Below are 70,631 nucleotides of genomic sequence, written 5' to 3' on the forward strand. Positions count from 1 at the left end.
TGGAGGATCTAATGGAGGTATGGAGGACGGTGTTGGTGAAGGACGTGATGGAGGACGGCGTATGGTGGAGGATCTAATGGAGGTATGGAGGACGGTGTCGGTGAAGGATGTGATGGAGGACGGTGGACGGTGGGGGATGTGATGGAGGACAGCGTACGGTGGAGGATCTAATTGAGGTATGGAGGATGGTGTTGGTGAAGGATGTGATGGAGGACGGTGGACGGCGGGGGATGGTATTGAGGTACGGAGGATGGTGTACGGTGGGGGATGTGATGGAGGACGGTGGACGGTGGGGGATGGTATTGAGGTACGGAGGACGGCGGGGGATGTGATGGAGGTACGGAGGACGGTGTACGGTGGTGAGATCGGTAGGAGGAGTCATGTATGGGTGAGAGGGGTCATGTACAGGTAGGAGGAGCCAAGTACAGGTAGGAAGGGTCATGGATGGGTGGGAGTGGTCATGTAAAGGTGGAAGGAGTAATGTACAGGTGGGAGGGGCCATGTGTAACGGAACCGACCCAGACTGCACTTGGGTACTTCCGTTAGACTCCCGCTTCCCCATCCGAACCCCGACCACCGACACCACAACCGACCATACAGGACGAGACGACACCAGACTTGGAAGGAAACCAGGAAGTAGACTAGTTTATATGAACACAGATACAAGATATATACACTCGGGGGACGATCCCCCCTCCCTGCATAATGACACAGGGCGGGGCAATCCCTCCCCCCTTACATAATGACACAGGGCGGGGCAATCCCCCCTCCCCGCATAATGACACATGGCGGGGCAATCCCCCCTCCCCGCATAATGACACAGGGCGGGGCAATCCCCCCTCCCTGCATAATGACACATGGCGGGACAATCCCCCCTCCCCGCATAATGACACATGGCGGGGCAATCCCCCCTCCCCGCATAATGACACAGGGCGGGGCAATCCCCCCTCCCCGCATAATGACACAGGGCGGGGCAATCCCCCCTCCCCGCATAATGACACAGGGCGGGGCAATCCCCCCTCCCCGCATAATGACACAGGGCGGGGCAATCCCCCCTCCCTGCATAATGACACATGCCGGGACAATCCCCCCTCCCTGCATAATGACACAGGCCGGGACAATCCCCCCTCCCTGCATAATGACACAGGGCGGGGCAACCCCCCCTCCCTGCATAATGACACAGGGCGGGGCAATCCCCCCTCCCTGCATAATGACACAGGGCGGGGCAACCCCCCCTCCCTGCATAATGACACAGGGCGGGACAACCCCCCCTCCCTGCATAATGACACAGGGCGGGGCAACCCCCCCTCCCTGCATAATGACACAGGGCGGGACAGCCCCCCCTCCCTGCATAATGACACAGGGCGGGACAACCCCCCCTCCCTGCATAATGACACGGGGCAGGACAATCCCTCCCCCTTACATAATGACACAGGGCGGGGCAATCCCTCCCCCTTACATAATGACACAGGGTGGGGCAATCCCTCCCCCTTACATAATGACTCAGGGCGGGGCAATCCCTCCCCCCTTACATAATGACACAGGGCGGGGCAATCCCTCCCCCTTACATAATGACTCAGGCGGGGCAATCCCTCCCCCCTTACATAATGACACAGGGCGGGGCAATCCCTCCCCCCTTACATAATGACACAGGGCGGGACAATCCCCCTTACATAATGACACAGGGCGGGGCAATCCCTCCCCCTTACATAATGACACAGGGCGGGGCAATCCCTCCCCCTTACATAATGACACAGGGCGGGGCAATCCCTCCCCCCTTACATAATGACACAGGGCGGGGCAATCCCTCCCCCCTTACATAATGACACAGGGCGGGGCAATCCCTCCCCCTTACATAATGACACAGGGCGGGGCAATCCCTCCCCCTTACATAATGACACAGGGCGGGGCAATCCCTCCCCCCTTACATAATGACACAGGGCGGGGCAATCCCTCCCCCTTACATAATGACACAGGGCGGGGCAATCCCTCCCCCTTACATAATGACACAGGGGGGCGGGGCAATCTCTCCCCCTTACATAATGACACAGGGCGGGGCAATCCCTCCCCCCTTACATAATGACACAGGGCGGGGCAATCCCTCCCCCCTTACATAATGACACAGGGCGGGGCAATCCCTCCCCCCTTACATAATGACACAGGGCGGGACAATCCCCTTACATAATGACACAGGGCGGGGCAATCCCTCCCCCCTTACATAATGACACAGGGCGGGGCAATCCCCCCTCCCTGCATAATGACACAGGGCGGGGCAATCCCTCCTCCCTTACATAATGACACAGGGCGGGGCAATCCCCCCTCCCTGCATAATGACACAGGGCGGGACAACCCCCCTCCCTGCATAATGACACAGGGCGGGCAATCCCTCCCCTCTTACATAATGACACAGGGCGGGGCAATCCCTCCCCCTTACATAATGACACATGGCGGGGCAATCCCTCCCCCTTACATAATGACACAGGGCGGGGCAATCCCTCCCCCTTACATAATGACACAGGGCGGGGCAATCCCTCCCCTCTTACATAATGACACAGGGCGGGACAATCTACATTTAGTAACAAGAGACACACCAATAGACAGTCCCATCAGGAGGGAGGGCTGCTGGAGACACCCCCCCACCAAGCCAATACACAAACACATACATCCTGTAGCAATTGTACATACAAATATGGACGCAGACATCCATGCTGCAAAGATCCTCCATCTTGTGTCATTCTCACTCCAAATCAGCCCCCCCCCCTTTCTGTTGAATGGCAGGTGGTCTGGTGTGGCTGAGTTCAGGAGTGCATCAGGCACAGCTGGATACACCTCATGGTTGTAAACCCAATTATCTGATTCCACTGTGTCTGTCCCACTCTTGGTCTGAGCTGCTCGTAAAGCTATAATCCCGCCAGTCACTGGACTTGAATGCATTCTGGGATATCAGTAAAACATACATCTCATTTGGGAAACCACTTTTTCATTCACTTTCATAACTTCTCGTAGGAAATACATCTAATAACACAAAACATCTATTCAGATTGGTCAGTTTACTGCGAGTCACCAGATACCTTACACCCCTAGATTACGTCTGAGAGCAGAAAGCCATCTCTCCTACCCGTCCCAAGCAGATATGTCGTATGTGATGTCTGGACGTTCAGGAGATCATTCTGCAGATTATCCTGCCAGTGGATAGGATGCTACATGTACCTGGGGAAGGGTACTGACCCTGATATAAACTGGGAGGGATTTGGTCCTAGCCTGAGTTCCCCACCTAAACACCCTCCCCAAATGAGGCGATTGGTTCTCTTCTTTAAGGAGACACCCTGCTGAGTTCCTAGAAAAAGGCTGTTATGCCTGGGGAAGGAGGATGAAGAGATTTCTCCCGTTTAACATTGGAACCAACTTTGGGAGAATCGGCACCCTTGTGCTCTGACACTTGAATCTGCAAGTATTTACCTCCCTAAACTTCTCTCTGTTGTGTTGTTGCTCTCTGTATATATATATATTGGTTACATCTTTTTCTGTAAATACTTTTATTGCACCCTTTTGACCTTTTTAGTAATAAATCCTATTTTCTGAAAAGTGTTGAACTGTTTCTAAAGCTCTTTAATGCAAACCAAGAACCCCTTCCTCTGAAGAGCGCTACTGTGTGTGTTTTAAACTTCTGCATAGCCGGGCTGCAGTGACCGTGTTATACAGACGATTATCCAATCATCATAGTGTTATTGCTGATATCGCCGAGTTTCCTCTCTCTGTACAAAAAGGAGGTGGTGGCAGTGTGAAGGGTTAATTGTGGAATTATCCTGACCCAGTAACAATCGCTCCCAGGCTGCCGGTACATCGATCTGTGGTCAGTTAGCTGGAAAATCGTTGTGCAGGGTGCAGCTGGGCGTGGCATTGTTACGCACGTGACAGCGCGGTTTTAGATTGGCCGGTCCTTCGGTCACGAGTTTGGTGAGAAGGGCTGGGGGTCTGAGGCCGCGATCGTCACACATCCCATAATAGTTTGCTCCCAAGCAAGACACACAATAGAACAATGGGGTGCACCACATGGCACCAAACAATCCACAACACCCCCCCCCCCTCCAATATTAGGACAGATTTCCCCCCCACCCCAATATTAGGACAGATCACCCCCAATATTAGGAAAGATTCCCCCCCAATATTAGGACAGATTCCCCCCCCCCAATATTAGGACAGATTCCCCCCCCAATATTAGGACAGATTTCCCCCCACCCCAATATTAGGACAGATCACCCCCAATATTAGGAAAGATTCCCCCCCAATATTAGGATAGATCCCCCCCCCATATTAGGACAGATTCCCCCCCCCCAATATTAGGACAGATCACCCCCAATATTAGGACAGATTCCCCCCCCCAATATTAGGATAGATCCCCCCCCCAATATTAGGACAGATTCCCCCCCAATATTAGGACAGATTCCCCCCCAATATTAGGACAGATCACCCCCCCAATATTAGGACAGATCACCCCCAATATTAGGACAGATTCCCCCCCCCAATATTAGGACAGATCACCCCCAATATTAGGACAGATTCCCCCCCCCAATATTAGGATAGATCCCCCCCCCCCAATATTAGGACAGATCACCCCCAATATTAGGACAGATTCCCCCCTAATATTAGGACAGATCCCCCTGTACCCCTAACAGGCACAGGGTGACTTACACATAATAGGGATATGAGGAGCTGAGACAGGGGTCTCCCCACCTCTCCAAAGTGAGCCGTGTTCAATGGGCCCCCCACCCAAAGTGAGCCGTGTTCAATGGGCCCCCCACCCAAAGTGAGCCGTGTTCCATGGGCCCCCCACCCAAAGTGAGCCGTGTTCCATGGGCCCCCCACCCAAAGTGAGTTGTGTTCCATGAGCCCCCCACCCAAAGTGAGCCGTGTTCCATGGGCCCCCCACCCAAAGTGAGCCGTGTTCAATAGGCCCCCCACCCAAAGTGAGCCGTGTTCCATGAGCCCCCCACCCAAAGTGAGCCGTGTTCCATGGGCCCCCCACCCAAAGTGAGCCGTGTTCCATGGGCCCCCCACCCAAAGTGAGTTGTGTTCCATGAGCCCCCCACCCAAAGTGAGCCGTGTTCCATGAGCCCCCCACCCAAAGTGAGCCGTGTTCCATGGGCCCCCCACCCAAAGTGAGCCGTGTTCCATGAGCCCCCCACCCAAAGTGAGCCGTGTTCCATGGGCCCCCCACCCAAAGTGAGCCGTGTTCCATGGGCCCCCCACCCAAAGTGAGCCGTGTTCAATAGGCCCCCCACCCAAAGTGAGCCGTGTTCCATGAGCCCCCCACCCAAAGTGAGCCGTGTTCCATGAGCCCCCCACCCAAAGTGAGCCGTGTTCAATGGGCCCCCCACCCAAAGTGAGCTGGGAGGGGCCATGTACAGGTGGGAGGGGCCATGTACGACCAACAACACGTTCCTTCCTGTAGACGGGTGGGAGGGGCCATGGACAACCACCAATACGCGACGTTCCTTCCTGTAGATGGGTGGGAGGGGCCATATACGGGTGGGAGGGGCCATGGACGACCACCAACACGCGACGTTCCTTCCTGTAGACGGGTGGGAGGGGCCATGTACAGGTGGGAGGGGTCATGTACAACCATCAATACACAACCACGCCCATTATATGTATGCCCCGCCCCTCAGTCTACAATCTCCGCCTCCAATGGCGTGGCGGACACAGCAAAGGCATCTCCAGGATTGGGATGGATAGGAAGATCCATCATGGTGATCCTCTGGATTCCCGACATAAAGAAGGACTCCACTCCCCCAGCCAGGCTATCGGTAGTCCCCTCCCCCATCCTCATCCCCGGCTTCACCTGACAGCCAGGACCCCGGCATTCCCCACACTCACCTCACCATCTCACCCACTTACATGTTTCACTCCCCGGGCCTCTCCCGGGCTCTATATACAGCTGGTCCCGGGTGACAGGCGGGAGGCCGCCGCCATCTTCCTACACCCGGAACTACCCTGACCGAGCTCCTCCCCCAACTTCACCCACTCCGCACAAATCATTATTATATGAGGAGCAGAGGGAGGGGAGGAACGATCACCGGAGGGGAGACTACCGAGGACCGAGACACGGGTGTACCAACATGGCGGCCGGCCAACGAGGAGTACGGTGTACTTATTTGGCGGCCGGGCAGCCATTACTAAGGTGTACCATCATGGCGGCCCGTCACCGACGACTAAGGTGTACCATCGTGGCGGCATGTCACCGAGGACTAAGGTGTACCATCATGGCGGCCGGCCAGCGAGGAGTACGGTGTACTTATTTGGCGGCCGAGTGGCCATTACTAAGGTGTACCATCATGGCGGCCTGTCACCGACGACTAAGGTGTGCCATCATGGTGGCCCGTCACCGTGGACAAAGGTGTAACAATATGGCGTCCATCCCTAGAATTTTATAACATGGCGGCCAAAGCACCCCCTCCTCACCGCGTACTACTGTCTAGGAAGGTCAGCCGGTCTTGAGTTTACCAATAAGACGGGAATAAGAAATAGCAAATGGGTGTACCAACATGGCGGACTCCCTCGGGTCCTGTCAAGTTTCGGTCGCGTGGTTCCTCTTCACCAATCACAACCTGCCAGCGATAGAGGTAAGTCACGTGTACATCTTGGTCTTCAGAAAGATGGCTGCCGCCCTATAAGTCCTCAGGTCAGAGCCGGGGGCCTCGCATCGAGTCTTCTGTACTCCGAGTTGCACGAATGAGGCTGAAGTGCCCTGTTCATGTTACATGTAGTAATGGAGGGCTATCATCCGGCCACCTGTGTCCCTATCTGGGGGATTCCCCTTCACTTCCGGTCCCATAGACACAACAGGAAGTAGGAGGCGACCCCTTCAGAGTGAGGGAATCCTATGTTGTCACCAGAACTGGTGTCCCCATTAGAAGATGTCCTCTCTCTTCCTGTCCTGGTGACATTTGGGATCCTCTTCTTTCGATCCTAATGGTGAAATAGAGGGGGAATCTCCCTACCGGGGACACAGAGAGGGGAATCTCCCTACCAGGGACACAGAGAGGGGAATCTCCCTACCAGGGACACAGAGAGGGGAATCTCCCTACCGGGGACACAGAGAGGGAATCTCCCTACCGGGGACACAGAGAGGGAATCTCCCTACCGGGGACACAGGGGGGAATCTCCCTACCGGGGACACAGAGGGGGGAATCTCCCTACCGGGGACACAGAGGGGGAATCTCCCTACCGGGGACACAGAGGAGGAATCTCCCTACGGGGGACACAGAGAGGGAATCTCCCTACCGGGGACACAGAGGAGGAATCTCCCTACCGGGGACACAGAGGGGGGAATCTCCCTACCGGGGACACAGAGGGGGGAATCTCCCTACGGGGGACACAGGGGGGAATCTCCCTACCGGGGACACAGAGGGGGGAATCTCCCTACCGGGGACACAGAGGGGGGAATCTCCCTACCGGGGACACAGAGGAGGAATCTCCCTACGGGGGACACAGAGAGGGAATCTCCCTACCGGGGACACAGAGGAGGAATCTCCCTACCGGGGACACAGAGGGGGGAATCTCCCTACCGGGGACACAGAGGGGGAATCTCCCTACGGGGGACACAGAGGGGGAATCTCCCTACGGGGGACACAGAGAGGGAATCTCCCTACGGGGGACACAGAGGGGGGAATCTCCCTACGGGGGACACAGAGGAGGAATCTCCCTACGGGGGACACAGAGGGGGGAATCTCCCTACGGGGGACACAGAGGAGGAATCTCCCTACGGGGGACACAGAGAGGGAATCTCCCTACGGGGGACACAGAGGGGGGAATCTCCCTGCCGGGGACACAGAGGGGGGAATCTCCCTACCGGGGACACAAGGGGGAATCTGCCAACTGGGGACATCGACAGCAATAAACCCTGACGGGGTCTCACCCTCCCTTCTTTCTCTGACCAATCAAATCTAACATGAATAATTCTACACCCCAAACCTCCGCCCCCTGCTGGACACTGACAACTGCCCCCAGTGCAGGCGCATATGATGTCATATCTATGGGGGAGGGGCTTATGAGGTATAAAAGGGGAGGGGCTTATCAGGCACGCTTCCTGGAGGGGAGATTATGGTATAATAGGAGATTTGTCATGGTTGTGTCTATGATGTCATATCTAGGGGGGAGGGGCTTATCAGGCACGCTTCCTGGAGGGGAGATTATGGTAGAATAGGAGATTTGTCATGGTTGTGTCTATGATGTCATATCTAGGGGGAGGGGCTTATCAGGCACGCTTCCTGGAGGGGAGATTATGGTAGAATAGGAGATTTGTCATGGTTGTGTCTCCTCTATGATGTCATATCTAGGGGGGAGGGGCTTATCAGGCACGCTTCCTGGAGGGGAGATTATGGTAGAATAGGAGATTTGTCATGGTTGTGTCTATGATGTCATATCTAGGGGGAGGGGCTTATCAGGCACGCTTCCTGGAGGGGAGATTATGGTAGAATAGGAGATTTGTCATGGTTGTGTCTATGATGTCATATCTAGGGGGGAGGGGCTTATCAGGCACGCTTCCTGGAGGGGAGATTATGGTATAATAGGAGATTTGTCATGGTTGTGTCTATGATGTCATATCTAGGGGGAGGGGCTTATCAGGCACGCTTCCTGGAGGGGAGATTATGGTATAATAGGAGATTTGTCATGGTTGTGTCTCCTCTATGATGTCATATCTAGGGGGGAGGGGCTTATCAGGCACACTTCCTGTGTCTTGGAAATTGGCTTTGAAGGAATTTCTCCTTACCGTGAGTACTCGCAGTTGGATGCGCAGAAATCCCCCATAAAGCTGTGCGAATCTCGCTTACCACGACTGCAGCTAAACTCCACGAATCCTGCGCCTCCAACTGGGTTCTGCTGAGATGTGGGGTGGAGCTCCGTTACCCAGGAATGATCAGGCGACACTCTCGGGTTGCTTTTGGAATTCACATAGAGGAAGTTTTCATTCTCAGCCCCCAGTTTTATTACAAGCAGACGCACGCCCCCCCACATGAGTCAGGTCAGTCCCCTCCCACAGAACAATGTATGGGGAGTGTCTATACACAGGATGTACATTCCGATTGGAGCATAGCCTTTCCTATTATCTATCACTGGTCCTCCCCCATGAGCCTTCTGAGGTCAGCAGACTTCCTCCCCTTCCCCCCCATGAGCCTTCTGAGGTCAGCAGACTTCCTCCCCTTCCCCCCCATGAGCCTTCTGAGGTCAGCAGACTTCCTCCCCTTCCACCATGAGCTCTCTGAGGTCAGCAGACTTCCTCCTTTACAGCAGTCCTCCCCTCCCCCCCCATGCTCTGAGGTCAGCAGACTTCCTGTCCTAGCTCCTAGTAGTATGTCCATTCTCTGTACAAGCATCCCTAGATTAAACATCAGTCTGTACCTGGATGGGCCGATACGTCTTTATTAAACACCAGTCTGTACCTGGATGGGCCGATACGTCTTTATTAAAACACCAGTCTGTACCTGGATGGCCCGATACGTCTTTATTAAACATCAGTCTGTACCTGGATGGGCCGATACGTCTTTATTAAACACCAGTCTGTACCTGGATGGGCCGATACGTCTTTATTAAACACCAGTCTGTACCTGGATGGGCCGATACGTCTTTATTAAACATCAGTCTGTACCTGGATGGCCCGATACGTCTTTATTAAACACCAGTCTGTACCTGGATGGGTCCGATACGTCTTTATTAAACACCAGTCTGTACCTGGATGGGCCCGATACGTCTTTATTAAACATCAGTCTGTACCTGGATGGGCCGATACGTCTTTATTAAACATCAGTCTGTACCCGGATGGGCCGATACGTCTTTATTAAACACCAGTCTGTACCTGGATGGGCCGATACGTCTTTATTAAACACCAGTCTGTACCTGGATGGGCCGATACGTCTTTATTAAACACCAGTCTGTACCTGGATGGGCCGATACGTCTTTATTAAACACCAGTCTGTACCTGGATGGGCCGATACGTCTTTATTAAACACCAGTCTGTACCTGGATGGGCCCGATACGTCTTTATTAAACACCAGTCTGTACCTGGATGGGCCGATACGTCTTTATTAAACACCAGTCTGTACCTGGATGGGTCCGATACGTCTTTATTAAACACCAGTCTGTACCTGGATGGGCCCGATACGTCTTTATTAAACACCAGTCTGTACCTGGATGGGCCGATACGTCTTTATTAAACACCAGTCTGTACCTGGATGGGCCGATACGTCTTTATTAAACATCAGTCTGTACCCGGATGGGCCGATACGTCTTTATTAAACACCAGTCTGTACCTGGATGGGCCGATACGTCTTTATTAAACACCAGTCTGTACCTGGATGGGCCGATACGTCTTTATTAAACACCAGTCTGTACCTGGATGGGCCCCGATACGTCTTTATTAAACACCAGTCTGTACCTCGATGGGCCGATACGTCTTTATTAAACACCAGTCTGTACCCGGATGGGCCCGATACGTCTTTATTAAACACCAGTCTGTACCTGGATGGGCCCGATACGTCTTTATTAAACATCAGTCTGTACCTGGATGGGCCCGATACGTCTTTATTAAACACCAGTCTGTACCTGGATGGGCCGATACGTCTTTATTAAACACCAGTCTGTACCTGGATGGGCCGATACGTCTTTATTAAACACCAGTCTGTACCTGGATGGGCCGATACGTCTTTATTAAACATCAGTCTGTACCTGGATGGGCCGATACGTCTTTATTAAACACCAGTCTGTACCTGGATGGGCCGATACGTCTTTATTAAACACCAGTCTGTACCTGGATGGGCCGATACGTCTTTATTAAACACCAGTCTGTACCTGGATGGGCCCGATACGTCTTTATTAAACACCAGTCTGTACCTGGATGGGCCCGATACGTCTTTATTAAACATCAGTCTGTACCTGGATGGGCCCGATACGTCTTTATTAAACATCAGTCTGTACCTGGATGGGCCCGATACGTCTTTATTAAACACCGGTCTGTACCTGGATGGACCCGATACGTCTTTATTAAACACCGGTCTGTACCTGGATGGGCCGATACGTCTTTATTAAACACCAGTCTGTACCTGGATGGGCCGATACGTCTTTATTAAACATCAGTCTGTACCTGGATGGGCCGATACGTCTTTATTAAACACCAGTCTGTACCTGGATGGGCCGATACGTCTTTATTAAACACCAGTCTGTACCTGGATGGGCCCGATACGTCTTTATTAAACACCAGTCTGTACCTGGATGGGCCCGATACGTCTTTATTAAACATCAGTCTGTACCTGGATGGGCCCGATACGTCTTTATTAAACATCAGTCTGTACCTGGATGGGCCCGATACGTCTTTATTAAACACCAGTCTGTACCTGGATGGACCCGATACGTCTTTATTAAACATCAGTCTGTACCTGGATGGGCCGATACGTCTTTATTAAACATCAGTCTGTACCTGGATGGGCCGATACGTCTTTATTAAACACCAGTCTGTACCTGGATGGGCCGATACGTCTTTATTAAACACCAGTCTGTACCTGGATGGGCCGATACGTCTTTATTAAACACCAGTCTGTACCTGGATGGGCCCGATACGTCTTTATTAAACACCAGTCTGTACCTGGATGGGCCGATACGTCTTTATTAAACATCAGTCTGTACCTGGATGGGCCGATACGTCTTTATTAAACACCAGTCTGTACCTGGATGGGCCGATACGTCTTTATTAAACACCAGTCTGTACCCGGATGGGCCGATACGTCTTTATTAAACACATCCATCCAGATACAGTTCAGGTCGGTAATGGCTTGTAAGATATACATGAGCCTACACACGGAGTTCGCATTGCCTGGCGCCTAGACATACGAAGTCCATGTGGTACTATGCTGCTGATATGTGGATACAGGCCCGCGGCCTACCGCCGGCGGCATTGGCATGGAATGGTGGTATACACGCCGGTCTATAAGCGCAGATCCGCCATCTCATCCGTGACGGAGCTGAGTACTGTAATACATACATTGTACATGGCATGGCCCAATTGCAGCCTTCAGAGCTTTCATTATACACACCAGAGACATATGAATAACATGAATATAGGACACATTTATAGGACAACCAACAATACAACATTTCCATGACACCTGGAGGGGAGATTATGGTATAATAGGAGATTTGTCATGGTTGTGTCTCCTCTATGATGTCATATCTAGGGGGGAGGGGCTTATCAGGCACGGTTCCTGGAGGGGAGATTATGGTATAATAGGAGATTTGTCATCGTTGTGTCTTTTCTATGATGTCATATCTAGGGGGGAGGGGCTTATCAGGCACGCTTCCTGGAGGGGAGATTATGGTATAATAGGAGATTTGTCATGGTTGTGTCTCCTCTATGATGTCATATCTAGGGGGGAGGGGCTTATCAGGCACGCTTCCTGGAGGGGAGATTATGGTATAATAGGAGATTTGTCATCGTTGTGTCTTTTCTATGATGTCATATCTAGGGGGGAGGGGCTTATCAGGCACGCTTCCTGGAGGGGAGATTATGGTATAATAGGAGATTTGTCATGGTTGTGTCTCCTCTATGATGTCATATCTAGGGGGAGGGGCTTATCAGGCACGGTTCCTGGAGGGGAGATTATGGTATAATAGGAGATTTGTCATGGTTGTTTCTCCTCTATGATGTCCAGGTTCTGAGAAGATGGCGGCAGCTTCCTGGTCACATCGCGTTCTCCACCTTCTACTGAAACTCAACAACCTACAGAGAGGAGGTACGAGACTTCGTTCTAGGATGGGGGGTGATGGAGGACATTGTTGTATGATGGGGGGATGATGGAGGACATTGTTGTATGATGAGGGGTGATGGAGGACATTGTTGTATGATGGAGGACATTGTTGTATGATGGGGGGTGATGGAGGACATTGTTGTATGATGGGGGGTGATGGAGGACATTGTTGTATGATGGGGGGTGATGGAGGACATTGTTGTATGATGGGGGGTGATGGAGGACATTGTTGTATGATGGAGGACATTGTTGTATGATGGGGGGTGATGGAGGACATTGTTGTATGATGGGGGGTGATGGAGGACATTGTTGTATGATGGGGGGGTGATGGAGGACATTGTTGTATGTTGGGGGGGGGTGATGGAGGACATTGTTGTATGATGGGGGGGTGATGAAGGACATTGTTGTATGATGGGGGGGGGGTGATGGAGGACATTGTTGTATGATGGGGGGGGGGTGATGGAGGACATTGTTGTATGATGGGGGGGTGATGGAGGACATTGTTGTATGATGGGGGGGTGATGGAGGACATTGTTGTATGATGGGGGGGGTGATGGAGGACATTGTTGTATGATGGGGGGGTGATGGAGGACATTGTTGTATGATGGGGGGGTGATGGAGGACATTGTTGTATGATGGGGGGGGGGGGTTGGAGGAGAACATTGGAGGACACTGGTATTTGATGATGTATATTGTGTTCTTGGAAGATGGATCTGGTGATTATTTGTGGTGGGACTTGGGGTTGTGGTGGGACTTTGGGTTGTGGTGGGACTTTGGGTTGTGGTGGGACTTTGGGTTGTGGTGGGACCTGGGGTTGTGGTGGGACTTGGGGTTGTGGTGGGACTTGGGGTTGTGGTGGGACCTGGGGTTGTGGTGGGACTTTGGGTTGTGGTGGGACTTTGGGTTGTGGTGGGACCTTGGGTTGTGGTGGGACTTTGGGTTGTGGTGGGACCTGGGGTTGTGGTGGGACTTGGGGTTGTGGTGGGACTCGGGTTCCTCCAGTGTTCTCGGTTCTCCACTCTTAGTCTGGCCATTGTTATGATGTCATCAGTAGAGTTTATTGGCAGTAGTGATCACATGACTCGCTCCACCCTCTATAGAAGGACCCTTGGTGGTCGGTGTCCTGTTATCTTCTCAGTCATCACTGGAGGATTCATGGGTAGAGGATTACCCTTCACCATGTCACCCAGTCCATCAATCCGAAGACTAAACCCTGACCCTGCTCCGATCTTCTCCCTCTCTTGTATTTCTGTGTACACCATTGGAGGAGATTTGTCACGTTGGATCTCTTCCATACGTCCTGTGGATCCTGCCAGAAATTCGAAGTGGTCTTCTTCACTATTCCCGTGTTGTCCCAATGAGTTGAATTGGCCCTCCTGGTCCTTATGTTGGGCTACAGGAAAATTACCGACGAGTGGGAGGGTTTTAGTAATTTGACAAAAGACAACTGGGCGGGGCTGACACCCTCCTTCCACACGATCCGGGTATTTTTCTGTACTTGTGGTCTTCAAAGGGATAAAACGCAGGTAATGTATGGAGGAGATGTACGGGAGGAGATGAGATGTATAGCGGAGATGGAGGAGACGCATGGAGGAGATGTATAGGGGAGATGGAGGAGATGTATAGGGGAGATGGAGGAGACGCATGGAGGAGATGTATGGGGGAGATGTACAGGGGAGATGGAGGAGATGTACAGGGGAGATGGAGGAGATGTACGGGAGGAGATGAGATGTATAGGGGAGATGGAGAAGATGTATAGGGGAGATGGAGGAGATGTGTGGAGGAGTTGTATGGGGGAGATGTACAGGGGAGATGGAGGAGATGTACAGGGGAGATGGAGGAGATGTACGGGAGGAGATGTATAGGGGAGATGGAGGAGACGCATGGAGGAGATGGAGGAGATGCGTGGAGGAGTTGTATGGGGGAGATGGAGGAGATCTATGGGGGAGATGGAGGAGATGTACAGGGGAGATGGAGGAGATGTACAGGGGAGATGGAGGAGATGTACAGGGGAGATGGAGGAGATGTACAGGGGAGATGGAGGAGATGTACAGGGGAGATGGAGGAGATGTACAGGGGAGGTGAAGGAGATGTATAAGGGAGATGGATGGAGGAGATGTATGGGGGAGATGTAGAGGAGGAGATGTATAGGGGAGATGGAGGAGATGCGTGGAGGAGATGTACAGGGGAGATGGAGGAGATGTACAGGGGAGATGGAGGAGATGTACAGGGGAGGTGAAGGAGATGTATAGGGGAGATGGAGGAGATGCATGGAGGAGATGTATAGGGGAGATGGAGATGTATGGGAGGAGATGAGCTGTATGGGGGAGATGTATGGAGGAGATGTATAGGGGAGATGGAGGAGATGCGTGGAGGAGATGCATGGAGGAGATGTATAGGGGAGATGGAGGAGATGCGTGGAGGAGATGCATGGAGGAGATGTACAGGGGAGATGGAGGAGATGTATGGGAGGAGATGAGCTGTATGGGGGAGATGTATAGGGGAGATGGAGGAGATGTACAGGGGAGATGGAGGAGATGCGTGGAGGAGATGTACAGGGGAGATGGAGATGTATGGGAGGAGATGAGCTGTATGGGGGAGATGTATGGAGGAGATGTACAGGGGAGATGGAGGAGATGTACAGGGGAGATGGAGGAGATGTACAGGGGAGATGGAGGAGATGTACAGGGGAGGTGAAGGAGATGTATAAGGGAGATGGATGGAGGAGATGTATGGGGGAGATGTATAGGGGAGATGGAGGAGATGCGTGGAGGAGATGTACAGGGGAGATGGAGATGTATGGGAGGAGATGAGCTGTATGGGGGAGATGTATGGAGGAGATGTATAGGGGAGATGGAGGAGATGCGTGGAGGAGATGCATGGAGGAGATGTATAGGGGAGATGGAGGAGATGCGTGGAGGAGATGCATGGAGGAGATGTACAGGGGAGATGGAGGAGATGTATGGGAGGAGATGAGCTGTATGGGGGAGATGGAGGAGATGTACAGGGGAGATGGAGGAGATGCGTGGAGGAGATGTACAGGGGAGATGGAGGAGATGCGTGGAGGAGATGTACAGGGGAGATGGAGATGTATGGGAGGAGATGAGCTGTATGGGGGAGATGTATGGAGGAGATGTACAGGGGAGATGGAGGAGATGCGTGGAGGAGATGTACAGGGGAGATGGAGGAGATGTACAGGGGAGGTGAAGGAGATGTATAGGGGAGATGGATGGAGGAGATGCATGGAGGAGATGTATAGGGGAGATGGAGGAGATGTATGGAGGAGATGTATAGGGGAGATGGAGGAGATGCGTGGAGGAGATGCATGGAGGAGATGTACAGGGGAGATGGAGGAGATGTATGGGAGGAGATGAGCTGTATGGGGGAGATGGAGGAGATGTACAGGGGAGATGGAGGAGATGCGTGGAGGAGATGTACAGGGGAGATGGAGGAGATGTACAGGGGAGGTGAAGGAGATGTATAGGGGAGATGGATGGAGGAGATGCATGGAGGAGATGTATAGGGGAGATGGAGGAGATGCGTGGAGGAGATGTACAGGGGAGATGGAGATGTATGGGAGGAGATGAGCTGTATGGGGGAGATGTATGGAGGAGATGTTCTGCACACTCTGCCCCGATATCCACCTTTTGTTTTTCCTCCCAACACTCCAAATCTGACATGAAGATCTGACCGTGTGTGGGATGTGAAGTATGAAATGTTCCCGAGTCGTGCTCTGACCTCCGACGCTCACGGAGAGTCAGCATGCGGGGTGATGGCCTCCTCGTGTCTGCACACCATCCTCCATGTTCTGATCCCCAGCCTGTCTACATTGCAGGGTGTCTGCCGTTCTGTGTCCAGGGCCGGAGGGTCGGTTGGGTACGTCAGTCGGTGGCTCAGCTTCTGTCTCAGAGCTTCAATGTGTTCACGCTGCATGGAGACCCCGCTACCCATCTGGAGCTCGGTGACCACCTCCGCTCCCCCCAGGAGAGGACCCGGGCCGTACAGGAGGTGATGGAGTCACTGCAACGTCAGGACGCCTTCCCGTGCCTCCAGGAATGGAGGGGTGAGGTGAGCGCCATCGTTCTCCATCATAGACATCCCACCCATACCAGTCAGCTTCACCACCATTCTGTATAGAATGCCAAATCCCCCTTCCCCCTCCCCCATATATTAATAGAGAAGACACCTGTCCATGTGGTCCTCATTTCCCATTGTTATGTCTCCTCAGCTCTATGATGTGAATAGCCTCTTCTCTGATCCTCCCCTTCTCAGCATGGAGCGGGCCGCAACACGTAAGGGCTGTGTCCATATATGTATACCCCTGTATATACTGTATACCCCCATGTATCTCTCTGTATACCCCCCCCTTCCCGTCTAGCACTGTATTGTATGCCTGTTGCTGACCGGGCCCCCCTTGTTGTGTCCCCAGCTCTCCTCGGGGTCCCCCGGTATGGAGTCCATGTGAACGGCTATGTATATAAAGGCGGAGAGCTCTTCCTGTGGGTGGCTAGACGATCTCTGACCAAGGCCACCTACCCAGGGAAGCTGGACCATCTGGTGAGTGGAGGGCGGGGGTGGGGGCGGTATGGTGAGCGGAGGGCAGGGGTGGGGGGCGCTATTATGGGGGGGATGGTACACATCGTCCTTTCATTCTGACCGAAGAATTTCAGCCAAGATCCAGAAGGTGGAGAATAGAGCCGCGTCTCCAGCCAGCCCTCCTGGTGATTTGGGATGGTGGGGGGAACCTCGGCACAGTCTACCCTCCCACCATGTGAGGTCCTCTTTGGACTCTGGCTGCAGGCCATTCCTGAGGACCTGTCTGACCTTCGCTCTGATTGGGGGGTCTCCTTGGTGTCAGGCTGACGTCTACCTCCACTTGTCTGGGATTTACACATACAGTCCCCCTCCCCCTCCAAGTCCTGTCTCCTCCAAGATGGCGTATGGGCCCCTCCCCCCCGTAGAGGGGAATGCCCCCCCCCCAGGAATCGGCCACCGGTGAAGAATTAGAGGGAAGATCTTGATGGAAATGGTGCAGGTAAGTAGAAGACCTGGGGGGGGCCATTGCAGCTCACTACATGTGACCACACTTCCATCGACCGCAGGGTGACTCCCATTGGTTGTGTTTCCAGGCAGCGGGGGGGATCTCTGCCGGCTCTGGGGTGTGGGAGACCCTCCTGAAGGAGTGCAAAGAAGAGGCCTGTATCCCAGAATCCATTGCGGCCACAGCCACGCCCTGCGGGACAGTCAGGTGAGTGACACCAGCACTCCAGGGATACATGGGGGGGGGGAGGGGTATTCTGATCATTGTTCACCCAATGAAATCCCCGGTACAGTGCCAGGTGTACTTTTGGATCATTCTCCTCCGTGCCGGGATCTTCCTCCTCCGTGCCGGGATCATCCTCATCCTCTGCGATCATCCTTCTCCTCCGTGCCGGGATCATCCTCCTCCGTGCCAGGATCATCCTCATCCTCTGCGATCATCCTCCTCCGTGCCGGGATCATCCTTCTCCTCCGTGCCGGGATCATCCTCATCCTCTGCGATCATCCTTCTCCTCCGTGCCGGGATCATCCTTCTCCTCCGTGCCGGGATCATCCTTCTCCTCCGTGCCGGGATCATCCTCCGTGCCGGGATCATCCTCATCCTCTGCGATCATCCTCCTCCGTGCTGGGATCATCCTCATCCTCTGCGATCATCCTCCTCCGTGCCGGGATCATCCTCCTCCGTGCCGGGATCATCCTCATCCTCTGCGATTATCCTCCTCCGTGCCGGGATCATCCTCATCCTCTGCGATCATCCTCCTCCTCCGTGCCGGGATCATCCTCCTCCTCAGTGCCGGGATCATCCTCATCCTCTGCGATTATCCTCCTCCGTGCCGGGATCATCCTCATCCTCTGCGATCATCCTCCTCCTCCGTGCCGGGATCATCCTCCTCCTCAGTGCCGGGATCATCCTCTGCGATTATCCTCCTCCGTGCCGGGATCATCCTCTGCGATTATCCTCCTCCGTGCCGGGATCATCCTCCTCCTCCGTGCGGGATCATCCTCATCCTCCGTGCGGGATCATCCTCATCCTCTGCGATCATCCTCCTCCGTGCCGCTTAAGAGGAAACTGGAAGGAAAGTCCATAGAAGAGGATCTCGGCAGCCCAGCTCCCCCCTCCCAGCGGGGACTCACCGGCCCAGCTCCCCCCACCCAGCGGGGACTCACTGGCCCAGCTCCCCCCTCCCAGCAGGAAACCCTCAGCTCCCCCCTCCCAGCAGGAAACCAGCAGCTCAGCTCCCCCCTCCCAGCAGGAAACCCTCAGCTCCCCCCTCCCAGCAGGAAACCAGCAGCTCAGCTCCCCCCTCCCAGCAGGAAACCCTCAGCTCCCCCCTCCCAGCAGGAAACCAGCAGCTCAGCTCTCTCCTCCCAGCGGGGACTCACCGGCTCAGCTCCCCCCTCCCAGCAGGGACTCACCGGCTCAGCACCCCCCTCCCAGCAGGGACCCGGCGGCCCAGTTCCCCCTGCTGCACTTCAATGATTCAGCATCTCAGCCCCGCCTCCCAGGAGTAAATCAGCAGTTAAGCACCGCCTCCCAGGAGTAAATCAGCAGCTAAGCCCTGCCTCCCAGGAGTAAATCAGCAGCTAAGCCCTGCCTCCCAGGAGTAAATCAGCTAAGCCCCGCCTCCCAGGAGTAAATCAGCAGCTAAGCCCCGCCTCCCAGAAGAGGGTGCCTGGCCTGCCTTCCAATCTGTAAAGGGGTTAGAGTGGGAGGGCAGGGAGAAGGGAAGCAGAGTGCTGATACCCAGCTTGCAGGACGTCAGCGGTTCCCCTGTGAACTTTGAGGATGAATTTCTCCAGAATATGTGCAGCTACAGAGGTCAGTGAGGACTGATTTTGAAGTTGGAAGAAGATCTTGGAGAGCTGTGTTTGGACCCCAGTGTCTTACCCCGGTCACGGTTCTGACCATGGACAGTCCATACAACTGCAAGGACCTGATTGTATGCAAAGTGAATCGATTGTATAGGTTGGCCTGACCTCAGATTGTACGGACTGGGGTGTGTATAGTCCATGCTGGTGAGACTGGGATGTGTATGGTGGTCCATGCTGGTGCGACTTGGATGTGTATGGTGGTCCATGCTGGTGCGACTGGGATGTGTATGGTGCTCCATGCTGGTGAGATTGGGATGTGTATGGTGCTCCATGCTGGTGATTGTACAGACTGGGATGTGTATGGTGGACCATGCTGGTGAGATTGGGATGTGTATGGTGGACCATGCTGGTGCGACTGGGATGTGTATGGTGGACAATGCTGGTGAGACTGGGATGTGTATGGTGGACCATGCTGGTGATTGTACAGACTGAGATGTGTATGGTGCTCCATGCTGGTGAGATTGGGATGTGTATGGTGCTCCATGCTGGTGAGACTGGGATGTGTATGGTGGTCCATGCTGGTGAGACTGGGATGTGTATGGTGCTCCATGCTGGTGCGACTGGGATGTGTATGGTGGTCCATGCTGGTGCGACTGGGATGTGTATGGTGCTCCATGCTGGTGAGACAGGGATGTGTATGGTGCTCCATGCTGGTGATTGTACAGACTGGGATGTGTATGGTGGACCATGCTGGTGATTGTACAGACTGGGATGTGTATGGTGGACCATGCTGGTGATTGTACAGACTGAGATGTGTATGGTGCTCCATGCTGGTGAGACTGGGATGTGTATGGTGGACCATGCTGGTGAGACTGGGATGTGTATGGTGGACCATGCTGGTGAGACTGGGATGTGTATGGTGGTCCATGCTGGTGAGACTGAGACTGGGATGTGTATGGTGGCCCATGCTGGTGAGACTGGGATGTGTATGGTGGTCCATGCTGGTGAGACTGAGACTGGGATGTGTATGGTGCTCCATGCTGGTGAGACTGGGATGTGTATGGTGGACCATGCTGGTGAGACTGAGACTGGGATGTGTATGGTGGACCATGCTGGTGAGACTGGGATGTGTATGGTGGACCATGCTGGTGAGACTGGGATGTGTATGGTGGACCATGCTGGTGAGACTGGGATGTGTATGGTGGACCATGCTGGTGAGACTGGGATGTGTATGGTGGACCATGCTGGTGAGACTGGGATTTGTATGGTGGACCATGCTAATGATTGTACAGACTGGGATGTGTATGGTGGACCATGCTGGTGAGACTGGGATTTGTATGGTGGTCCATGCTGGTGAGACTGGGATGTGTATGGTGGACCATGCTGGTGAGACTGAGTCTGGGATGTGTATGGTGGACCATGCTGGTGAGACTGGGATGTGTATGGTGGACCATGCTGGTGAGACTGGGATGTGTATGGTGGACCATGCTGGTGAGACTGGGATGTGTATGGTGGACCATGCTGGTGAGACTGGGATGTGTATGGTGGTCCATGCTGGTGAGACTGGGATGTGTATGGTGGATCATGCTGGTGAGAGTGGGATGTGCATGGTGGTCCATGCTGGTGAGACTGAGACTGGGATGTGTATGGTGCTCCATGCTGGTGAGACTGGGATGTGTATGGTGGTCCATGCTGGTGAGACTGAGACTGGGATGTGTATGGTGGTCCATGCTGGTGAGACTGAGACTGGGATGTGTATGGTGGTCCATGCTGGTGAGACTGAGACTGGGATGTGTATGGTGGTCCATGCTGGTGAGACTGGGATTTGTATGGTGCTCCATGCTGGTGAGATTGGGATGTGTATGGTGCTCCATGCTGGTGCGACTGGGATGTGTATGGTGGACAATGCTGGTGAGACTGGGATGTGTATGGTGCTCCATGCTGGTGAGATTGGGATGTGTATGGTGGACCATGCTGGTGAGACTGGGATGTGTATGGCGGTCCATGCTAGTGAGACTGGGATGTGTATGGTGCTCCATGCTGGTGCGACTGGGATGTGTATGGTGGTCCATGCTGGTGAGACTGGGATGTGTATGGTGCTCCATGCTGGTGATTGTACAGACTGGGATGTGTATGGTGGACCATGCTGGTGAGATTGGGATGTGTATGGTGGTCCATGCTGGTGAGACTGGGATTTGTATGGTGCTCCATGCTGGTGATTGTACAGACTGGGATGTGTATGGTGCTCCATGCTGGTGATTGTACAGACTGGGATGTGTATGGTGCTCCATGCTGGTGATTGTACAGACTGGGATGTGTATGGTGCTCCATGCTGGTGATTGTACAGACTGGGATGTGTATGGTGGTCCATGCTGGTGATTGTACAGACTGGGATGTGTATGGTGGACCATGCTGGTGATTGTACAGACTGAGATGTGTATGGTGCTCCATGCTGGTGAGACTGGGATGTGTATGGTGGACCATGCTGGTGAGACTGGGATGTGTATGGTGGACCATGCTGGTGAGACTGGGATGTGTATGGTGGACCATGCTGGGGAGACTGGGATGTGTATGGTGGACCATGCTGGTGAGACTGGGATGTGTATGGTGGACCATGCTGGTGAGACTGGGATGTGTATGGTGGACCATGCTGGTGAGATTGGGATGTGTATGGTGGACCATGCTGGGGAGACTGGGATGTGTATGGTGGACCATGCTGGTGAGACTGGGATGTGTATGGTGGTCCATGCTGGTGAGACTGAGACTGGGATGTGTATGGTGGCCCATGCTGGTGAGACTGGGATGTGTATGGTGGTCCATGCTGGTGAGACTGAGACTGGGATGTGTATGGTGGTCCATGCTGGTGAGACTGGGATTTGTATGGTGCTCCATGCTGGTGAGACTGGGATGTGTATGGTGGACCATGCTGGTGAGACTGAGACTGGGATGTGTATGGTGGACCATGCTGGTGAGACTGGGATGTGTATGGTGGACCATGCTGGTGAGACTGGGATGTGTATGGTGGACCATGCTGGTGAGACTGGGATTTGTATGGTGGACCATGCTAGTGATTGTACAGACTGGGATGTGTATGGTGGACCATGCTGGTGAGACTGGGATTTGTATGGTGGTCCATGCTGGTGAGACTGGGATGTGTATGGTGGACCATGCTGGTGAGACTGAGTCTGGGATGTGTATGGTGGACCATGCTGGTGAGACTGGGATGTGTATGGTGGACCATGCTGGTGAGACTGGGATGTGTATGGTGGACCATGCTGGTGAGACTGGGATGTGTATGGTGGTCCATGCTGGTGAGACTGGGATGTGTATGGTGGATCATGCTGGTGAGAGTGGGATGTGCATGGTGGTCCATGCTGGTGAGACTGAGACTGGGATGTGTATGGTGCTCCATGCTGGTGAGACTGGGATGTGTATGGTGGTCCATGCTGGTGAGACTGAGACTGGGATGTGTATGGTGGTCCATGCTGGTGAGACTGAGACTGGGATGTGTATGGTGGTCCATGCTGGTGAGACTGAGACTGGGATGTGTATGGTGGTCCATGCTGGTGAGACTGGGATTTGTATGGTGCTCCATGCTGGTGAGACTGGGATGTGTATGGTGGACCATGCTGGTGAGACTGAGACTGGGATGTGTATGGTGGACCATGCTGGTGAGACTGGGATGTGTATGGTGGACCATGCTGGTGAGACTGGGATGTGTATGGTGGACCATGCTGGTGAGACTGGGATTTGTATGGTGGACCATGCTGGTGAGACTGGGATTTGTATGGTGGACCATGCTGGTGATTGTACAGACTGGGATGTGTATGGTGGACCATGCTGGTGAGACTGGGATTTGTATGGTGGTCCATGCTGGTGAGACTGGGATGTGTATGGTGGACCATGCTGGTGAGACTGGGATTTGTATGGTGGTCCATGCTGGTGAGACTGGGATGTGTATGGTGGACCATGCTGGTGAGACTGGGATGTGTATTGTGGACCATGCTGGTGAGACTGGGATGTGTATGGTGGTCCATGCTGGTGAGACTGGGATGTGTATGGTGGATCATGCTGGTGAGAGTGGGATGTGCATGGTGGTCCATGCTGGTGAGACTGAGACTGGGATGTGTATGGTGCTCCATGCTGGTGAGACTGGAATGTGTATGTTGGACCATGCTGGTGATTGCACAGACCAGGATGTGTATGGTGGGCCATGCTGGTGAGATTGGGATGTGTATGGTGGACCATGCTGGTGAGATTGGGATGTGTATGGTGCTCCATGCTGGTGAGTCTGGGATGTGTATGGTTGACCATGCTGGTGAGACTGGAATGTGCATGGTGGTCCATGCTGGTGAGACTGGGATGTGTATGGTGCTCCATGCTGGTGAGACTGGAATGTGTATGTTGGACCATGCTGGTGAGACTGGGATGTGTATGGTGCTCCATGCTGGTGATTGTACAGACTGGGATGTGTATGGTGGACCATGCTGGTGAGACTGGAATGTGTATGTTGGACCATGCTGGTGAGACTGGGATGTGTATGGTGGACCATGCTGGTGAGACTGGGATGTGCATGGTGGTCCATGCTGGTGAGACTGAGACTGGGATGTGTATGGTGCTCCATGCTGGTGAGACTGGAATGTGTATGTTGGACCATGCTGGTGAGACTGGAATGTGTATGTTGGACCATGCTGGTGAGACTGGAATGTGTATGTTGGACCATGCTGGTGAGACTGGGATGTGTATGGTGGACCATGCTGGTGATTGTACAGACCAGGATGTGTATGTTGGACCATGCTGGTGATTGCACAGACCAGGATGTGTATGGTGGGCCATGCTGGTGAGATTGGGATGTGTATGGTGGACCATGCTGGTGATTGTCCTGATATGGCGATATTCTCTCGATATTGCAGCTATGCCTATGAGAAGGGGGAGGGGATCTACCTGGAGTGTCAGTTTGTCTTTGACCTGGAGGTTCCAGAGTCCTTCCAGCCAATCGTGGGGGACGGAGAGGTGCAGGAGTTCTTCTTGTGGCCATTGGAGAAGGTGAGTGGTGGGGAATGATGGTGGTTCCTGGGGGGAGGGGCCTATCTCTTACATCACTTTTATCAAGGTAACGAGAAGCAAATTAGCGTTTCGTGGTAACCATGGCGACCTGCAGAGAACATTGACTTCTCCATTAAATGTGGAAGGTCTAATATTGACCTGTCTTGCTCCCCTAAGATCTGCACCGTGTAGCCCGACGGTCCAAATATTCACCATCTCCCAGCTGGACTCATCTTTCTCTCCATTCATTCCTACAGAGGCTGTTGGAGCGCACCATAGACGGGCTCTTCATGGGAGGGACTAGAGATTGGGGTGGGCATGTGTGGAAGAAGAGCCAGCAAGACCATGCAACTTCTGCCTGGCCATGAGAGTTCAGCAACAGCCGATATTTGGACCCCTGTGGGCTGTACTCTGGAGATCTTAGTGACCAATATTTGGACCCCTGTGGGCTGGACACTGGAGATCTTAGTGACCAATATTTGGACCCCTGTGGCCTGCACAGTGAAGATCTCAGAGATAGATGTTTGGACCCCAGTGGGCTGCACACTGGAGATCTTATCGACCGATGTTTGGACCCCAGTGGGCTGCACAGTGAAGATCTTGGTGACCACTGTGTAGCCCACAGGGGTCCAAACATTGGTCTCTCAGATCTTCACTGTGCAGCCCAGAGAGGTCCAAACATCAGTCTGAGATCTTCACTGTGTAGCCCACAGGGGTGAAGATCTCAGAACCAGATGTTTGGACCCTTGTAGGCTGCGATGTGAAGATGTCAAGAGGCAGATGTTAGGACCTCAGTGGACTAGACAGTCAAGATCTCTGAGATCAATGTTTGGACCCCAGTGGGCTGCACAGTGATGATCTCAGATACAGAGGTTTGGACCACTAGGGGCTGCACAGGGAAGATCTCAGATATAGATGTTTGGACCACTAGGGACTGCACAGTGAAGATCTCAGATATAGATGTTTGGACCACTAGGGGCTGCACAGTGAAGATCTCAGATATAGATGTTTGGACCACTAGGGGTTGCACAGTGAAGATCTCAGATATAGATGTTTGGACCACTAGGGGCTGCACAGGGAAGATCTCAGATATACATGTTTGGACCACTAGGGGCTGCACAATGAAGATCTCAGATATACATGTTTGGACCACTAGGGGCTGCACAGTGAAGATCTCAGATATAGATGTTTGGACCACTAGGGGCTGCACAGTGAAGATCTCAGATATAGATGTTTGGACCACTAGGGGCTGCACAGTGAAGATCTCAGATATAGATGTTTGGACCACTAGGGGCTGCACAATGAAGATCTCAGATATAGATGTTTGGACCACTAGGGGCTGCACAGTGAAGATCTCAGATATAGATGTTTGGACCACTAGGGACTGCACAGTGAAGATCTCAGATATAGAGGTTTGGACCACTAGGGGCTGCACAGTGAAGATCTCAGATATACATGTTTGGACCACTAGGGGCTGCACAGGGAAGATCTCAGATATACATGTTTGGACCACTAGGGGCTGCACAATGAAGATCTCAGATATAGATGTTTGGACCACTAGGGGCTGCACAGTGAAGATCTCAGATATAGATGTTTGGACCACTAGGGGTTGCACAGTGAAGATCTCAGATATAGATGTTTGGACCACTAGGGGCTGCACAGTGAAGATCTCAGATATAGAGGTTTGGACCACTAGGGGCTGCACAGTGAAGATCTCAGATATAGATGTTTGGACCACTAGGGGCTGCACAGTGAAGATCTCAGATATAGAGGTTTGGACCACTAGGGGCTGCACAGTGAAGATCTCAGATATAGATGTTTGGACCACTAGGGGCTGCACAGTGAAGATCTCAGATATAGATGTTTGGACCACTAGGGGCTGCACAGTGAAGATCTCACTCTGAGGTTTGGACCCCTAGGGGCTGCACAGCGAACATCACAGAAGCTAATGTCTGGACCCCAGTGGGTGCAGAAGGGAAGATCCTCAGTCCTCATCCCTGTGTATGTTCTATCAGAACCACCTGAATCCTACAAGGGGGGGGGGCAGCTAACCGACTGTAAATATAAGCAGCTGGGGGAAGGGAAACAATAGAGATGGACTCAACTTCTGCAGGCCAGGCCAATCTCCGCCCACACTAAATATGGGCTTGTGTCCATATAAGGGCACTGACATCATCAGGACCCTGCCCCTTTTTTTACATGGGGCAGGGAATGACCAGAACCACAGCTGATTGGAGTTAAAAAGTTTGGGGAAAAAAATGGACTGTTGTTGTCCAGATTGAGTTAGGAGGACACGTGATCTCAGGTCTAGTGGACAGCTAAGTCCAACCTGTTATGTAGAGATCTAAATTGAGTCCTGCTGGGCGAGTGTTTCTCCTATGACAGCACGGGGACTGTGCAAGTTGACCTGTCTCCGTATCTACAGAACAGAAGCAGGTAGGCCTTTGCAGGTTTAGCAGGACTTGGAAGGGATCTTAGAACAGTTTTGTGTTTCTTGTTGTCTTAAGGAGATTGTCTTCATGTTTCAGGTGAGGGAAGCCATTGCCACAGAGGAGTTCAAACCCAACTGTGCCCTGGTGATCCTGGACTTCCTGATGCGGAGAGGACACGTCCAGCCTGACACAGGTACCTCTACGGAGTGGAGAAGGGGCCAGGTCCAGTCCTCCTAAAGCATGACTTTAGGTGATGGGGAGAATAATGGACATCATTTCTCACATGTTCTCATCATCTGCCTTGTTGGTGGACTGTGTGACCCGTTTTATCCCATTTCAGGGCCTCTAAGAGTGTTGAAGCCCAAGGACTGAAATATCATCTATTGCAGCTTCCAGGTCCAAAGAAATGGCGGCTACATTTTGTTTTCTTTTTATTTAACTATTATAATTTTCATTGAGTGTTACAGAACACAAAAAAAAGAAACACAGAAGACGTTTGGTGGCGGTGGACATTTGGTGTACATAGAAGTAGACGTTTGGTGGACATAAGGCGGTGAACATAGGTCTACCAAATGTCTACTTCTCCTTCTATGTTCACCAAACGTCCACCACCTTAATATGTCTACCAAATGTCTACTTCTTCTATGTACACCAAAAGTCTACTTCTATGTTCATCAGATGTCCACTACCTTAGGTCTACCAAATGTCTACTTCTCCTTCTAAGGTAGTGGACATTTGATGAACATAGAAGTAGACGTTTGGTGAACATAGAAGAAGTAGACATTTGGTAGACATATTAAGGTGGTGAATGTTTGGCAAATGTAGAAGAATTAGGCATTTGGTAGACCTGTTAAGGCAGTGGATGTTTGGTGAACATAGAAAAAGTAGACATTTGGTAGACCTAACGTGGTGGAGCTTTGGTGAACAAGGAAGGTGAAGTAAACATTTGGTAGACCTAAGGTAGTGGACATTTGATGAACATAGTAGACTTTTGGTAGACATAATAAGGTAGTGGATGTTTGGTGAACATAGAAAAAGTAGATATTTGGTAGACCTAACGTGGTGGAGGTTTGGTGAACAAGGAAGGTGAAGTAAACATTTGGTAGACATAAGACGATGGACATTTTGTGAACATAGAGGTAGATGTGGTAGACATAAGGCGATGGACATTTGGTGAACACAGAAGTAGACATTTGGCAGACATAAGGTGGTGGAGATTTGGTGAACAAGGAAGGTGAAGTAAACATTTGGTAGACATAAGACGATGGACATTTGGTGAACATAGGAGAGGTAGATGTGGTAGACATAAGGCGATGGACATTTGGTGAACATAGGAGAGGTAGATGTGGTAGACATAAGGCGATGGACATTTGGTGAACATAGGAGAGGTAGATGTGGTAGACATAAGACGATGGACATTTGGTGAACACAGAAGGAGAAAAAGACATTTGGTGGATATGTTAAGGCTGTGGACATTTGGTGAATGTAGAAGACATTTTGGTAGACCTAATAAGGCGGTGGACATCTGATGGACATAAAAGAAGTAGACATTTGAAGATCATTTGGTAAGCATATGCTGAGCATGTAACCAGCTCAGGGTGTGTCCTTCAAAAATGTTGAAAGATAATTGAGTGAATAGGTGCCCAAATCAACCCAGGGGGTAGGTTGTGGAGCCATTATGGAGCTACCATAATACAAATAAGCAGGGCTTTGAGGTCCATGCTCCCCCTCTTGCTCCATGGCTGCCACTGTCTATTCTACTGGGTGTTTCATGTCCGCCATCTTCCCATTGGGTGACCACTGTTGATGTAAGTGTGTGTTGTAGCTCTGATTCCAGGAGTACACTGAATTGTGAAGACCGCTACCAGATCTCTGCTTCCACAGCATAACCCGGAATGTGACTTCTAGGCACTGGGCTTTGCATTGCGGTGCCTTCCAGACCTGCGATTACGTTGTTAATTAGCTGAGTCTATAAAGGCCCACTTTTGAGTAAGGCCAATGTGGGCAGAAACATCGAACTACCTCGATATTTACATCATTGGGCGCCTTTTCAAAATTCTCACCATTGTTGGCTTTACTGCGGTAAGGGTTCAGGCTGACAGACCGAGCACCAACATCATCCACAGGATGGTTAACGTGAGCATTTGTGTGGTCAGAACACCCTTTTTAGCCCACAGGCTTACCCCTTGTGTCCGGCACCTCTTCAGTTTCGTCTCTCACTATCTTTTCTGTGCTACGGCACAAAGCAGTGTGTCTTACCAGTTCTTCCTGGGTTCCTTGTGCTCTGGGACCCCTTGTCCCTGTCCAAGTGGGCACTCTGCTTCTGCAGTTGTTACCAGTAGGGGCTCCCAGTTCCTTCCACAGAAGAATTCTATATCCTTTGCAAGTATATCCTTGTGCCCAAAATTTCAATTTTGTTCCCCAGAACAGATGGTTCCCATTGGGGATTCCATTGTGAGTTGGACATCACTTGCCAAACATCACCTCCTAGTAGGTTTAGTAGTTGTGATAGGTCAGGTGACCTGGTGCCTATGCTGGATGACTCTGAGTACTACTTTCAACTGAACTGCCTTAAATAGAGACAATCCATCGGCATCTGGCTCTCCGCATAGGGTGGCCTCTGCACTGAAGGGACAGGTTTACGCATCAGGGTGCTCCTCATCTCCTACATGGCAAGAAATTGTCCCTGTAAGGGATCTGTGCTCCACTGTCTTGTCAGCAGGCAGAACATGCTGGGACCCTGCTGGAGGTACCCCCTGTTGGGGATAGAGCACATTTGGAAACCTTTATGGGACTCGATCACCTGGAGATGAGGTCCTCCAGATCCTTTCCTCAGTTCTGCCCTTAACCAGGTAGAAGTTCTTAGCAGTATGGCCAAGGTTCCTGTCCCTCACTCCAGGTACTTTGCTGGATCAGCATGGGTCAGGGAATCCTTAGCACCATGTTCTGTGCATCAGGTTAGGGAGGTCTTGCAGAGTCCCGTGTGAGGCCCCTGACACACTTTGGGGTGTTAAAGTGGATGGGATTTGCTCTTCTTGCACCAGTCTTGAGTTACAGCATACCCCTTATCCCTGCCTACCATCGTAGGTGTACTTCTCATGCATCCTACCTCCATTTTTAGTCAGGCTGACTTTGGGGTTGTCCTCCACCAGTCCCAGGGGTCACTTGGCTATCCTGATGGGATCATACTCGGTTAGGGCTTCATCATTTCATGGATATCTCCTTTTGTAAGACCTCCCTTGTGTGGTTTTTTTTTTTTTCCTTGGTCCTTCCTTACCTGGAAATGTAAGGCTTGGGCTTTCACATGTAGACTGGCTGGTCTTCTCTCATGGACTTCTTTATGTCCAGAGCTCCCTCTAGGGACCTGTTCTCCTAGTGTTTTGCCCCATGTTTTTTGTTGTTGACCACATTGTTGGTCTATTTCTCACACATCAGGTAGTTGTTCCACCTGTGTTTGGTGGGTTGAGGCTCAGAGTTCCTCCGGTGTCATTCTTCTTGGCAGTGATGCCTTCCGTCAAGGTCTTGAGCACAAGCTTGACTTTTTTGCCTTCTGTTGGTCATTGGCATCTTCTCCTGTCTTGCAGGGGCCGGCTTCAGATTCAGATGTTGATCCTTCAGGTAGTCCTGAGCTGCCAACAGCTCCCAGTGCCTTCCTATGGGCCTATCAAATGGACTTCTGGACATTCGGACTGTTTCTGAAGTCACGTGTCCATCAATGGACATGAGAGGTTAAAATGTTTGTGTTTTTACTATAAATAAAATTTAATTTTTTTAAGTCCATTGGAGACATGGGTCCCACCCCTCTGCAGTGGGTTTTTTTTTTTTGGCCTTAGTTTTGCTTCTTCACAAAACTGGGAGGAGGAGGGGCGATACAGGGTTACAAAACTCTTGTTTTCCAGAGCCGCAGACTCCTGGAGCCGGCGCCATAACCTGTTTGTGAATTCCTGTGTCTCTCAATTGACTTTATGAAATAAATCTTACAGTGAGTACAAAAATCTTATCATTCCTCCAACTCTTCTCTTTTGCTGCAGAGAAGTTCTACACAAGGTATGTGGAGTTGCTGCACGCCCCGCTCTGATTGGACGGAGATGTCCCAGTCATGGAAAAGAAGACGGTTCTCTGAATTCAAGGAACAGCAGAAGAGGAAGAGATCATCATGGTGGAAACTTCCAGGCAGAGATCATCATGGTGGAAACCTCCAGGAAGAGATCATCATGGTGGAAACCTCCAGGAAGAGATCATCATGGTGGAAACCTCCAGGAAGAGATCATCATGGTGGAAACCTCCAGGAAGAGATCATCATGGTGGAAACCTCCAGGAAGAGATCATCATGGTGGAAACTTCCAGGAAGAGATCATCATGGTGGAGACTTCCAGGAAGAGATCATCATGGTGGAGACTTCCAGGATGAGAACATCATGGTGGAAACCTCCAGGAAGAGATCATCATGGTGGAGACTTCCAGGAAGAGATCATCATGGTGGAGACTTCCAGGAAGAGATCATCATGGTGGAGACTTCCAGGATGAGAACATCATGGTGGAAACCTCCAGGAAGAGATCATCATGGTGGAGACTTCCAGGAAGAGATCATCATGGTGGTAGCTTCCAGGCCCCACAATCGGTTATTCCAGCCACAGACAATGAGACCGTTACACGGCAGCCGTCCAATGCGAATATTCTGATTGGATTGTCTGTAGGGATTGATATTCATGGAACTTACAGATCGATAAAGTGACCGTCGGTGTGTCATCAAATCCAAAATGGCAGTTTTCCCTCAATAAAAGATAATTTATTCACCACCAGTGTCCCGTGTCTCCTACCCCTCCTCCACTCCCCATAATAGTGTCCCCTGTCTCCTACCTCCTCCATTCCCCGTAATAGTGTCTCCTACCTCCCCCTCCTCCATTCCCCGTAATAGTGTCCCGTGTCTCCTACCTCCCCCTCCTCCATCCAATATTTCTGCAATGTCTCCATCCAATCTGTCCCCAGTCTGTCCATCCCATCTGTCCCCAGTCTGTCCATCCACCAATCTGTCCCCAGTCTGTCCATCCACCAATCTGTCCCCAATGTGTCCATCCACCAATCTGTCCCCAGTCTGTCCATCCACCAATCTGTCCCCAATGTGTCCATCCACCAATCTGTCCCCAATGTGTCCATCCACCAATCTGTCCCCAATGTGTCCATCCACCAATTTGTCCCCAATGTGTCCATCCAATCTATCTACAATGTGTCCATCCAATCTATCTGCAGTCTGTCTATTCAGTCTGTACCCAGTGTGTCCATCTAGTCTGTCCCTTCAATCTGTCCCCAATGTGTCAATCCAACCTGTTCCCAGCCTGTCCATCCACCAATATGTCCCCAATGTGTCTACCTAATCTATCCCCAGCCTGTCCTGCCAATCTGTCCCCAATGTGTCCATCCAATTTGTCTACCCAATCTATCCCTAATGCCTCCATCCTGTCTGTCCCCAGCCCGTCCATCCACCAATCTGTCCCCAATGTGTCCATCCAATTTGTCTACCCAATCTATCCCTAATGCCTCCATCCCGTCTGTCCCCAGCCCGTCCATCCCGTCTGTCCCCAGCCCGTCCATCCCGTCTGTCCCCAGCCCGTCCATCCCGTCTGTCCCCAGCCCGTCCATCCCGTCTGTCCCCAGCCCGTCCATCCCATCTGTCCTCATTGTGTCCGTACTTTATACCCTCTTCCCTCCTCTCCTGTACATACTACACATGAAGACATTTCTCCAGCATTGTTTGTGATGTTCAGTACGGCCGATTCTGGAACGGGCACACATTTGACTTCATTCTATTCGTCTATTTTTCCATATCTGTTGTCCTTGTCCTAGACCCTCCCGAAGAGCCGGTAATCGATGTTGTACCTGCAGCAGTTATATACAACATTCTGTATTCCCCCATGCCTGTATTAAGCCAACCCCATGCAGAGCATTTCCCCCACGTTGTACGAAGAGGACCTGTCAGGGCCCCATTGATGAGATGCTGACCCAGAGGCCAAGGTCAGGACCCCCCCCACCCACAACACTTGCAGCCATGTCTATGAGACCATTGTTAATAGAGCAGCTCGCTGGTGATGGGGACAATGAGGGCCTGTGAAGGACAGACACAGATCTGCCACATCAAGGCGCTCGGGGGAGGGGGATCAGAATTGGGCTTGGCACACGCAGATGGTAGCAGATCTCAGAATTGCTCGTGCTGGCTCCAGTCCCATACATGACACAATTCCCGTCCTCATTCTTTCCACCCGTCTCCTGTGATCTCTGACCACAACATGCCGCGGCAGGTTCACTGAAATGTGTGAAGAATCCCAAATGACAGCGATTGTTGAACTGCGAGCAAAGTGCGCCAAACTCAAACCAACACTGGTCCAGGCTCCACCCAGAGAACGCGTGCCAAACTCAAAGCAACACTGGCCCGGGCTCCGCCCAGAGAGTGCGCCAAACTCAAACCAACACTGGCCCAGGCTCCGCCCAGAGAGTGCACCAAACTCAAACCAACACTGGTCCAGGCTCCGCCCAAAGAACACGCGCCAAACTCAAAGCAACACTGGCCCGGGCTCTGCCCAGAGAGTGCGCCAAACTCAAACCAACACTGGCCCAGGCTCCACCCAGAGAACGCGCGCCAAACTCAAAGCAACACTGGTCCAGACTCCACCCAGAGAACGCGCGCCAAACTCAAACCAACACTGGCCCAGGCTCCACCCAGAGAACGCGCGCCAAACTCAAAGCAACACTAGTCCAGGCTCCGCCCAGAGAACGCGTGCCAAACTCAAAGCAACACTGGTCCAGGCTCCGCCCAGAGAACACGTGCCAAACTCAAAGCAACACCAGCCCGGGCTCTGCCCAGAGAGAGTGCGCCAAACTCAAAGCAACACTGGCCCGGGCTCCACCCAGAGAGAGTGCGCCAAACTCAATCCAACACTAGCCCAGGCTCCGCCCAGAGAACACGTGCCAAACTCAAACCAACAGTGGTCCAGGCTCCACCCAGAGAGAGTGCGCCAAACTCAATCCAACACTGGCCCAGGCTCCGCCCAGAGAGTGCGCCAAACTCAATCCAACACTGGTCCAGGCTCCGCCCAGAGAGAGTGTGCCAAACTCAATCCAACACTGGTCCAGGCTCCGCCCAGAGAACACGTGCCAAACTCAATCCAACACTGGCCCGGGCTCTGCCCAGAGAGTGCGCCAAACTCAAACCAACACTGGCCCAGGCTCCACCCAGAGAGTGCGCCAAACTCAAACCAACACTGGCCCAGGCTCCACCCAGAGAGTGCGCCAAACTCAAAGCAACACTGGCCCAGGCTCCACCCAGAGAGTGCGCCAAACTCAAAGCAACACTGGCCCAGGCTCCACCCAGAGAGTGCGCCAAACTCAAACCAACACTGGTCCAGGCTCCGCCCAGAGAACACACGCCAAACTCAAAGCAACACTGGCCCAAGCTCCACCCAGAGAGTGCGCCAAACTCAAAGCAACACTGGCCCGGGCTCCACCCAGAGAGAGTGCGCCAAACTCAATCCAACACTAGCCCAGGCTCCGCCCAGAGAACACGTGCCAAACTCAAACCAACAGTGGTCCAGGCTCCACCCAGAGAGAGTGCGCCAAACTCAAAGCAACACTGGCCCGGGCTCCACCCAGAGAGTGCGCCAAACTCAATCCAACACTGGTCCAGGCTCCGCCCAGAGAGAGTGCGCCAAACTCAATCCAACACTGGTCCAGGCTCCGCCCAGAGAACATGTGCCAAACTCAATCCAACACTGGCCCGGGCTCTGCCCAGAGAGTGCGCCAAACTCAAACCAACACTGGCCCAGGCTCCACCCAGAGAGTGCGCCAAACTCAAACCAACACTGGCCCAGGCTCCACCCAGAGAGTGCGCCAAACTCAAAGCAACACTGGCCCAGGCTCCACCCAGAGAGTGCGCCAAACTCAAAGCAACACTGGCCCAGGCTCCACCCAGAGAGTGCGCCAAACTCAAACCAACACTGGTCCAGGCTCCGCCCAGAGAACACACGCCAAACTCAAAGCAACACTGGCCCAAGCTCCACCCAGAGAGTGCGCCAAACTCAAAGCAACACTGGCCCGGGCTCCACCCAGAGAGAGTGCGCCAAACTCAGATCAACACTGGCCCAGGCTCCGCCCAGAGAACGTGCGCCAAACTCAAAGCAACACTGGCCCAGGCTCTGCCCAGAGAGTGCGCCAAACTCAAAGCAACACTGGCCCAGGCTCCACCCAGAGAGTGCGCCAAACTCAAACCAACACTGGTCCAGGCTCCGCCCAGAGAACGTGCGCCAAACTCAAAGCAACACTGGCCCGGGCTCCACCCAGAGAGAGTGCGCCAAACTCAGATCAACACTGGCCCGGGCTCCACCCAGAGAACATGCGCCAAACTCAATCCAACACTGGCCCAGGCTCCGCCCAGAGAACATGCTCCAAACTCAAACCAACACTGGCCCAGGCTCTGCCCAGAGAGGGTGTGCCAAACTCAAACCAACACTGGTCCAGGCTCCGCCCAGAGAGGGTGTGCCAAACTCAAACCAACACTGGTCCAGGCTCCGCCCAGAGAAAATGCGCCAAACAAACCAACACTGGCCCAGGCTCCGCCCAGAGAACGTGCGCCAAACTCAGACCAACACTGGCCCAGCTCTGCCCAGAGAAAGCGTGAAAAACTCAATCCAACACTGGCCCAGGCTCCACCCAGAGCGCTCCAACCTCAATCCAACACTGGCCTGGGCTCCGCCCAGAGCGCTCCAAATTCAAACCAACACTGGCCCGGGCTCCGCCCAGAGAACATGTGGAAAACACAAACCAACACTGGCCCAGGCTCCGCCCGGAAAAAGTGCGCCAAACTCAAACCAACACTGGCCCTGCTCCGCCCCGAAAAAGTGCGCCAAACTCAAACCAACACTGGCCCAGGCTCCGCCCGGAGAACATGCGCCAAACTCAATCCAACACTGGTCCAGGCTCCGCCCAGAGAGTGCGCCAAACTCAATCCAACACTGGTCCAGGATCCGCCCAGAGAATGTGCGCTAAACTCAATCCAACACTGGTCCAGGCTCCGCCCAGAGAGTGTGCGCTAAACTCAATCCAACACTGGTCCAGGCTCCGCCCAGAGAGTGTGCGCCAAACTCAAACCAACACTGGCCCAGGCTCCTCCCAGAGAAAGCACGCCAAGCTCAAACCAACACTGGTTCAGGCTCCGCCCAGACAAGGAAAATACATGATGATTGTAACTGGCATCGGAAAATAAGAAGGGAGAGAAGGAAGAGGAGTACGGGAGAGGAGAAGGAAGAGCGGTACGGGAGAGGAGAAGGAAGGGGAGTACGGGAGAGGAGAAGGAAGAGGAGTATGGGAGAGGAGAAGGAAGAGCGGTACGGGAGAGGAGAAGGAAGGGGAGTACGGGAGAGGAGAAGGAAGAGGAGTATGGGAGAGGGGAAGGAAGAGACGTATGGGAGAGGAGATGGAAGGGGAGTACGGGAGAAGAGAAGGAAGAGGGGTACGGGAGAGGAGAAGGAAGAGGGGTACGAGAGAGGAGAAGGAAGAGCGGTACGGGAGAGGAGAAGGAAGGGGAGTACGGGAGAGGAGAAGGAAGGGGAGTATGGGAGAGGAGAAGGAAGAGACGTATGGGAGAGGAGATGGAAGGGGAGTACGGGAGAGGAGAAGGAAGAGGGGTACGGGAGAGGAGAAGGAAGGGGAGTACGGGAGAGGAGAAGGAAGAGACGTATGGGAGAGGAGAAGGAAGGGGAGTACGGGAGAGGAGAAGGAAGAGACGTATGGGAGAGGAGAAGGAAGGGGAGTGTGGGAGAGGAGAAGGAAGAGACGTATGGGAGAGGAGAAGGAAGGGGAGTACGGGAGAGGAGAAGGAAGGGGAGTACGGGAGAGGAGAAGGAAAGGGAGTATGGGAGAGGAGAAGGTAGGGGAGTACGGGATAGAAGACGGAAGAGGGGTACGGGAGAAGAGAAGGAAGAGGGCTACGGAAGAGGAGGAGGAGGAGTATATTAGAGGAGATGGAAGAGTATGGGAGAGGAGAAGGAAGAGGAGTGTGGGAGAGAAGACGGAAGAGGGGTACGGGAGAGGAGAAGGAAGAGTGGTACGGGAGAGAAGGAAAGGGAGTACGGGAGAGGAGAAGGAAGGGGAGTACGGGAGGGAAAGAAGATGGAAGAGGGGTACGGGAGAGGAGAAGGAAGAGCGGTACGGGAGAGGAGAAGGAAGGGGAGTACGGGAGAGGAGAAGGAAGGGGAGTACGGGAGAGGAGAAGGAAGGGGTGTACGGGAGAGGAGAAGGAAGAGGGGTACGGGAGAAGAGAAGGAAGAGGGGTACGGGAGAGGAGAAGGAAGAGGGGTACGGGAGAGGAGAAGGAAGGGGAGTACGGGAGAGGAGAAGGAAGAGGGGTACGGGAGAAGAGAAGGAAGAGGGGTACGGGAGAAGAGAAGGAAGAGGAGTACGGGAGAGGAGAAGGAAGGGGAGTACGGGAGAGGAGAAGGAAGGGGAGTACTGGAGAGGAGAAGGAAGGGGAGTACTGGAGAGGAGAAGGAAGGGGAGTATGGGAGAGGAGAAGGAAGGGGAGTATGGGAGAGGAGAAGGAAGGGGAGTATGGGAGAGGAGAAGGAAGGGGAGTACGGGAGAGGAGAAGGAAGAGGGGTACGGGAGAAGAGAAGGAAGAGGGCTACGGAAGAGGAGGAGGAGGAGTATATTAGAGGAGATGGAAGAGTATATTAGAGGAGATGGAAGAGTATATTAGAGGAGATGGAAGAGTATGGGAGAGGAGAAGGAAGAGGAGTGTGGGAGAGAAGACGGAAGAGGGGTACGGGAGAGGAGAAGGAAGAGTGGTACGGGAGAGAAGGAAAGGGAGTACGGGAGAGGAGAAGGAAGGGGAGTACGGGAGGGAAAGAAGATGGAAGAGCGGTACGGGAGAGGAGAAGGAAGGGGAGTACGGGAGAGGAGAAGGAAGGGGAGTACGGGAGAGGAGAAGGAAGGGGAGTACGGGAGAGGAGAAGGAAGAGGGGTACGGGAGAAGAGAAGGAAGAGGGGTACGGGAGAGGAGAAGGAAGGGGGGTACGGGAGAGGAGAAGGAAGAGGGGTACGGGAGAAGAGAAGGAAGAGGGGTACGGGAGAAGAGAAGGAAGAGGGGTACGGGAGAAGAGAAGGAAGAGGGGTACGGGAGAGGAGAAGGAAGGGGGGTACGGGAGAGGAGAAGGAAGAGGGGTACGGGAGAAGAGAAGGAAGAGGGGTACGGGAGAAGAGAAGGAAGAGGGGTACGGGAGAAGAGAAGGAAGAGGGGTACGGGAGAGGAGAAGGAAGGGGAGTACGGGTGAGGAGAAGAAAGGGGTGTATGGGAGAGGAGAAGGAAGAGGGGTACGGGAGAGGAGAAGGAAGGGGAGTACGGGTGAGGAGAAGGAAGGGGAGTACGGGAGAGGAGAAGGAAGAGGGGTACGGGAGAGGAGAAGGAAGAGGGGTACGGGAGAGGAAAAGGAAGAGGGGTACGGGAGAGGAAAAGGAAGGGGGGTACGGGAGAGGAGAAGGAAGGGGGGTACGGGAGAGGAGAAGGAAGGGGGGTACGGGAGAGGAAAAGGAAGAGGGGTACGGGAGAGGAAAAGGAAGAGGGGTACGGGAGAGGAAAAGGAAGAGGGGTACGGGAGAGGAGAAGGAAGGGGAGTACGGGAGAGGAGAAGGAAGAGGGGTACGGGAGAAGAGAAGGAAGAGGGCTACGGAAGAGGAGGAGGAGGAGTATATTAGAGGAGATGGAAGAGTATATTAGAGGAGATGGAAGAGTATATTAGAGGAGATGGAAGAGTATGGGAGAGGAGAAGGAAGAGGAGTGTGGGAGAGAAGACGGAAGAGGGGTACGGGAGAGGAGAAGGAAGAGTGGTACGGGAGAGAAGGAAAGGGAGTACGGGAGAGGAGAAGGAAGGGGAGTACGGGAGGGAAAGAAGATGGAAGAGGGGTACGGGAGAGGAGAAGGAAGAGCGGTACGGGAGGGGAGAAGGAAGGGGAGTACGGGAGAGGAGAAGGAAGGGGAGTACGGGAGAGGAGAAGGAAGAGGGGTACGGGAGAAGAGAAGGAAGAGGGGTACGGGAGAGGAGAAGGAAGGGGGGTACGGGAGAGGAGAAGGAAGAGGGGTACGGGAGAAGAGAAGGAAGAGGGGTACGGGAGAAGAGAAGGAAGAGGGGTACGGGAGAAGAGAAGGAAGAGGGGTACGGGAGAGGAGAAGGAAGAGGGGTACGGGAGAAGAGAAGGAAGAGGGGTACGGGAGAAGAGAAGGAAGAGGGGTACGGGAGAAGAGAAGGAAGAGGGGTACGGGAGAGGAGAAGGAAGGGGAGTACGGGTGAGGAGAAGAAAGGGGTGTATGGGAGAGGAGAAGGAAGAGGGGTACGGGAGAGGAGAAGGAAGGGGAGTACGGGAGAGGAGAAGGAAGAGGGGTACGGGAGAGGAGAAGGAAGAGGGGTACGGGAGAGGAGAAGGAAGGGGAGTACGGGTGAGGAGAAGGAAGGGGAGTACGGGAGAGGAGATGGAAGAGGGGTACGGGAGAGGAGAAGGAAGAGGGGTACGGGAGAGAAGGAAGGGGAGTACGGGTGAGGAGAAGGAAGGGGAGTACGGGAGAGGAGAAGGAAGGGGGGTACGGGAGAGGAGAAGGAAGAGTGGTACGGGAGAGAAGGAAAGGGGGTACGGGAGAGGAGAAGGAAGGGGAGTACGGGAGAGGAGAAGGAAGGGGGGTACGGGAGAGAAGGAAGGGGAGTACGGGAGAGGAGAAGGAAGGGGGGTACGGGAGAGAAGGAAGGGGAGTACGGGAGAGGAGAAGGAAGGGGGGTACGGGAGAGGAGAAGGAAGAGTGGTACGGGAGAGAAGGAAAGGGAGTATGGGAGAGGAGAAGGAAGGGGAGTACGGGAGGGAAAGAAGATGGAAGAGGGGTACGGGAGAGGAGAAGGAAGAGCGGTACGGGAGAGGAGAAGGAAGGGGAGTACGGGAGAGGAGAAGGAAGGGGAGTACGGGAGAGGAGAAGGAAGAGGAGTACGGGTGAGGAGAAGGAAGGGGAGTACGGGAGAGGAGATGGAAGAGGGGTACGGGAGAGGAGAAGGAAGGGGAGTACGGGAGAGGAGAAGGAAGAGGGGTACGGGAGAGAAGGAAGGGGAGTACGGGTGAGGAGAAGGAAGGGGAGTACGGGAGAGGAGAAGGAAGGGGGGTACGGGAGAGGAGAAGGAAGGGGGGTACGGGAGAGGAAAAGGAAGGGGGGTACGGGAGAGAAGGAAGGGGAGTACGGGTGAGGAGAAGGAAGGGGAGTACGGGTGAGGAGAAGGAAGGGGAGTACGGGTGAGGAGAAGGAAGGGGGGTACGGGAGAGGAGAAGGAAGAGTGGTACGGGAGAGAAGGAAAGGGAGTACGGGAGAGGAGAAGGAAGGGGAGTACGGGAGGGAAAAAAGATGGAAGAGGGGTACGGGAGAGGAGAAGGAAGAGTGGTACGGGAGAGGAGAAGGAAGGGGAGTATGGGAGAGAAGGAAGGGGAGTATGGGTGAGGAGAAGGAAGGGGAGTACGGGTGAGGAGAAGGAAGGGGGGTACGGGAGAGGAGAAGGAAGAGTGGTACGGGAGAGAAGGAAAGGGAGTACGGGAGAGGAGAAGGAAGGGGAGTACGGGAGGGAAAGAAGATGGAAGAGGGGTACGGGAGAGGAGAAGGAAGAGCGGTACGGGAGAGGAGAAGGAAGGGGAGTACGGGAGAGGAGAAGGAAGAGGAGTACGGGAGAGGAGAAGGAAGGGGAGTACGGGAGAGGAGAAGGAAGGGGAGTACGGGAGAGGAGAAGGAAGGGGAGTACGGGAGAGGAGAAGGAAGGGGAGTACGGGAGAGGAGAAGGAAGGGGAGTACGGGTGAGGAGATGGAAGAGGGGTACGGGAGAGGAGAAGGAAGGGGAGTACGGGAGAGGAGAAGGAAGAGGGGTACGGGAGAGAAGGAAGGGGAGTACGGGTGAGGAGAAGGAAGGGGAGTACGGGAGAGGAGAAGGAAGGGGAGTACGGGAGAGGAAAAGGAAGGGGGGTACGGGAGAGAAGGAAGGGGAGTACGGGTGAGGAGAAGGAAGGGGAGTACGGGTGAGGAGAAGGAAGGGGAGTACGGGTGAGGAGAAGGAAGGGGGGTACGGGAGAGGAGAAGGAAGAGTGGTACGGGAGAGAAGGAAAGGGAGTACGGGAGAGGAGAAGGAAGGGGAGTACGGGAGGGAAAGAAGATGGAAGAGGGGTACGGGAGAGGAGAAGGAAGAGCGGTACGGGAGAGGAGAAGGAAGGGGAGTATGGGAGAGAAGGAAGGGGAGTATGGGTGAGGAGAAGGAAGGGGAGTACGGGTGAGGAGAAGGAAGGGGGGTACGGGAGAGGAGAAGGAAGAGTGGTACGGGAGAGAAGGAAAGGGAATACGGGAGAGGAGAAGGAAGGGGAGTACGGGAGGGAAAGAAGATGGAAGAGGGGTACGGGAGAGGAGAAGGAAGAGCGGTACGGGAGAGGAGAAGGAAGAGCGGTACGGGAGAGGAGAAGGAAGGGGAGTACGGGAGAGGAGAAGGAAGGGGAGTACGGGTGAGGAGATGGAAGAGGGGTACGGGAGAGGAGAAGGAAGGGGAGTACGGGAGAGGAGAAGGAAGAGGGGTACGGGAGAGAAGGAAGGGGAGTACGGGTGAGGAGAAGGAAGGGGAGTACGGGTGAGGAGAAGGAAGGGGGGTACGGGAGAGGAGAAGGAAGGGGGGTACGGGAGAGAAGGAAGGGGGGTACGGGAGAGAAGGAAGATGGGTATGGGAGAGGAGAAGGAAGGGGGGTACGGGAGAGGAAAAGAAAGAGGGGTACGGGAGAGGAGAAGGAAGGGGAGTACGGGAGAGGAGAAAGAAGGGGGGTACGGGAGAGGAGAAGGAAAGGGAGTATGGGAGAGGAGAAGGAAAAGGGGTACGGGAGAGGAGAAGGAAAGGGAGTATAGGTGAGGAGAAGGAAGAGGGGTACGGGAGAGGAGAAGGAGGAGGGGTACGGGAGAGGAGAAGGAAAAGAAGGGAGAGAGGAAGGGAAAGGAGAAAAGGGTGTCAGGACGTGGATCACCTCCCTAACCCTGAGTAAGGGACAGAAGAAGGAAAGGGTGTCAGGATCTGGATCACCTGCTAGTGGCACTGTGATTCTCAGAGCTGAAGGGTGCAGTTTCGGAGGCCAAAAGCAGGTGTCAGGTTCCAGTAATTAGGCTCCTCCTGATGCTGGCTGCTGGGAAGGTATGTAACCCATTCCTTTGCTCCAGTGGTTTGCCTGTTCCCAGATACCTGCTTGCTGACTGTTTCCTGATCCCGATTCCCGGCATGATCCTGTACCCTGCTTCCTCCTGTCTGCTCCCCTTGTCCCTGATCCCAGTCCTTCTTCCCTCCTCCTGACTGTCTCTGGCATCTCCAGTCTTGTCCTGTCACTTGGCTACCATTCACTTCTCTTTTGTGTCTGTTCGGTTTGCTGTTGTTTGTTGGGGGTTTGCTTCACTATTCATGAATCTTACTTCAGTCCTTCTTTGCCGGATTCCGGCATCTTTGGGTGCAGCTCACCAATCTGGTCACCTCTGTTGTCTGCCGAATTCCTGGACTTCCTGAATCCTTTACAAAGGGAGGGAGAAGGGAAGGAGGAGAAGGATGGCTCCAGATACCGACACAGTCATCAGACTGATCACCAGTCATGGCTCCAGATACCGGCACAGTCATCAGACCGATCACCAATTATGGCTCCAGATACCGGCACAGTCATCAGACCGATCACCAGTCATGGCTTCAGATACCGGCAGAGTCATCAGACCGATCATCAATTATGGCTCCAGATACCGGCACAGTCATCAAACTGATCACCGGTAATGGCTCCAGATAGCGGCACAGTCATCAGGCTGATCACCGGTCATGGCTCCAGATACCGGCACAGTCATCAGACCGATCACCAGTCATGGCTCCAGATACCGGTACAGTCATCAGACTGATCAGCAATTCTGGCTCCAGATACCGGCACAGTCATCATGCTGATCACCGGTAATGGCTCCAGATACCGGCACAGTCATCAGGCTGATCACCAGTCATGGCTACAGATACTGGCACAGCCATCATGCTAGTCACGGGTCATGGCTCCAGATACTGGCACAGTCATCAGACTGATCCTGAGTCATGGCTCCAGATACCTGCACAGCCATCATGCTGGTCACCAGTCATGGCTCCAGATACCAGCACAGTCATCAGGCCGATCACCGGTAATGGCTCCAGAGACCAGCACAGTCATCAGACTGATCACCGGTCCTGGCTCCAGATACTGGCACAGCCATCATTCTAGTCACGGGTCATGGCTCCAGATACCGGCACAGTCATCATGCTGGTCACGGTTCATGGCTCCAGATACCGGCACAGTCATCAGACTGGTCACCAGTCATGGCTCCAGATACCGGCACATTCATCAGACCGATCACCAGTCATGGCTCCAGATACTGGCACAGTCATCAGACCGATCACCAGTCATGGCTCCAGATACCGGCACAGTCATCATACTGATTACCAGTCATGGCTCCAGATACCTGCACAGCCATCATGCTGGTCACCGGTAATGGCTCCACATACTGGCACAGTCATCAGACTGATCACCAGTCATGGTTCCAGATACTGGCACAGTCATCAGACCGATCACCAGTCATGGCTCCAGATACTGGCACAGCCATCATGCTTGTCACCGGTAATGGCTCCAGATACTGGCACAGTCATCAGACTGATCACCAGTCATGGCTCCAGATACTGGCACAGCCATCATGCTGGTCACCAGTCATGGCTCCAGATACCGGCACATTCATCAGACCGATCACCAGTAATGGCTCCAGATACTGGCACAGTCATCAGACCGATCACCAGTCATGGCTCCAGATACCGGCACAGTCATCATACTGATTACCAGTCATGGCTCCAGATACCGGCACAGCCATCATGCTGGTCACCGGTAATGGCTCCACATACTGGCACAGTCATCAGACTGATCACCAGTCATGGCTCCAGATACTGGCACAGTCATCAGACCGATCACCAGTCATGGTTCCAGATATTGGCACAGCCATCATGCTGGTCACGGGTCATGGCTCCAGATACCTGCACAGCCATCATGCTGGTCACCAGTCATGGCTCCAGATACTCTCACAGTCATCAGACCGATCACCAGTCATGGTTCCAGATACTGGCACAGTCATCAGACCGATCACCAGTCATGGCTGCAGATACTGGCACAGCCATCATGCTGGTCACCGGTAATGGCTCCAGATACTGGCACAGTCATCAGACTGATCACCAGTCATGGCTCCAGATACTGGCACAGTCATCAGACTGATCACCAGTCATGGCTCCAGATACTGGCACAGCCATCATGCTGGTCACAGGTCATGGCTCCAGATACTGGCACAGTCATCAGACCGATCACCAATTAATAAATACTTCATGAGTAGAATTGGATTTTTTGCCTGGAGATCAGAGCTCGTACCCATAATCTATTCTATAAAAGGGTGGTTCTTTATTTAGTGTGACTTCAGAGACACAACGATAAATATAATATTCTTTATTAAGAAATATTGATAGAGAAAACAGCGGCTACGAGGCGTATACCAGGAACACAGCGATCTGAGTACTGACGGGACACAAACCATGGAACCCTGAGTTAGATACTGATGGTTGAGTAGATAAAATATTGAACTTCTTTCATCTGCTGCTCTGAGACCTTCCTTCCATACATCTGCTGCTCTGAGACCTTCCTTCCATACATCTTCTGCTCTGAGACCTTCCTTCCATACATCTTCTGCTCTGAGACCTTCCTTCCATACATCTTCTGCTCTGAGACCTTCCTTCCATACATCTTCTGCTCTGAGACCTTCCTTCCATACATCTTCTGCTCTGAGACCTTCCTTCCATACATCTTCTGCTCTGAGACCTTCCTTCCATACATCTTCTGCTCTGAGACCTTCCTTCCATACATCTGCTGCTCTGAGACCTTCCTTCCATACATCTTCTGCTCTGAGACCTTCCTTCCATACATCTGCTGCTCTGAGACCTTCCTTCCATACATCTTCTGCTCTGAGACCTTCCTTCCATACATCTGCTGCTCTCAGACCTTCCTTCCATACATCTGCTGCTCTCAGACCTTCCTTCCATACATCTTCTGCTCTGAGACCTTCCTTCCATACATCTTCTGCTCTTAGACCTGCCTTGCATACATCTTCTGCTCTTAGACCTGCCTTCCATACATCTGCTGCTCTGAGACCTTCCTTCCATACATCTGCTGCTCTGAGACCTTCCTTCCATACATCTTCTGCTCTGAGACCTTCCTTCCATACATCTTCTGCTCTAAGACCTGCCTTCCATACATCTTCTGCTCTGAGACCTTCTTTCCATACATCTGCTGCACTGAGACCTTCCTTCCATACATCTTCTGCTCTGAGACCTTCCTTGCATACATCTTCTGCTCTCAGACCTTCCTTCCATACATCTTCTGCTCTCAGACCTTCCTTCCATACATCTTCTGTTCTAATTGTCTTCTCAATGTGCCCATAGATATAAGACGACTGTGGACCAATCTTGTCACCAGTCATATCAGGAAAGGACTAGTAGCCCTTGACTATGGGCCTATATACTATGTAGACTATGGGCCACCCCAATCTGTCCAGACACCCCCTGGCTACGCAGGAATGTTTCTTTGGTTCCCCAGAACTAAGCTGGCCATGGGGGTGTCTACGATGTGTAAACCAGTATGCTTGACGGATGTGGATTGCGTATGTCACCATCAGTCCATAGAAAATCTTGCAACTATGGGCACCTTGATGCATCTATCCAAGTACACTACTGATACCTCACTTACACAGATCTATAAAAATATACATACTGGCCAGAAAGAGATGTTTGTGTTCTACAAGGTTTAGCAAACAGATATACTGTGTTCCTGTGGTCTGATATATGACATAAAATATAAAGATTTGGCAAACTAGGCCAAGAAACATGAACAATCCATGAGGACTCCAAAAGGGTTTCACAGGAGATCCATGAGGGTTTCATGAGGACTCCATAAGGGGTTCAGAGGGGATCCATGAGGATTTCATGAGGACTCCATGGGGGATCCATGAGGGTTGCACGAGGGTTTCATGAGGATCTAATGAGGTCCACAGCCCTTCTTTGAGACTTCCACAAAGATTCTATGAGGGCACTTTGAAGGTTTTATGAGGGTTCCACAAGGATTTCAATAGGGTTTTTTGAGGGCTTCATAATGATTCAATGAGGGTTTAGTGAAAGTTTCTCAAAGATTTAATGAGGGTTTTATAAGAGCTCCAAACGGATTCCAGGAGGTTTTTCTGAGGGTTCCACAATGATTCCATAAGGGTTCACTGAAAGTTTTATGAAAGTTCCATGAGGATTCCTTGGGGGTTCTATGAGAAGTTTATAAGTGTTCATTTCTGGCAAGAAGCTGGAAGAGTTTATCATATGGTGGGTAATGTGGCTTATCAGTTAAATATCCTTTATCTGATGACACTTTTATGGCCGTGAAGAAGTCACTGCTCTTCTTTTTCTCCAGTATCCACTTGTCTTCATTGGTGCACAAAGAATTGGCATTGATTTATGTACTCCATATTTATGACCTAGTCAATTCTTCTGTTGTGTCATCTTGAATGCCTACAAGAGAACTATGATGATATTTCAGTTTTTTGTTGACTTGGAGAGTGCCTGCTAACTCCTCGTAGAGCCCCGTGTATGGTCACACAAGCTACTCTGACTGTTGGGCACCAGCTGTATTGATAGCCGACGATGGAAGAAGTCCTTCATCGCTCTACTTTGGATCTTCAAACATGATCCAAGACCAAATGGATAATCTGGGATCACTGTCACCTATAGAGTATTTGGCACCGGTTGGGAAATGTCCGGTCTCTATAGTGCAGACGTGTTGGAACAGAGTACCTGAATCTGTGGTTAGTACCTCTTCAGTGTGACCCCCTAAACACCCTGAAATTCGGCACAGTATGTACATTTCTAAGTCGGAGCTGTGGCACCCCTCCACCCCTTTCCTGTGTCCTTCAAAACAAGCACCTCTCTATAGTTCGCGTGCCGTATAAAAATTGTGGGCACGTGGCCTACTGGACATTTATTGTGGCTCGTTAGCTCTCTACCAATGGCAGGTTCACTTTAGAGAAGGACTCCTATGGATACTTTATTCGTGGAGATGTTAAAATAACTATTGAAGTTATAGCCAGTTACTAATTTGGTTTCATTTTCTTTAGCTGAGGAAGCCACCAACATTCCAGAGTGAGGCTCTTCCTGCCTTGTCCCCGGGGGTAAGGACACTTCATCTGTGCACCCTTACGTCACCTCCATAGACAGCCGAGCTCCAGGCCAGTGACACTGGGAAGTTCACACGCAGGAAGCAGCTAGGAGCTGCTGTTCCATGAAATCCTGTGTCTTCGGCGTCCATCGGACGTGGCTTTCTGGAGTCCTCTTCATCCCAATATTTGTGGGGCATAATATAACGTGAAAGCAGAAGAAAGTCACTTTTGTGCCTTCTAACCTTATCAGACTGAGGAGGAACTCAGAAGAGGCATGATGGGGGGATACCAAGGGTGACAATTCTGTGTTATACCAGGAGTTGCAGAATCAGAGGAGAAGCTCATAAATGGTCTCCTTCAGACCTGACCACTTATGACTTGCTGTACACAGGTGGTGGCCACACAAAAACTCTGATGTTAAAATTATTCCTCATGGGGATTCACTGTTAGAGCCATAGGGACCCCAAAATTGCAGTTTTTCACAGGTTGGTTTTTTTTTGCATTGGAATGACATTATCTGGCCAGTTTAGATGCAAATAGCGCCAAGCAAGAGTTCATCCGCATCTTCAAGCTTCACATATTGTAATACGGCTGCTGGTTCTTCAAGAAGCAGAAAAAAAAAATTAAAAAGAAGACACGATTATGATGAAAAAAATTTAAAAATGCGGCATTGTGATTAAAATATCTCATCATGTAAGAAGAATTTGCATAGTTGTGTTTTTCACTTCAAAAAATATCAGGTGGTGTCAACACAAAGCATGAGACATCTTCTCATATTCCAGGAATGATCTGAGGTGCAAAATGTTGTACCCGACAGAGGAATAGACAAAATCATTGAATTCATTGCTGGAGGTGTCTGAAATATTAGCCTCCATCAGGGGCTTCTTTGGTCTACTGAACATCTTACGTAAGGAACACATAGAAGAGTCTGTAATGTTGGTCTTTGAGGTCTACTTAGGCTGTGGTTCTTCAGGACAAAGTCACGTGATCTGAGATCAACAGAAGGAGGTCACAGTGACGAGATTATCATCTTGGAGGCATCTTCTTTTCACAGTAAGAAGCATGGACTCTTCTTTTTAACTGGATTCGGGTTGAGGACGGCTCTCACTGACTCTGAGAAAACCTCTTTGATGCCTTCTTGGTTCAGCGCTGAGCACTCCATGTACTTCACTGCGTGGATCTGCTTGGACAAGCTGACGCCTTGTTGGTAGGTGATTGGAAGCTGGTTCTGCTCCTTTAGCTTTTTGATGACATCCGGGTTGCTTCTCAGATCCTTCTTGGTGCCCACCAGGAGGATGGGAACGTTAGGACAATGGTGGCCCACTTCAGGATACCACTTGTGCTTTACGTTCTCGTAAGATGGTGGACTGGCAATGGAGAAGCAGATGATGAAGACATTGGTCTGGGGGTAAGACAATGTCCTTAGTCGGTCATACTCTTCCTGGCCGGCTGTGTCCCACAAGTTTAGGCTCACGGTTTTTCCATCCACTGTGCTCTGGGCACTGTAGTTGTCAAACACTGTGGGGATGTATTCCTTGGGGAAAGCATTGGTGGTGTAACAGATGAGAAGACAAGTTTTCCCTACAGCTCCATCCCCGACTACCACACACTTGATGCTCTGCATTGTTTTCGTTGTGTCCAATCTCAGCAACCTGGAAAAGAAAGAATGAAGTCAGATGTACGAAACTTCAACATCGAACATATCTGGCAAGGATAAGTCTCCCTAAAACCAATATCTTGAATAGGCGGGGGCTGGACAACCAACTGGCTTCTTCACAATGATAGGGCACACCAACAGCAAGATCTCCCCTAAATATTGCAGAGTCTTACTCCTCTTGTAGAAGTCAATGTAATTTAAACAATGGGGAACGCCCAAACCTTCAATGACAGAAGACTCCAGCACAACGGCTTCAGCTGGTAGCTGGGAAATCAGAGTTTGAAGAAGATTTTACCCTCCCCACCCCCCTCAATCCATCAGGTTGGGTGTACAGACTCTGGAACATGCATTCTGATAAAGCCGATGTTCATATAGTAGATTACAGTACAACGTCTAAAAAGACTTGATAAGAATAGTTGGTAACAATATAGAACTTCCACGTTCTCAACATCTTTGACTTATTAGATTCATAGAATCGTCCAGGACCTGGAGGTGAAAGTGCCGGTGGTGGTCATTTGCAGGTTGTCACCACAGAGAAGTGGGGCAATGGCAGCAACCAAGTGGTTGTGGGGGGGTTGAAGATGGCAGGTCCCTGTATGCCTTGTTGTCGTATGGCCGAGCCAGCCATAACAGGAGTAAATGGTCATATCTGCGGGACATCAATCCATGTCCACCGAGTACTGAGTAGACTAGATGTCTCCTAGTACCATTTTTAAATTATTATTGTTGTAATCGTCTGTTGGTTGGAGTTGTAGAATCGCCACATACGATAATAAAGTACTCATATCCCCCCATAATAATAAAAAACAAAACAGCTACTTGTCCTAAGGCAAACTTTTGAACTACCACCCAACACTGTCCGTCAGTCACACCTCAAAAACCAAGGAGAAGGATGCACACTACAGCCAACACACGTCCCTGCCCGACCCGCTATAGGGATGAGGTTTGGGATTGCCACTGCCGTGAGTTGGAGAAAAGTCCTGTGGTTCGAGATTAGAAATCTGACCAGATCAGCAATGGTCAGGCGTACACGTGTTAGGCCTATTATCCCTCATAAATACTGCCCTGCTGCTGGCCAGGCTTATACTGCTGGATAATCTGTGGTCTCCAGATTCGAGACGAACCAATGGTTCAAGTCCAACCTAGAATTGAACTTTGTTGTTCTGGCATTCAGACAAATGCCCGATATTATATACAGTAAGCAGTATTTCTACCACTTCCACATATGACGGCTTCCTGCTATTAGTGGTTTCCAAGGAAGCTGCAGATGCTTGCACCCACGAAATCCGAGGCAGGGATAGCAGTGATGTTACTGTACCAAATATGGCCGCTGGCTGTACTTGGGCAATGACATTGACAACACTAACCATCTCAGTAATCCCAACACTACGAGTCCCTGCAATCCTACCCCTTAGCCTGGCTCTGACCCAAACACTCACACTACCCCTCTCTGTAACACTCACACTAGGGTTGGTGAACTGTGTCATTCATGGTTCGGAGATCACATGGTGTCCTGGGATGGGGGGTCGGTGAACAGTGTCATTCATGGTTAGGAGATCACATGGTGTCCTGGGATGGGGGGTCGGTGAACTGTGTCATTCATGGTTGGGAGATCTTGTGGTGTCCTGGGATGGGGGTTCGATGACCTGTGTCATTCATGGTTGGGAGCTCTTGTGGTGTCCTGGGATGGGGGGTCGGTGACCTGTGTCATTCATGGTTGGGAGATCACGTGGTGTCCTGGGATGAGGGGTCAGTGAACTGTGTCATTCATGGTTGGGAGATCACGTGGTGTCCTGGGATGGGGCGTCGGTGAACTCTGTCATTCATGGTTGGGAGATCACGTGGTGTCCTGGGATGGGGGGTCGGTAACCTGTGTCGTTCATGGTTGGGAGATCTTGTGGTGTCCTGGGATGGGGGGTTGGTGAACTGTGTCATTCATGGTTGGGAGATCTTGTGGTGTCCTGGGATGGGGTGTCAGTGAACTGTGTCGTTTATGGTTTGGGGATCACGTGGTGTCCTGGGATGGGGGGGTTAATGACCTGTGTCGTTCATGGTTGGGAGATCTTGTGGTGTCCTGGGATGGGGGGTCGATGAACTGTGTCGTTCATGGTTGGGAGATCTTGTGGTCATTCATGGTTGGGAGATCTCGTGGTGTCCTGGGATGGGGGGTCGGTGACCTGTGTCATTCATGGTTGGGAGATCACATGGTGTCCTGGGATGGGGGGGTCGGTGACCTGTGTCGTTCATGGTTGGGAGATCTTGTGGTGTCCTGGGATGGGGGGTCGATGAACTGTGTCATTCATGGTTGGGAGATCTCATGGTGTCCTGGGATGGGGGGTCGGTGAACTGTGTCGTTTATGGTTGGGAGATCTCGTGGTGTCCTGGGATGGGGGGTCGATGAACTGTGTCATTCTTGGTTCGGAGATCTCATGGTGTCCTGGGATGGGGGGTCGGTGAACTGTGTCGTTTATGGTTGGGAGATCACATGGTGTCCTGGGATGGGGGGTCAATGAACTGTGTCATTCATGGTTGGGAGATCTTGTGGTGTCCTGGGATGGGGGGTCAGTGAACTGTGTCGTTCATGGTTGGGGGATCACGTGGTGTCCTGGGATGGGGGGTCGGTGAACTGTGTCGTTCATGGTTAGGAGATCTTGTGGTGTCCTGGGATGGGGGGTCGCTGAACTGTGTCGTTCATGGTTGGGAGATCTTGTGGTGTCCTGGGATGGGGGGTCGGTGACCTGTGTCGTTCATGGTTGGGAGATCACGTGGTGTCCTGGGATGGGGGGTCGGTGACCTGTGTCATTCATGGTTGGGAGATCACGTGGTGTCCTGGGATGGGGGGTCGGTGAACTGTGTCATTCATGGTTGGGAGATCTTGTGGTGTCCTGGGATGGGGGGTCGCTGAACTGTGTCGTTCATGGTTGGGAGATCTTGTGGTGTCCTGGGATGGGGGGTCGGTGACCTGTGTCGTTCATGGTTGGGAGATCACGTGGTGTCCTGGGATGGGGGGTCGGTGACCTGTGTCATTCATGGTTGGGAGATCACGTGGTGTCCTGGGATGGGGGGTCGGTGAACTGTGTCATTCATGGTTGGGAGATCTTGTGGTGTCCTGGGATGGGGGGTCAGTGAACTGTGTCGTTCATGGTTGGGGGATCACGTGGTGTCCTGGGATGGGGGGTCGGTGACCTGTGTCATTCATGGTTGGGAGATCTTGTGGTGTCCTGGGATGGGGGGTCGGTGACCTGTGTCATTCATGGTTGGGAGATCACGTGGTGTCCTGGGATAGGGGGTCGGTGACCTGTGTCGTTCATGGTTGGGAGATCTTGTGGTGTCCTGGGATGGGGGGTCAGTGAACTGTGTCGTTCATGGTTGGGAGCTCTTGTGGTGTCCTGGGATGGGGGGTCGGTGAGCTGTGTCATTCATGGTCGGGAGATCACGTGGTGTCCTGGGATGGGGGGTCGGTGACCTGTGCCATTCATGGTTGGTAGATCACGTGGTGTCCTGGGATGGGGGGTCGGTGAACTGTGTCGTTCATGGTTAGGAGATCTTGTGGTGTCCTGGGATGGGGGGTTGGTGAACTGTGTCATTCATGGTTGGGAGATCTTGTGGTGTCCTGGGATGGGGGGTCGGTGACCTGTGTCATTCATGGTTGGGAGATCACGTGGTGTCCTGGGATGGGGGGTCGGTGACCTGTGTCATTCATGGTTGGGAGATCACGTGGTGTCCCGTGATGGGGGGTCGGTGAACTGTGTCATTCATGGTTGGGAGATCTTGTGGTGTCCTGGGATGGGGGGTCGGTGAACTGTGTCGTTCATGGTTAGGAGATCTTGTGGTGTCCTGGGATGGGGGGTCGGTGAACTGTGTCGTTCATGGTTAGGAGATCACGTGGTGTCCTGGGATGGGGGGTCGGTGACCTGTGTCATTCATGGTTAGGAGATCACGTGGTGTCCTGGGATGGGGGGTCGGTGACCTGTGTCATTCATGGTTGGGAGATCTTGTGGTGTCCTGGGATGGGGGGTCGGTGACCTGTGTCATTCATGGTTGGGAGATCACGTGGTGTCCTGGGATGGGGGGTCGGTGACCTGTGTCCTTCATGGTTGGGAGATCTTGTGGTGTCCTGGGATGGGGGGTCGGTGACCTGTGTCATTCATGGTTGGGAGATCTTGTGGTGTCCTGGGATGGGGGGTCAGTGACCTGTGTCATTCATGGTTGGGAGATCTTGTGGTGTCCTGGGATGGGGGGTCGGTGACCTGTGTCATTCATGGTTGGGAGATCTTGTGGTGTCCTGGGATGGGGGGTCAGTGACCTGTGTCATTCATGGTTGGGAGATCTTGTGGTGTCCTGGGATGGGGGGTCAGTGACCTGTGTCATTCATGGTTGGGAGATCTTGTGGTGTCCTGGGATGGGGGGTCGGTGACCTGTGTCATTCATGGTTGGGAGATCACGTGGTGTCCTGGGATGGGGGGTCGGTGACCTGTGTCCTTCATGGTTGGGAGATCTTGTGGTGTCCTGGGATGGGGGGTCGGTGACCTGTGTCATTCATGGTTGGGAGATCTTGTGGTGTCCTGGGATGGGGGGTCGGTGACCTGTGTCATTCATGGTTGGGAGATCACGTGGTGTCCTGGGATGGGGGGTCGGTGACCTGTGTCATTCATGGTTAGGAGATCACGTGGTGTCCTGGGATGGGGGGTCGGTGACCTGTGTCATTCATGGTTGGGAGATCTTGTGGTGTCCTGGGATGGGGGGTCGGTGACCTGTGTCATTCATGGTTGGGAGATCACGTGGTGTCCTGGGATGGGGGGTCGGTGACCTGTGTCATTCATGGTTGGGAGATCTTGTGGTGTCCTGGGATGGGGGGTCGGTGACCTGTGTCATTCATGGTTGGGAGATTACGTGGTGTCCTGGGATGGGGGGTCAGTGAACTGTGTCATTCATGGTTGGGAGATCACGTGGTGTCCTGGGATGGGGGGTCGGTGACCTGTGTCATTCATGGTTGGGAGATCTTGTGGTGTCCTGGGATGGGGGGTCGGTGACCTGTGTCATTCATGGTTGGGAGATCATGTGGTGTCCTGGGATGGGGGGTCGGTGACCTGTGTCATTCATGGTTGGGAGATCACGTGGTGTCCTGGGATGGGGGGTCGGTGACCTGTGTCATTCATGGTTGGGAGATCTTGTGGTGTCCTGGGATGGGGGGTCGGTGACCTGTGTCATTCATGGTTGGGAGATCACGTGGTGTCCTGGGATGGGGGGTCGGTGACCTGTGTCATTCATGGTTGGGAGATCACGTGGTGTCCTGGGATGGGGGGTCGGTGACCTGTGTCATTCATGGTTGGGAGATCTTGTGGTGTCCTGTAACTCAGTTTCATCAGTTCAGCTTTCCAGAAATGTTCTACCAGTAAAGAATGTGAAGAAATTCCCTTCACTATTTCCTGCAGCTCACGAAGAGGAAGTTCCATGTGACACTCTCCGGCCACTTCCTCATTTCACACAACTTCCCCGACTATCGCCTTCACCAAGTCACACCAGATCTTCCTGACTCTTCAAAAATAGAATCTCCAGCTCTATATATAAAAGGTTGGCGGAGAATGCCTTCAGCCCATGTCTCCGTGGTGTCTCCGTGGTGTGTCCTTGGTGTCTCCGTGGTGTCTCCGTGGTGTGTCCTTGGTGTCTCCGTGGTGTCTCCATGGTGTGTCCTTGGTGTCTCCGTGGTGTGTCCTTGGTGTCTCTGGCTTCGTGGTTAGCATGCTTTCCTTGCTAATAATCAATAGTGATGCAGCGCTGATATAATTAACAATAGAGTGGATTTCAACCGTGAGAAGAAAGTGAATACGGTGTTATACAGCCCGCAAAAACACGGCACACAGTAATTCCCTCTATAATATATAATTGCTGTTTGTAGATATAAATGCAGTCCACAGTATATATAGATGAATAAATCAGTTCTTAGAGGACACACATGCTTCTGTGCTGGTGCAAAGTGGTAGGTGACAATCCTTAAATGGCTAGCATGCCCGCTCACCTTCCCCCTGCGACCCACAGGGGCCAAAAAGCCTGCCGGGTCACACCTTGACCCTATGCGTTATCTCCAGGTGCAACACAATCTTCACTCTCCAGTACTCTCTCCTTCACCATCTGCTATTCCCCTTGAATAGGTACCGCTGTACGTGTATTCAAAAAGCTCCTAGGATGGTGATAATCATGGAACAAAAACACAAAGATCCTCCATAGTGTAACACTGTATATCACGTTTATTCCTTAAAAAACGCCAAGTCACAACTCACATTTCAGCAGATGAAAAAATCGCTTGTAACACCTCTCATGGGTGTACTGAGGCACTCTGGTGTAGCAAGATGGCGCCAACCCGGAAGTGCGTCACCACGTCACTACGTCACATCTACGCGTTACGCCACGCCCCTCGTAGCTTCGTCAGGATAGTGTCATGGTCATTTCCCCTGGTATTTATAGCGGGATCTTGTTGTCCATTTGTCGGTAGTTATGTCAATCATCACGGCCATTTTGTCGAAGTCGCGATATTAAGGGACATTATACCGCAGCCATTTTCTTATAGTTTTCCATTTCTATACTATGGTTACTTAATTCACTGCCGCAACCCAACGTGACTGCTAAATGGAATAACCCTTAAGATGTTAATTATCGTATTCTAACCGGTAAAAGGTCCTTATTATAGTCCTATATGCCCAAAATAGTATCTTTATTAATAATAGATTAATTCAATCTACTCTTTACCTTGGTGTGTGATGCTGCCATTCCTTGGTGATAAGCCAAATATAACTGTCGTAACTGTTTGATTTAAAAATTTGTAATATCATTAAAAAATACATAAAATGACAATTTTATTAATATAATATAAAAAATAAAGTCTTTTTACTAGAAAAGCGTAAAAACGCACGACGATAAAAAACGGAATTACCAGACTGGCACAGTATGCCCATGAGGGATGTACTTATCAAAGCATATCAATATAAAATAAAAACAATTAAAAATCGCTAATAAAACAGTTCAGATCAAATTCCACATTCAACCCTTTTGGGGCTTGGGTTTGTAGAACATACAGTTGCAAGAAAAAGTATGTGAACCCCTTGGGATTACGTGGAGTTTTGCATGAATTGGGCATAAAATGTGCTCTGAACGTTATCTAAGTCACAACAATAGAAGAACACAGTCTGCTGAACATAATACTACACAAACATTAGATGTTGCCATGGCTTAATTGCACATAACATGTATGGGTAATAATAATAGCATGGGTCGCAGGGGGAAGGTGAGCGGGCATGCTAGCCATTTAAGGATTGTCACCTTAGCAGCGCAGGTGGACCTATTACTTATCTTCTTATGCTTTCCTTGCTGCACTCGGTTCCTCAGCTCACCTCCCAGCAGGGTAGACATTGTATGTTTTCCACAATGATTGGGGGGGTCCTCCTGGTAGGTTGATTGGCATTGACCTCGGTGGTCACTGTCCAGGCTAACATGATTTATATTGCCCCTCTTTATTTGGGGGTCAGAGGTCATCTCCTGCCCCATCACTTGCCTGAGCTGGAAGGCAGTGTGTAAGATCAGCCAGCTGATAGGCCCCTTACTGTGACCTCTGACCCTCTGACCCTATTTCCGGTATGGATATTCTTTATAAGAGAACCTGTCAGAGAAATCCCCGAGAACCTTTCATACTACTTACCCTCCGGTGCCTATACTTACCTTTACTGCCTCCACCATCACACCCCTCACAAAGTCACCGACAGTCCTCATCAACAGCTAACTTCAACTGGGCCCACAACAGACGTGCCTCCCCTCCCCCGTATGACAGTGTCTGGACTAGGATTTGGCTTTTAGGCCCCAACTAATGAATTTTTGGTGGAGATGGATCACGTGGTCACAGATGGAGATGGATCACGTGGTCACAGATGGAGATGGGTCAGGTGGTCACAGATGGAGATGGGTCCTGTGCTCATGGATGGAGATGGGTCAGGTGGTCATAGATGGGGATGGGTCCTGTGGTCATAGATGCAGATGGGTCACATGGTCACAGATGGAGATAGGTCATGTGATCACAGATGGAGATAGCTCACGTGTTCACAGATGGAAATGGGTCCCGTGGTCACAGATGTAGACTGGATCCGTGGTCACAAACGGAAACAGGTCCTGTGGTCACAGATGGAGATGAATCCTGTGGTCATAGATGAAGATGGGTCACATGGTCACAGATGGAGATGGGTCAGGTGGTCAGAGATGGAGATGGCTCATGTGGTCACAGATGGAGATGGGTCCCGTTGTCACAGATATAGACTGGTCCTGTGGTCAAAGATGTAGATTGGTCCCATGGTCACAAATGGAAATGGGCCCTGTGGTTACAGATGGAGATAGGTCATGTGGTCACAGATGGAGATGGGTCATGTGGTCACAGATGGAGATGGCTTACGTGGTCACAGATGTGGACATGGGTCCTGTGGTCACAGATGTAGACTGGACCCATGGTCACAAATGGAAACGGGTCCAGTGGTCAAGGATGGAGACAGGTCAGGTGGTCACAGATGGAAATGGATCCTATGGTCACAAATGGAGATTGGTTATGTGGTCATGAATGGAGATGGGTCACATAGTCACTGATGGAGATGGGTCACATGGTCACAGATGGAGATGGGTCCTGTGGTCACAGATGGAGATGGGTCAGGTGGTCAGAAATGGAGAAGGGTCCCATGGTCACAAATGGAAATGGGTCCTGTGGTCATAGATGGAGATGGGTCAGGTGGTCACAGATGGAGATGGATCCCATGGTCATAGATGGAGATAGGTCTCGTGGTTACAGATAGAGATGGGTCTCGTGGTTACAGATGGAGATTGGTCTCGTGGTTACAGATGAAGATCGAGCACGTGGTCACAGATGAAGATGGTTCCTGTGGTCCCAGATGGAGATGGGTCTCATGGTCACAGATAGAGATGGGTCTTGTGGTCCCAGATGGAGATGGGTCACATGGTCATAGATGGAGATGAGTCACGTGATCACAGATAGAGATGGGTCCCATGGTCACAGATGGAGATGGGTCCCATGGTCACAGATAGAGATGGGTCTCATGGTCACAGATAGAGACGGGTCTCGTGGTCACAGATAGAGACAGGTCTCGTGGTTACAGATGGAGATGGGTCAGGTGGTCACAGATGGAGATGGGTCCTGTGCTCATGGATGGAGATGGATCAGGTGGTCATAGATGGAAATGGATCCCGTGGTCACAGATGTAGACTGGATCCGTGGTCACAAATGGAAACAGGTCCTGTGGTCACAGATGGAGATGAATCCTGTGGTCATAGATGAAGATGGGTCACATGGTCACAGATGGAGATGGGTCAGGTGGTCACAGATGGAGATGGCTCACGTGGTCACAGATGGAGATGGGTCCCGTTGTCACAGATGTAGACTGGTCCCATGGTCACAAATGGAAATGGGTCCTGTGGTTACAGATGGAGATAAGTCATGTGGTCACAGATGGAGATGGGTCATGTGGTCACAGATGGAGATGGCTTACAAGGTCACAGATGTGGACATGGGTCCTGTGGTCACAGATGTAGACTGGACTCATGGTCACAAATGGAAACGGGTCCAGTGGTCAAAGATGGAGACAGGTCAGGTGGTCACAGATGGAAATGGATCCTATGGTCACAAATGGAGATGGGTTATGTAGTCATGAATGGAGATGGGTCACATGGTCACTGATGGAGATGGGTCACATGGTCACAGATGGAGATGGGTCACATGGTCACAGATGGAGATGGGTCCTGTGGTCACAGATAGAGATGGGTCAGGTGGTCAGAAATGGAGAAGGGTCCCATGGTCACAAATGGAAATGGGTCCTGTGGTCATAGATGGAGATGGGTCCCATGGTCACAGATGGAGATGGGTCAGGTGGTCACAGATGGAGATGGATCCCATGGTCATAGATGGAGATAGGTCTCGTGGTTACAGATGGAGATGGGTCTCGTGGTCACAGATAGAGACGGGTCTCGTGGTCACAGATAGAGACGAGTCTCGTGGTCACAGATAGAGACGGGTCTCGTGGTTACAGATGGAGATGGGTCCTGTGGTCACAGATAGAGATGGGTCAGGTGGTCAGCAATGGAGAAGGGTCCCATGGTCACAAATGGAAATGGGTCCTGTGGTCATAGATGGAGATGGGTCCCATGGTCACAGATGGAGATGGATCCCATGGTCACAGATAGAGATAGGTCCCATGGTCACAGATAGAAATGGGTCTTGTGGTCCCAGATGGAGATTGGTCCCATGGTCATAGATGGAGATGAGTCACGTGATCACAGATAGAGATGGGTCTCATGGTCACAGATAGAGACGAGTCTCGTGGTCACAGATAGAGACGGGTCTCGTGGTCACAGATAGAGACGGGTCTCGTGGTCACAGATAGAGACGAGTCTCGTGGTCACAGATAGAGACGAGTCTCGTGGTCACAAATAGAGACGGGTCTCGTGGTCACAGATAGAGACGGGTCTCGTGGTCACAGATAGAGACGGGTCTCGTGGTCACAGATAGAGACGGGTCTCGTGGTTACAGATGGAGATGAGTCTCGTGGTTACAGATGAAGATCGGTCACGTGGAAGTCTGATTGGCTGCAATCACTTTAACTGCAAACTTGCCATCTGTTCCAGGGAAATCCTTGGCACCTGCCGTGCGCCAGGCCGAGGTCATGTGACTTTTCTGGAGACTTTGATCTGGACAGCGGCCTCCCTGTGAGCAGTTCAGTTGTTCAGGAAGTTTGGATTTCCTACATGAAAAGTCTGGGAAGTTTTCCGAGATTTCTGTCCCTCTGAAGTGCGTGGAATGTGCAGGAAGCTCCAGATCCCGCCGGGAACATCTGGGAAGATTCCGGAATTCACAATCAGAGGAACAATTGCTGATGGGAGGTGGTGGCACATTACACGTGGAGGATATCATACGTGTGACCACCAGTGGTGGGGAATCATGGACCTGGAAGGGTCACCTGGAAGAGGTTTAGAGGAGGTCACCTTCCATGATGGTCATGGAGTTGGTGAGGAGAGAATGGTGGACTTCGGACAAGCAGCAATCCTTGTGCTGTACATGTGGGGGCGCCCCTGCCACACTCTACGGCCAGGTCCCTGAAGAGCCCCTGTCACTGCCCATTCTGGGCTGCTGATTGGCCACACATCCAACCCCAGCAGGGGCACGTACATACCCAGCCACACCTCCCACACTGCTGGATCTTGTGTTAAGGGGGCAGAGCTTCCAGGTATGGGGGAGCATATGACTCCACCCCATTCTGAGTGACCAATCAGCAGGCCCAAATGCTGACACATGGGGGGAGGTGAGATGACATCACCACCTGTCTAAGCTCTGACAGTCATCCACAGCGGGCCCATGCTGCTCCTCCATAGACAGGGCACAGGGGGAGTTGTCACCCGAGGACAGGAAGTGTGTTACTGGCAGGATCACCAGGAGAGAATAAAGGAGAAAAACCTAAAAAGAAAAATGAATGCAGACGCCACATGTGAGGGAGAGCGAGCGGCAATATATAGGGGTTAGATACAGGGGGGTCAATGTTGGGGTCACAGGGGGGGTCAGTGTTGGGGATAAAGGGAGGGTCAGTGTTGGGGTTACAGTTGGGGATCTGTGTTGGGGTTACAGGGGGGGTCAGTGTTGGGGATACAGGGAGGGTTAGTGTTGGGGTTACAGTTGGGGATCTGTGTTGGGGTTACAGGGGGGGTCAGTGTTGGGGATACAGGGAGGGTCAGTGTTGGGGTTACAGGGGGGGTCAGTGTTGGGGATACAGGGAGGGTTAGTGTTGGGGTCACAGGGGGGGTCAGTGTTGGGGATACAGGGAGGGTTAGTGTTGGGGTCACAGGGGGGGTCAGTGTTGGGGATACAGGGAGGGTTAGTGTTGGGGTCACAGGGGGGGTCAGTGTTGGGGATACAGGGAGGGTTAGTGTTGGGGTCACAGGGGGGGTCAGTGTTGGGGATACAGGGGGGTCAGTTTTGGGGTTACAGGGAGGGTCAGTGTTGGGGTCACAGGGGGGGTCAGTGTTGGGGATACAGGGGGGTCAGTTTTGGGGTTACAGGGGGGGTCAGTGTTGGGGGTACAGGGAGGATCAGTGTTGGGGTTACATGGAGGGTCAGTGTTGGGGTTACAGGGAGGGTCAGTGTTGGGGTTACAGGAAGGGTCGGTGTTGGATTACCGGGAGGATCAGTGTTGGGAGTACAGGGAGGGTCGGTGTTGGGGATACAGGGGGGTCAGTGTTGGGGATACAAGGGGGGTCAGTGTTGGGGATACAAGGAGGATCAGTGTTGGGGTTACAGGGAGGGTCAGTGTTGGGGGTACAAGGAGGATCAGTGTTTGGGTTACAGGGGGGTCAGTGTTGGGGTTACAGGGAGGGTCAGTGTTGGGGTTACAGGGAGGGTCAGTGTTGGGGTTACAGGGAGGGTCGGTGTTGGGGGTTACAGGGAGGGTCAGTGTTGGGGTTACAGGGAGGGTCGGTGTTGGGGGTTACAGGGAGGGTCAGCGTTGGGGTTACAGTTGGGGATCTGTGTTGGGGTTACAGGTGGGGTCAGTGTTGGGGTCACAGGGGGGGTCAGTGTTGGGGATATAGGGGGGTCAGTTTTGGGGTTACAGGGAGGGTCAGTGTTGGGGGTACAAGGAGGATCAGTGTTGGGGTTACAGGGAGGGTCGGTGTTGGGGGTACAGGGAGGGGCAGTGTTGGTGTTACAGTTGGGGATCTGTGTTGGGGTTACAGGGGGGTCAGTGTTGGGGGTTACAGGGAGGGTCGGTGTTGGGGGTTACAGGGAGGATCAGTGTTGGGGTTACAGGGAGGGTCGGTGTTGGGGTTACAGTTGGGGATCTGTGTTGGGGTTACAGGGGGGGTCAGTGTTGGGGTCACAGGGGGGGTCAGTGTTGGGGATACAGGGGGGGTCAGTTTTGGGGTTACAGGGAGGGTCAGTGTTGGGGGTACAAGGAGGATCAGTGTTTGGGTTACAGGGAGGATCAGTGTTGGGGTTACAGGGAGGGTCAGTGTTGGGGTTACAGGGAGGGTCAGTGTCGGGGTTACAGGGAGGGTCAGTGTTGGGGTTACAGGGGGGTCAGTGTTGGGGATACAGGGAGGGTCGGTGTTGGGGGTTACAGGGAGGGTCAGTGTTGGGGTTACAGGGAGGGTCAGTGTTGGGGTTACAGGGAGGGTCAGTGTTGGGGATACAGGGAGGGTCAGTGTTGGGGTTACAGGGGGGTCAGTGTTGGGGATACAGGGAGGGTCGGTGTTGGGGGTTACAGGGAGGGTCAGTGTTGGGGTTACAGGGAGGGTCGGTGTTGGGGGTACAGGATTGGTCAGTGTTGGGGTTACAGGGAGGGTCAGTGTCGGGGTTACAGGGGGGTCAGTGTTGGGGATACAAGGAGGGTCGGTGTTGGGGGTTACAGGGAGGGTCAGTGTTGGGGTTACAGGGAGGGTCAGTGTTGGGGTTACAGGGAGGGTCAGTGTTGGGGATACAGGGAGGGTCAGTGTCGGGGTTACAGGGGGGTCAGTGTTGGGGATACAGGGAGGGTCGGTGTTGGGGGTTACAGGGAGGGTCAGTGTTGGGGTTACAGGGAGGGTCGGTGTTGGGGGTACAGGATTGGTCAGTGTTGGGGGTACAGGGAAGGTTAGTGTTGGGTTACAGGGAGGGTCAGTGTTGGGGTTACAGGGAGGGTCAGTGTCGAGGTTACAGGGAGGGTCAGTGTTGGGGTTACAGGGAGGGTCAGTGTTGGGGTTACAGGGGGGTCAGTGTTGGGGTTACAGGGAGGGTCGGTGTTGGGGGTACAGGATTGGTCAGTGTTGGGGTTACAGGGAGGGTCAGTGTTGGGGTTACAGGGAGGGTCGGTGTTGGGGTTACAGGGAGGGTCAATGTTGGGGTTACAGGGAGGGTCAGTGTTGGGGTTACAGGGAGGGTCAGTGTTTGGGGTACAGGGAGGATCAGTGTTGTGGTCACAGGGAGGGTCAGTGTTGGGGTTATGGGGAGTGTTAGTGTTGGGGTTACAGGAGGGTCGGTGTTGGGGTTACAGGATGGGTAAGTGTTGGGGTTACAGGGAGGGTCGGTGTTTGGGGTACAGGGAGGGTCAGTGTTGGGGTTACAGGGAGGGTCGGTGTTGGGGTTACAGTATGGGTCAGTGTTGGGGTTACAGGGAGGGTCGGTGTTGGGGGTACAGGGAGGGTCAGTGTTGGGGTTACAGGGAGGGTCAATGTTGGGGTTACAGGGAGGGTCAGTGTTGGGGTTACAGGGAGGGTCAGTGTTGGGGTTTCAGGGAGGGTCGGTGTTGGGGTTACAGGGAGGGTCAGTGTTGGGGTTACAGGGAGGGTCAGTGTTGGGGTTACAGGATGGGTCAGTGTTGGGGTTACAGGATGGGTAAGTGTTGGGGTTACAGGGAGGGTCGGTGTTTGGGGTACAGGGAGGGTCAGTGTTGGGGTTACAGGGAGGGTCGGTGTTGGGGTTACAGGATGGGTCAGTGTTGGGGTTACAGGATGGGTAAGTGTTGGGGTTACAGGGAGGGTCGGTGTTTGGGGTACAGGGAGGGTCAGTGTTGGGGTTACAGGGAGGGTCGGTGTTGGGGTTACAGGGAGGATTAGTGTTGGGGTTACAGGGAGGGTCAGTGTTGGGGTTACAGGGAGGGTCGGTGTTGGGGTTACAGGGAGGGTTAGTGTTGGGGGTTACAGGAGGGTCGGTGTTGGGGTTACAGGGAGGGTCGGTGTTGGGGTTACAGGGAGGATTAGTGTTGGGGTTACAGGGAGAGTCGGTGTTGGGGTTACAGGGAGGGTCGGTGTTGGGGTTACAGGGAGGGTCAGTGTTGGGGTTACAGGGAGGGTCAGTGTTGGGGTTACAGGGAGGGTCAGTGTCGAGATTACAGGGAGGGTCAGTGTTGGGGTTACAGGGAGGGTCAGTGTTGGGGTTACAGGGAGGGTCGGTGTTGGGGTTACAGGGAGGGTCAGTGTCGAGGTTACAGGGAGGGTCAGTGTTGGGGTTACAGGGAGGGTCAGTGTTGGGGTTACAGGATGGGTCAGTGTTGGGGTTACAGGGAGGGTCAGTGTTGGGGTTACAGGGAGGGTCGGTGTTGGGGGTACAGGGAGGGTCAGTGTTGGGGTTACAGGGAGGGTCAGTGTTGGGGTTACAGGGAGGGTTAGTGTTGGGGGTTACAGGAGGGTCGGTGTTGGGGTTACAGGGAGGGTCGGTGTTGGGGTTACAGGGAGGATTAGTGTTGGGGTTACAGGGAGAGTCGGTGTTGGGGTTACAGGGAGGGTCGGTGTTGGGGTTACAGGATGGGTAAGTGTTTGGGTTACAGGGGGGGTCAGTGTTGGGGTTACAGGGAGGGTCAGTGTTGGGGTTACAGGGAGGGTCAGTGTTGGGGTTACAGGGAGGGTCAGTGTTGGTGTTACAGGGGGGTCGGTGTTGGGGTTACGGGGGGGGTCGGTGTTGGGGTTACAGGGAGGGTCAGTGTTGGGGTTACAGGGAGGTCAGTGTTGGGGTTACAGGATGGGTCAGTGTTGGTGTTACAGGGGGGTCGGTGTTGGGGTTACGGGGGGGGGTCGGTGTTGGGGTTACAGGATGGGTCAGTGTTGGGGTTACAGGGAGGGTTAGTGTTGGGGTTACAGGATGGGTCAGTGTTGGGGGTACAAGGGGGGGTCAGTGTTGGGGATACAGGGGGGTCAGTGTTGGGGATACAGGGGGGTCAGTGTTGGGGATACAGGGGGGTCAGTGTTGGGGATACAGGGGGGTCAGTGTTCGGGGTACAATGAATAATATTCCAGATTTCTCCTGTGCCCCCAGTCTGCTCTGTGCTGTACGATATGAAGGCGGTTACAGGAGAGCCCCGCCCCCTCCCATCATTATAATGTGGTCAGTGTAGTGTAGATTGTACAGATTGTACGGTGTGGTCAGTGTAGATTGTACAGATTGTACGGTGTGGTCAGTGTAGATTGTACAGATTGTACGGTGTGGTCAGTGTAGTGCAGATTGTACGGTGTGGTCAGTGTAGATTGTACAGATTGTACGGTGTGGTCAGTGTAGATTGTACAGATTGTACGGTGTGGTCAGTGTAGATTGTACAGATTGTACGGTGTGGTCAGTGTAGATTGTACAGATTGTACGGTGTGTGGTCAGTGTAGATTGTACAGATTGTACGGTGTGGTCAGTGTAGATTGTACAGATTGTACGGTGTGTGGTCAGTGTAGATTGTACGGTGTGATCAGTGTAGATTGTACAGATTGTACGGTGTGGTCAGTGTAGATTGTACAGATTGTACGGTGTGGTCAGTGTAGTGCAGATTGTACGGTGTGGTCAGTGTAGATTGTACAGATTGTACGGTGTGGTCAGTGTAGATTGTACAGATTGTACGGTGTGTGGTCAGTATAGATTGTACAGATTGTACGGTGTGTGGTCAGTATAGATTGTACAGATTGTACGGTGTGTGGTCAGTATAGATTGTACAGATTGTACGTTGTGGTCAGTATAGATTGTACAGATTGTACGGTGTGGTCAGTATAGATTGTACAGATTGTACGGTGTGGTCAGTGTAGTGCAGATTGTACGGTGTGGTCAGTGTAGATTGTACAGATTGTACGGTGTGTGGTCAGTCTGGAATATATCGATGGTGATCTGGAAGACGCGCCCCTCCCCCTCCTCGCAGCCCCATAGCGGGGGAAGGGCAGGAAGTCTCACTTATTGTCTCTCATTATTTGTGGTTTTCATGTCAGTCACTTCCTGAGCTAAAGAGGAACTCCGACCCGCGAGACGCCCAACGAAAACGTAGAACGAGAATCTCCAGAAATATGAGATCTGATTGGCTGTGAGGGATGATGGCTCTAATCCCGGGATCGGGTTCTGGAGCTCGGAGTCTATGTATAGACTGGAGTGGGATGAAGGTTCTAATCCCGGGATCGGGTTCTGGTGCTCGGAGTCTCTGTATAGACTGGGGAGGGATGAAGGTTCTAATCCCGGGATCGGGTTCTGGTGCTCGGAGTCTCTGTATAGACTGGGGAGGGATGAAGGTTCTAATCCCGGGATCGGGTTCTGGAGCTCGGAGTCTATGTATAGACTGGAGTGGGATGAAGGTTCTAATCCCGGGATCGGGTTCTGGTGCTCGGAGTCTCTGTATAGACTGGGGAGGGATGAAGGTTCTAATCCCGGGATCGGGTTCTGGTGCTCGGAGTCTCTGTATAGACTGGGGAGGGATGAAGGTTCTAATCCCGGGATCGGGTTCTGATGCTCGGAGTCTCTGTATAGACTGGGGAGGGATGAAGGCTCTAATCCCGGGATCGGGTTCTGGTGCTCGGAGTCTCTGTATAGACTGGGGAGGGATGAAGGCTCTAATCCCGGGATCAGTTCATGGAACTCGGAGTCTCTGTATAGACTGGGGAGGGATGAAGGTTCTAATCCCAGGATCAGGTTCTGGAGTTCGGAGTCTCTGCATAGACTGGGGAGGAATGAAGGTTCTAATCCCGGGATCGGGTTCTGGAGCTCGGAGTCTCTGTATAGACTGGGGAGGGAAGAAGGTTCTAATCCCAGGATCAGGTTCTGGAGTTCGGAGTCTCTGTATAGACTGGGGAGGGATGAAGGTTCTAATCCCGGGATCGGGTTCTGGTGCTCGGAGTCTCTGTATAGACTGGAGTGGGATGAAGGTTCTAATCCCGGGATCGGGTTCTGGTGCTCGGAGTCTCTGTATAGTCTGGGGAGGAATGAAGGTTCTAATCCCGGGATCGGGTTCTGGTGCTCGGAGTCTCTGTATAGACTGGGGAGGGATGAAGGCTCTAATCCCGGGATCGGGTTCTGGTGCTCGGAGTCTCTGTATAGTCTGGGGAGGAATGAAGGTTCTAATCCCGGGATCGGGTTCTGGTGCTCGGAGTCTCTGTATAGACTGGAGTGGGATGAAGGTTCTAATCCCGGGATCGGGTTCTGGTGCTCGGAGTCTCTGTATAGACTGGGGAGGGATGAAGGTTCTAATCCCGGGATCGGGTTCTGGTGCTCGGAGTCTCTGTATAGACTGGAGTGGGATGAAGGCTCTAATCCCGGGATCGGGTTCTGGTGCCCGGAGTCTCTGTATAGTCTGGGGAGGGATGAAGGCTCTAATCCCGGGATCGGGTTCTGGAGCTCGGAGTCTCTGTATAGTCTGGGGAGGAATGAAGGTTCTAATCCCGGGATCGGGTTCTGGTGCTCGGAGTCTCTGTATAGACTGGGGAGGGATGAAGGCTCTAATCCCGGGATTGGGTTCTGGAGCTCGGAGTCTATGTATAGACTGGGGAGGGATGAAGGCTCTAATCCCGGGATCGGGTTCTGGAGCTCGGAGTCTCTGTATAGACTGGGGAGGGATGAAGGCTCTAATCCCGGGATCGGGTTCTGGAACTCGGAGTCTCTGTATAGACTGGGGAGGGATGAAGGCTCTAATCCCGGGATCGGGTTCTGGAGCTCGGAGTCTCTGTATAGACTGGGGAGGGATGATGGCTCTAATCCCGGGATCGGGTTCTGGAACTCGGAGTCTCTGTATAGACTGGGGAGGGATGAAGGTTCTAATCCCAGGATCAGGTTCTGGAGTTCGGAGTCTCTGTATAGACTGCTGAGGGATGAAGGCTCTAATCCCGGGATCGGGTTCTGGAGCCCGGAGTCTATGTATAGACTGGGGAGGGATGAAGGTTCTAATCCCGGGATCGGTTCATGGAACTCGGAGTCTCTGTATAGACTGGGGAGGGATGAAGGTTCTAATCCCAGGATCAGGTTCTGGAGCTCGGAGTCTATGTATAGACTGGGGAGGGATGAAGGTTCTAATCCCAGGATCAGGTTCTGGAGCTCGGAGTCTATGTATAGACTGGGGAGGGATGAAGGTTCTAATCCCGGGATCGGGTTCTGGAGCTCGGAGTCTCTGTATAGACTGGAGTGGGATGAAGGCTCTAATCCCGGGATCGGGTTCTGGAGCTCGGAGTCTCTGTATAGACTGGGAAGGGATGAAGGTTCTAATCCCGGGATCGGTTCATGGAGCTCGGAGTCTATGTATAGACTGGGGAGGGATGAAGGTTCTAATCCCGGGAGTCTCTGTAGGTTCAGGGATCCCTCCTGGAGATGGCGCAGTGTTCGGAGTGGTGTAGTGTTCGGTGCAGTGCAGTGTTCTGTGTGGCAGTGTTCAGAGTGGTGCAGGGTTTGGTGCGGTGCAGTGTTCAGTGCAGTGCAGTTTTCTGTGTGGCACAGTGTTTGGAGTGGTGCAGTGTTTTGTGTGGCACAGTGTTCGGAGTGGTGCAGTGTTTTGTGTGGCACAGTGTTCGGAGTGGTGCAGTGTTTTGTGTGGCACAGTGTTCGGAGTGGTGCAGTGTTTGGCACATAAGGCGACTGGTGTGGTGTAGGGGGTTGGTGGCACAGGGGGGTTGTGTGATAATGTGGGTTGGTGGCACAGAGGGGGGTTGTTTGGTGGGGGGTTTGGTGGCACAGAGGGGGGGTTGTGTGGTGGGGGGGTTGGTGGCACAGAAGGCGGTTGGTGTGGTGGAGGGAGGTTGGTGGCACAGAAGGCGGTTGGTGTGGTGGAGGGAGGTTGGTGGCATAGAGGGGGGTTGGTGTGGTGGAGGGAGGGAGGTTGGTGGCACAGAAGGTGAATGGTGTGGTGGAGGGAGGTTGGTGGCACAGAAGGTGGTTGGTGTGGTGGAGGGAGGGAGGTTGGTGGCAGAGTAGGTGGTTGGTGTGGTGGAGGGAGGGAGGTTGGTGGCAGAGTAGGTGGTTGGTGTGGTGGAGGGAGGTTGGTGGCACAGAAGGTGGTTGGTGTGTTGGGGGGGGGGTTGGTGGCACAGAAGGGGGTTGGTGTGGTGGAGGGAGGTTGGTGGCACAGAAGGTGGTTGGTGTGGTGGAGGCAGGTTGGTGGCAGAGAAGTTGGTTGGTGTGTTGGGGGGGGGGTTGGTGTCACAGAAGGTGGTTGGTGTGGTGGAGGGAGGTTGGTGGCACAGAAGGTGGTTGGTGTGGTGGGGGGGTTGGTGGCATAGAAGGTGGTTGGTGTGGTGGAGGGGGGTTGGTGGCACAGAGGGAGGTTGGTGAGGTGGGGGGGGGGTTGGTTGTACAGAGGAGGGATGTGTGGTGGGGGGTTTGGTGGCACAGAGGGGGGTTGGTGTGGAGGAGAGTTGGTGGCACAGAGGGGGGTTGTGTGGTGGGGGGTTGGTGGCACAGAGGAGGGTTGTGTGGTGGTGGTGGTGGTGGTGGTGGTGGTGGGGGGGGGTTGGTGGCACAGAGGGGGGTTGGTGTGGGGGGAGGGTTGGTTGCACAGAGGGGGGTTGGTGTGGTGGAGGGAGGTTTGGGGCCCAGAAGGTGGTTGGTGTGGTGGAGGCAGGTTGGTGGCAGAGAAGGTGGTTGGTGTGGTGGAGGGAGGTTGGTGGCATAGAAGGTGGTTGGTGTGGTGGAGGGAGGTTGGTGGCATAGAAGGTGGTTGGTGTGGTGGAGGGAGGTTAGTGGCACAGAAGGTGGTTGGTGTGGTGGAGGGGGGTTGGTGGCATAGAAGGTGGTTGGTGTGGTGGAGGGAGGGAGGTTGGTGTCACAGAAGGTGGTTGGTGTGGTGGAGGGAGGTTGGTGGCACAGAAGGTGGTTGGTGTGGTGGGGGGGTTGGTGGCATAGAAGGTGGTTGGTGTGGTGGAGGGGGGTTGGTGGCACAGAGGGAGGTTGGTGAGGTGGGGGGGTTGGTTGTACAGAGAAGGGATGTGTGGTGGGGGGTTTGGTGGCACAGAGGGGGGTTGGTGTGGAGGAGAGTTGGTGGCACAGAGGAGGGTTGTGTGGTGGTGGTGGTGGGTTGGGTTGGTGGCACAAAGGGGGGTTGGTGTGGGGGGAGGGTTGGTTGCACAGAGGGGGGTTGGTGTGGGGGGGGGGTTGGTGGCATAGAAGGTGATTGGTGTGGTAGGGGGGTTGGTGGCACAGAGGGCGGTTGGTCTGGTGGAGGGAGGTTGGTGGCACAGAAGGTGGTTGGTGTGGTGGAGGGAGGTTGGTGGCACAGAGGGCGGTTGGTCTGGTGGAGGGAGTTTGGTGGCACAGAAGGCTGTTGGTGTGGTGGAGGGGGGTTGGTGGCACAGAAGGCGGTTGGTGTGGTGGAGGAGGGTTGGCGGCATAGAAGGCGGTTGGTGTGGTGGAGGGAGGTTGGTGGCATAGAAGGTAGTTGGTGTGGTGGAGGGGGGTTGGTGGCAGAGAAGGTAGTTGGTGTGGTGGAGGAGGGTTGGTGGCATAGAAGGTGGTTGGTGTGGTGGACGGGGGTTGGTGGCATAGAAGGTGGTTGGTGTGGTGGAGGGAGGGAGGTTGGTGGCACAGAAGGTGGTTGGTGTGGTGGAGGGAGGTTGGTGGCATAGAAGGTGGTTGGTGTGGTGGAGGGAGGTTGGTGGCATAGAAGGTGGTTGGTGTGGTGGAGGGAGGGAGGTTAGTGGCACAGAAGGTGGTTGGTGTGGTGGAGGGGGGTTGGTGGCATAGAAGGTGGTTGGTGTGGTGGAGGGAGGTTGGGGCACAGAAGGTGGTTGGTGTGGTGGGGGGGGGGTTGTTGGCACAGAGGG

At 52.8% G+C, this 70,631-nt stretch overlaps 3 protein-coding genes across 9 annotated transcripts; 1 reads left to right on the plus strand and 2 right to left on the minus strand.

Annotated features, from left to right (window-relative positions):
* Nucleotides 1-5,721: 5,721 nt before the first annotated feature.
* LOC149427444 (uncharacterized) lies at nt 5,722-31,925 on the plus strand. 5 transcript variants are annotated; one of them, XM_089668023.1, is made up of 9 exons: nt 5,729-5,750; nt 12,702-12,782; nt 16,633-16,865; nt 17,026-17,089; nt 17,227-17,354; nt 17,927-18,045; nt 24,563-24,695; nt 27,224-27,320; nt 31,159-31,925. In XM_089668023.1, the coding sequence occupies exons 1-9, from the start codon at nt 5,729-5,731 to the stop codon at nt 31,203-31,205; spliced, it is 924 nt and encodes a 307-aa protein (XP_089524149.1). In that variant the 3' UTR covers nt 31,206-31,925. The 5 variants fall into 5 exon arrangements, with proteins under 5 accessions (XP_089524152.1, XP_089524149.1, XP_089524148.1 ...); XM_089668022.1 differs by lacking the exon at nt 5,729-5,750 and adding an exon at nt 5,774-5,807; XM_089668025.1 differs by lacking the exon at nt 5,729-5,750 and adding an exon at nt 6,460-6,623.
* Nucleotides 31,926-44,621: 12,696 nt separating this feature from the next.
* LOC149427445 (uncharacterized) lies at nt 44,622-47,512 on the minus strand. 3 transcript variants are annotated; one of them, XM_089668029.1, is made up of 3 exons: nt 45,388-47,511; nt 45,268-45,327; nt 44,622-45,207 (listed from the first exon to the last, which is right to left on the minus strand). In XM_089668029.1, the coding sequence occupies exons 1-3, from the start codon at nt 45,713-45,715 to the stop codon at nt 44,648-44,650; spliced, it is 948 nt and encodes a 315-aa protein (XP_089524155.1). In that variant the 5' UTR covers nt 45,716-47,511; the 3' UTR covers nt 44,622-44,647. The 3 variants fall into 3 exon arrangements, with proteins under 3 accessions (XP_089524155.1, XP_089524154.1, XP_089524153.1); XM_089668028.1 differs by having other exon boundaries at nt 44,622-45,327; nt 45,388-47,512; XM_089668027.1 differs by having other exon boundaries at nt 45,268-47,511.
* Nucleotides 44,674-49,078, minus strand: LOC149427446 (rho-related GTP-binding protein RhoG). Its single transcript, XM_089668030.1, has one exon. It carries the CDS (start codon nt 49,053-49,055, stop codon nt 48,480-48,482), a length of 576 nt encoding a protein of 191 aa, XP_089524156.1. The 5' UTR covers nt 49,056-49,078; the 3' UTR covers nt 44,674-48,479.
* Between the last annotated feature and the right edge of the window lie 21,553 nt (nt 49,079-70,631).

The sequence above is a fragment of the Staurois parvus genome, unplaced genomic scaffold, assembly GCF_062004578.1.
Source record: "Staurois parvus isolate SC_StPar_1 unplaced genomic scaffold, SC_StPar_1.0 ptg003756l, whole genome shotgun sequence".
In the NCBI taxonomy this organism is placed as follows: Eukaryota; Metazoa; Chordata; class Amphibia; order Anura; family Ranidae; genus Staurois; species Staurois parvus.

Excerpts from the sequence above, each read along its gene's own strand:
- LOC149427444 (XM_089668023.1), top strand. The coding sequence starts at position 5,729 with ATGGATAGGAAGATCCATCATG. Across the intron at positions 24,696-27,223 it reads TCTTGTGGCCATTGGAGAAG|GTGAGGGAAGCCATTGCCAC; the intron begins GTGAGTGGTGGG and ends TTCATGTTTCAG. Across the intron at positions 27,321-31,158 it reads ACACGTCCAGCCTGACACAG|AGAAGTTCTACACAAGGTAT; the intron begins GTACCTCTACGG and ends CTTTTGCTGCAG.
- LOC149427445 (XM_089668028.1), bottom strand. The coding sequence starts at position 45,715 with ATGACTGGTGACAAGATTGGTCCACAGTCGTCTTATATCTATGGGCAC. Across the intron at positions 45,328-45,387 it reads AGCAGATGTATGGAAGGAAG|GTCTAAGAGCAGAAGATGTA; the intron begins GTCTCAGAGCAG and ends TATGCAAGGCAG.
- LOC149427446 (XM_089668030.1), bottom strand. The coding sequence starts at position 49,055 with ATGCAGAGCATCAAGTGTGTGGTAGTCGGGGATGGAGCTGTAGGGAAA.